The sequence below is a fragment of the Phacochoerus africanus genome, chromosome 15 (genome assembly GCF_016906955.1).
Source record: "Phacochoerus africanus isolate WHEZ1 chromosome 15, ROS_Pafr_v1, whole genome shotgun sequence".
In the NCBI taxonomy this organism is placed as follows: Eukaryota; Metazoa; Chordata; class Mammalia; order Artiodactyla; family Suidae; genus Phacochoerus; species Phacochoerus africanus.
In genome coordinates, this window is record NC_062558.1 from 37,867,308 (window position 1) to 37,938,139 (window position 70,832).

At 48.1% G+C, this 70,832-nt stretch overlaps 1 protein-coding gene across 3 annotated transcripts; it reads left to right on the plus strand.

The window, feature by feature from the left end:
• Positions 1–3,052: 3,052 nt before the first annotated feature.
• Positions 3,053–56,602, plus strand: TBX5 (T-box transcription factor 5). 3 transcript variants are annotated; one of them, XM_047761364.1, is made up of 9 exons: positions 3,053–3,694; positions 7,661–7,845; positions 9,521–9,615; positions 11,720–11,839; positions 12,589–12,736; positions 16,626–16,778; positions 25,905–25,996; positions 44,044–44,270; positions 55,048–56,602. In XM_047761364.1, exons 2-9 carry the CDS (start codon positions 7,699–7,701, stop codon positions 55,623–55,625), a joined length of 1,560 nt encoding a protein of 519 aa, XP_047617320.1. In that variant the 5' UTR covers positions 3,053–3,694; positions 7,661–7,698; the 3' UTR covers positions 55,626–56,602. The 3 variants fall into 3 exon arrangements, with proteins under 3 accessions (XP_047617320.1, XP_047617317.1, XP_047617318.1); XM_047761361.1 differs by lacking the exon at positions 3,053–3,694 and adding an exon at positions 5,850–5,989 and having other exon boundaries at positions 55,045–55,763; XM_047761362.1 differs by lacking the exon at positions 3,053–3,694 and adding an exon at positions 5,850–5,989 and having other exon boundaries at positions 55,048–55,763.
• Positions 56,603–70,832: the final 14,230 nt, after the last annotated feature.

Sequence of the window (70,832 nt, forward strand, 5' to 3'; positions counted from 1 at the left end):
TCTCCTTTGTTTTCTTTGCTGCTCTGCGTTCTGCCACTCTGCAGGTATACCGAGAGAGAGACCATGTCTCTTCCTTCTTAAATAAAACGCTTTATGCAACCTCAGCTCGAATTCTCCCCAGTGGGGACACCTCCGTGCTCTGTGAGGCCCGGGCTGGCTGGAAAGAGGCCCTAGGGCAGTCAGAACTGGAGAAGTCGGAGTTTTGTCTCTGGTTTTGAATTTGGCCCTTTGAGCAAGCTTAACACGTGTGGATTTAATTTCCCTTTCTTTCTTGCTTTCTTTTCTCTCCCCCCACCCCTATGAGGAAACAAGAAAAATAGTCTGCCGTGTCGACAGCGCGACACCGTTCCCTTTGCCAAAGAAAATTTGTCTTTCCAGAACCCCAGAGAGCAAGTGGGCTCCCAGGTTTCCATCGTATCTTCCAGTTGAGAGAGGGGTTTCCAGACAGGCCCCCCGCCGGCATCCCAGACCTGGAGATATTAGCCTAAATTCTCTATCTTTACGGGGTCAGAGCCCTGGAATGTAGTATTCCCCATCCCCCACTTCTTTGGGGGATGTGGGGACATTCTGACCCTGCAGACACAGTGACTAAACGAGGAGGCCTTTCTGCAGGTCCTGGGCTGCAGGTATGATTGGAGTTCTCAGGCTCAGTGTCCATCTATGGGGACAGGAGGGGACTCCTGGTTTTCTCAGCTCAAGACCCTCACCCTTGTCCTTCACCAGGGACTTCTAAGGTGGAGGGAGCAAGAACAGGGGCTCCTTGGCACCCCAAACACTGTACTGCCTTCTGTTCTTTGGGAGCTTGCAAATCTCTGGCGATGCTATTTCGGTTGAACCGTTAGAATGATGATCCCACAGCCATTTCTTATTTCATTAACTTGACTGCAGTGGTGGTGGTTGTGGGGGAATCACTCCCCCAATTTGGGGGAGTGCGGAGGGATATTTCCAAAGCACAGGAAACAGCATCAAACATGCCTAATTGGTAAAGTAAGGCGAAATACTAATTCTTGGTGGGACATACTGAAGCATATTGGATATTGAAATAATAATAACAGCCAGTATTCCCAGATACTTCCGGTCAGAAGGGAGGAAACCAGGCACTGAATACAACATTGGGATGGAAGACACTGCAGTCCTTGAAAAAAATATAATAGAGCCAGACTTAACTAGGCAGTAGAGAAAGTGACCCCCTGAGAAACAAGGGAATTTCCCACCCTCAGTCTGACCTTTTCTTTTGCAAAAGGAGTTGGTCAAAGTTTATTTTCACCATCATGTATACTGTTGTTTTAATTCGTATTAATTTTCCCAGTCCTATCTGCACTTCTACCTACTTTTTTGTCTTCAATAGAGATCCCAGTCAGGCGGGACACATCGGGAGAGAAACGGAAAGGCGGTGGATTGTTAAGTGAGCTTTCTTTGGGGAGGAAAGAAATACGGGGGTTTGGGATGTGACTTTCTTAAAAGTAGAAGGCAAGAGCAAAGGAAAAAGATCAACAGCGGTCGCCCTTGCTTTTATTCTGTTTCGACTTTTCAAAGTAGGAACCTCTGCTGTTCTATCCATTGCAATATTAAAATAAGGGCAGGAATTTTGCAAAATATGGAAAATACATTTCGGAAAAAAACCGTGCTGGGGGGGGCAGGTCGAGAAAATCCTTCAAAATAAGGAAGGGAGGTTGCGAATCAGAGCCTCTCTTTCAAGTTTATTGTCTAATGGTCGGGAAAAGAACGGAGATTCTCGACTCTAGTTGAGGTCTTAAGTTTATTCTATCCGTGCTGCGGCCTCCAGACCCTCAGGGACAGCGGGTCCGGAAGCTGAGCCTGCGGAATCCTTTGTGAGTTGGTCGGGGTGTATGCGGGGCCCGCGCTGGGGATGCAGGAGAAAGGAACCTAACAGAAAAGAGCTCGCCCCACTCGGAGTTTCGCTTTCCCCTTTCAGTCTCGGCGGGGCCCGGGCCTCCGTTTCAGGCCCACCTCTGCCCAGAGGTCAAATAGGAACCCATCTCCAGGTTTTGGGCGAAGGATTTCAGGTTGCGCTCCTAGGCATGTGGGAACTAACGTTGTACCCAAAGGGCCTCGGACTGGGGAAAAGATACTTAATAATTTGGGAAACAAAAGGGAAGCTTGGGAAGGTCACTGAGGCCTGGCCGAGAGGAGGGACGCGGGCTCTGCTTGCTGGAAGCTACAGACAGAGTCCGCGGCCCGGCTGGCCCGGGCGCCCGTGTCCGGCGCTGGAAACCACTGTCTGGTATCCCCGCGACGCTGACCTTAGCTCCGGAGGCAGCTTGGTCGATTGCGTTCCTGTACTTTCTGTTGCCAGGGCCAGGAGCTAGGCCAAGCTTCGGGAAGCCCTGGGGGCTGGGCAGGCGCGCAACCCGGGGTCGAAGCCCGTAGCAGGGGGCAAGTCCAGATTCCGTTGTCCGGCTCCCTCGGGACCCCTCGGCGAGGAACTTACCCTTCCGGAAGGTCGGGAGCTCGAAGGCTCGGTGCAGAGTAGGCCTAGCTCTCCTCTCGGCGTCGCGGGGGGCGTCTATGCAGTACGTTTCGCAACGGTACATAGAGCATTTCCAGCTGCGCGCAAAACCTTGTGCGCAACCGCCGCGGGGCTGCTTAGACGTTATGCCCATAGATGAGACCAGTAACAAGAATAATCGTTATTGCAAAACAAAATAGAGCGACTCGTCCCTCTGCAGGACCTGGTACTGATTTTTCTCTGCAGAAATCACCCTTCTCCATCCCCACCCCACCACCCACTCGCACCCCGCCCCCGCCAGGCCACGCTGGGACGGGTTGCATCCCCGACCTAGCTAGAGGAGGATTCGCAGAATGGACTTTTTCTTTGCAAGAAACACTGCGCAGGGCTCTCTCTTCTCCCTAAAGTCTCTGTTTCTTCCCCCGCTCCGCGATAACCCAGTGATTACTTCTATGCAAGTCCGCTGGCGGACACTGAGTTATCGCGTCCCAAACTTAACCAGCTAGAGAGGCGCCTCAATTCACGTATGCTGAGAGCTCCTCCTGGGGAAAAAAAAAATCTTTTTTAATAATAACACTCTTACCTCCTGCAAGAGACCTCGGCTCCCCTGCCCCACCACCCCAACTTGATTTCTTTCCAATCCCTGGGTTGAGGTGAGCTCCCACCTCTCTTAGCCCAAAGCCCTCCTCCCCCCTCCCTAAGAAAATCGATCTTGGCTCCATTCGTGGCTGAGGTCCGCCACCCCCATTTCCCCAGAGAGCGTTAGATTTGTTTATTTCTTTATTTATTCCCGGGGCCCAGGCGTCTGGGACTTGTGGCTGTGCAGACCCAGCCGGGAGTGATAGGCGAAGACGGAGAGAAATCAACCTCCCGCCGCTGCCCCCCAGTCGAGCCTGACAGCTCGCGGTTCGGTTGCGTGACTCGTGACGTCTCCAAGTCCTATAGGTGCAGCGGCTGGTGAGATAGCCCGTATTGCCTGGTTGCCTCTTTATTTTATTGGGGTATGCCTGGTAATAAACAGTAATATTTAATTTGTCGAAGACCACAAACCAACTGTGAGCTGGGAGGTACATACTACTCTTGACAGACGCTGGAAGAAGGCTTGCCCTAAGAGGGGGTCTCTTTTGGGGGGTCCTTTCTAAACTCTTCACCTGAACAACCCCTTACTAGCCAGGCGTCACTCACTGGCTTCCGCGCTGGAAAGAAGAGGTGGGATTTTTGGAGGTGAGTGTCGCCCTGGAGAATTCTGGGGATGAGGGGTAAAGGATTCTCTTAGGACTTGCCTGCCCACTGCCTCCTGGCTTTCCGCTTTCCGTCTCAACTCAGCCCTGCTGGATCCCCCCCCTCCCCCGCCCCTTGCTACTTTTCTCTGTGAAATAATGCACTCTCTTGCTTGCATTTTGCCTTCCAGTGTCACCTGGCAAGAGGAGATTCCCCCTTGAGGTTTCAAAATCCCTGGTTCGCTTGGTGGCCCGAAGCATCTTCACTTCACGAGCTAAGCAAATCTGGCCAGGCAGTTACTTGGGGGAGTAGAGATTCTCCCTCTCCAGAGGGGCCTGCAGATTATTTATGGGAATTTATTTTATCCGCAAATCTCTGAGAATTTAAAGGGATTGGAGAGCGCTTTCTGGATTTCCCCTTCCTTTTGCCCGAGATGCAGGCTCATCCTGAAGCCATGTTTGTTTTCTGTCTTTGGCCGGGGGTCGCCCCTTGAGCGAGCCCAAAGTCCTCGGAGCTGACATTTTGGAAGGGTGAGGGTGTTTTCACAAATAAATAAACTGTCTTGGCAAAAGGCTGTTTGAAAGCAAACCTGGAAGGTGGAGTGAGAACTGCAGCAAATGCTCCGGCTGGTTTTCTCCCTGGTTGTCCCACTTTTTAGGATTGGACGATCCACTCTAGAATTTTGCAGCGATGTGTCAGGCCTGCCTTGGGATTTTAGTTCCAAGGGTCTGAGAGGATTACACCGAGGCGGCCTCAGATCTCCAGGGCAGTTCTCTTCCTTCTGTTCCTCTCCCCAGACCTTGGCTTGCAGGCCTGAATCTCTAGGCAGAGCCCCAGAAAAGAACCAGGTGAAGGAGACGTGGGTGAGAAACAGAACAGGAACCCTGACATTTGTTCCAAGCACTAATTCTTGGTTTTCCAAACTGGGTCTGCTCAGGCTAAGACCTACTGACTGTGTTTACGCTTCTATTGACCTCTTCAACTCGACCCTCAAAATAATACATTTCAGAGAGGAGGAGGGAGGGAGTGGAGATGAAAACCTGAGCCAGCCCCCATTGACTGTTTGATTATTTTAATAATACTGGGCACTGCCTTGTGTACACCTCCAGCCAGGGAGGTCTGGTGGCCCTGGGAGGGTGGGGGTGGGAGCGAAGGGCGATTTCTTGGCATCTTTGATCTCGGCTCCCATCCCAAGGCACCTTCACCCTGCCTTCACCCCGGAGTCACCGAGAGTCGGGGTGATGAGTGGGGAGGGGGGGTGATGTCAGGGCAGCTAGCAGCAGCAGGCTGGGCCAGGCGAGGTCAGGCAGCTCTCCGTCTTGAGGTCAGCGGTGGAGGGAGAACGCTGGCAAGGCTGCAGAGGAGGCTGCTGGTGGCGTGTGTGCGTGCACTCCTAGTGCGTTCAGGCTCCGTTCTCTGCACGGCCCGTGTCACCGTGATTACTTCCCGGGCAGAAGCCGACCGGGGTTTGCTATGATTTGTGCGGGATTTTTTGCAGCCACCGAGCCTCGCTCCGAGAAGCAGAGATGGATGGAGGTTGGGAAGGGGGTGGAGAGGAGGGGGTGATCTCGAGGTCTGGGTTTGAGAGTCCTGTGGTGATTTGAGTGTTCGGGAAATCTAATGGAAAAGGTGGTTGGGGGAGGGAGTGGGAAGGGACTGGGAGGAGGGAGGGAGAGAGAGAGGGGGAGAGAGAGAGGGAGGGAGAGGGAGAGGGAGGCAGAGAATGTGCAGTGGGAGCTAGCTGGATAGGCATTTTCAGTACTTTGTAAGCATCAAGGCAGCCCAGCGTCACTGACCTCAGCTGAGTTGGCTTGTATTTCTGAGAGAGAGAGAGAGAGAGAGAGAGAGAGAGAGAGAGAGAGAGACCGACTTACCTCGGATTCCGGAACTCTAACCCCGAAAGCTGCGCTCAGAAAGGACTTCCACCATTCTCAGGGCTCTCTCTTCTCTCCCTCCCTGGGGTGCAAGGGAGAAGCTGGGCACTGAGATCATACTGCTGGGGGTGCTCACAGAGGCTGCTGTTTTGCGTTTTTCGGAGCCCTTCTGGCGCCTGACAACTTGAAGTCTAGAGAGAGAGCGGGCGCAAAGCGGAGGAGGTGTGTGGCGGCTGTGGGCAGTCGCTACCGAGGCTCCCCCGGTGGGTGCTCCTTTGTAGGCAGCGCTAGCCGCCGGTCTGGGGAAGCAGCCCCTCGAGTAGACCCCCGGAGCCACCATGCCCGCGCCCCCGCCTCGCCGCCGGCTTCCCTGCTAGGAGCAAGAAGGCGTGCGGTGAATGCACCAGCTTCGCCGCCGAGCGAGGTAACTGTTCCGTAGATGGCCTGGGAGGCTCGGGAGGGAGCCGGCTGGCCGAGTCGGCCCGGGGAGGCGCGGAAGGCTGCACTCCAGCCTTGCCCGGGATTCTCCAAGGCTCGGCTCGCGGAGATTTTGCGCGGCCCGGGGCTGCCCGGCGCGTGGAGCCGAGGAGGCGGCCCGGGCCCGCGGGAGCCGGCGCGGAGGTTTGCAGGACGCGCGGCCTGGTTCTGTCAAACCGCATCTCGTTCGGCCCTCTCCAGCCCCGAGCTCCCGGGACCCGGCTCGGGGTGGGATTTTCCCCTCGGCCGGCGGTGAATGGGAGCGCACGTGGGGGACGCCAGCCCCGCTTTCTTTTGTTGTGAGCAGGCTTCGGGGCTCCTGTTGCCGCCTCCCCCGAACCCCAAGGGCGTGGTGAAGGAGGCCTCGGACCCCATTTCTGGGTCTTCAGCCGCTGCAGACCAGGGTGGGAACCAGCCTTTTGGTGTAGCAGCTGCTAAGATGCTGGGGGGGGTGGCATTTCTTGTGCCTCCTTCCCAGTCTTTCCGGGTTTGGAGAGAGGAAATCCTTACTTGTGAACGTAGAGGAGATCAGAGCAGAAGGCAAGCTCCTCCGGGGTTGAAGCGCTGCAACTGTTATTTCCAGTGTTCCAACCTCACATGTCCATAAACCCGGGCCATTGCACGCGTTGTGTTGGACCCCCGTGGACTTCAGTGGCCGGTTCCACACCAGAAGCCCAGGATTTACCTGGGAATCACTCTGTGGCCACTAACCTAGAGTTTGGGCCTGTAGTTCCACCAAGCCAGGCTTGGCTGAAGCTCGCAGAATCTCCCCTTGGTCAGGCCGCTCAACAAAACCCCCCTCTCCAGCTAGAGAGCAGAGAAAAAAGGAGAATGCACCCCAGGCCGGAGGCTGAATGCTGGCCTCAGGCACCCAGCACCTCGCCTCCCTCCCAGCTGCTGCTCGGCTTGCTTTCTTGCCCCTTTCTGTTTGGCTACTTTTTATTTCTCAAGTTGCTTATGGTGTGTGCGATGGGGGGAGAGGACTCTTAATATTAAAGGACTTTTAATTTTAGCTGATAAAAGATGAACGTGAATTCTCAGACCTGGTCTCTGGGTCTGCAAATCTTTCACCTCCTATGTTTTTGGTTTTGCAAGAGGCGGGTTACTTCAGGCATTTTGCCTCCTGCAGAAAACTATTCCTGTTGCCAGATTTAATAAACAGGGCTCTGCTGGCTCCTATAATTTGATGAAGGAGAAAAAATTCTCAGAAGGGCACTAGCTTTGTGTTTTGTTTTGTTTTTGGTTCGTACCCAATGGCTTCCAAAAATACCCAGGCCTTATCTTTATTGGCTCTTCCAGAAGTCCAGACAAATTTGACGGGCAGCTCACTTATCAGGGGGAGCCTGCGCAGGGGAGATGCGGGCCTCCCCTCCTCCCGGTCTGACGCGGGTCTTTCGCAAGAGGTGGTGCGTGGTCATAAAGTAATAGTAATGATAATAGTAATAGGACCTTCTGCAGCCTCCTTCAGCAGGGAAAGGAGGTGCTGGTAGCTGGAAACTGCTGGTGGCAGCCTAGTAACTGCTCCCTCCTGTCACCAGAACTGTGTTTCCAACCTTCTCTTTTTTCTCTCTCTCTGCACCCCCTCCCATCTGTCTTTCTCTTTCCTTCTTGTCCTTAGAGCAGGACCCAGAGCGGTCACAGGGCCCTGGGCTCACCATGGCCGACGGAGACGAGGGCTTTGGCCTGGCTCACACACCCCTGGAACCAGACTCAAAGGATCTACCCTGTGACTCAAAACCCGAGAGTGGGCTAGGGGCCCCCAGCAAGTCCCCGTCGTCCCCGCAGGCCGCCTTCACCCAGCAGGTAAGAAGACCAGAGCCTCTCTTTTAGGTGCTTGGGGGGAGCCCAGGGCTTGTAATTGTCCCTTTTCTTTTTTATTCCTCCTCAATCCCACCTTTCTCTGTGTGCCTCCCTAACTGCCAGGATACTCCGATTCACTTTATTGTGAAGATGAATCTTTCTGGCCAGAGGACCTTTGAAATACATTGAAGTTGTTAGGGGAGCCTTAATGATCTGACTCTTTGGGGCCAGTGAACAATGGCCCAGATCGTTCCTTTCCTGCTGCACTAGGTGTAAACTCGGCCTGAACGCCTCATTAAGGGCTGGGTCAGCGGCCGCTTCAGGCCAGTATGAGCGATGGCTTGACCCCTCTTCAGATCTTTCGCAGCCTTCGCCTCCGCCCGCCTCCTCCGTGCCGCCGCCCAGCCCCATGCGCAGCCCCATTTGTCTGGCGGGCCTGAGCCTGGAGGGCTGGTGCAGCCGGACCGGCGGGTGGCGAGGAGCGCGCAGGGCTGGGCTGCCAGGGTGCGGGCAGCCGAGGGCTCGCCTGGCTGGAAGCTGGCCTTGGCCAACGATGAACCCTCGCCTTTCGCTCTGCGCCCTTCACCAGGGTGCCCTGGGCGATCAAGGCATCGTCTGAAGAAGCTTGATGATTTTAAAATAGGGTGTCGGGTGGTTGGAAGCGGGGTGTCTTGGCCAAAAGAGATAGTTGCGCGTAGCTAAAAGCCTTCTATGGGATTTCGATGTCCTTCCTGGCTTTTCATTGCTTCTCTCCTTTGCCCTTCACGTCTCAGAAAGATGTGAGTATAATTATAGAGAAGTGGCTAGCAGTGGGCCCACAGTTTCAGAAACTCAGAGGTTTTCTTTCACAGAAAAACGTATCTACTTATTCGACGTCTCCAAATTATTGCAAAACGAAAACTTTGTATATAATTTTTTGGCCTTGGCTTTGTAAAATAACTTATAGTTGAAAGTGGAAATGTTAAATCGCTGTGCCCATAATCAGAATAGCTTGACGTGAACGAAGCTTGATGTGAGGGGGGCAGGAGGTGCGTTAATATAGACATTTGTGAATTCACTTTTGTTCGGGACTGGGGGAAATTATTCTACTACGGAAACATTAAAAAAAATTAAAACTGCACCTATGTCTATATAGGCAATGCCATGGTGAGAATAAACATGCATGTGTACAGTGTTTGCACATCTCTAGGTTTTCGTGTGGGGACATCTTGATGTCTACCTAAGAATATCCTGACTGGTTTTTTTTTTTTTTTTTTTGAGATTGAGATTGTCTTTTTGTTTGTTTGTTTCTTTTTTCTTTTAGCTGCCTCTTGGCTAAATCAGATTAAGATTGGTCCCATTTTTTCTCAGCCCCATCCTCCCTATGCAGATTCTGGAACACCCTGATGGTTGAGGTTTTCCCTAGCCTTTTGTTGGCATTCAGAGACAGCTCTGCATTGTACGTGTGGGGGGTTAAGACCTCTCTCCAACCAAGCATACAGAGGGATTCCCGGGCAAGAGCTATGGGTGCTTCAGAGCCCAGATGCTGCAGCAGTGAACTGGGGGCAGTTTTCAGGCTATAAGCCCACTGGCTCCTGGTGGAAGGAGGAGAGATCTCTCTGTGTTTTCGGGGAGTTTGAAGAAGGAAGGCTCATTGCCTCGAGGGCTTATCTGTGTGACTCTTCTCTCCTTCCTATAGGGCATGGAAGGGATCAAGGTGTTTCTCCATGAAAGAGAACTGTGGCTGAAATTTCACGAAGTGGGCACAGAAATGATCATAACCAAGGCTGGCAGGTGAGATGGTCACCTCTGTGGAGGAGGCATAGGGAACTTGTGGGAGAGATGAAGAAGAAAGTTGATGTGGGAGACCAGAGAAAGGAGGGGAGAGAGAGAGAAGTGGGGAGAGAGAGAGAATGAAGGAGAGAAAGAAAATGAATGTATTTTGTTAGACTCGATTCTGGTTAAAGAGTCACGGAGATTTCCTCCAGCCATCTCCATCAGTGGGGTGGTGGGAATATCTAAAAGGTTAAACCCTGGAAACTGGGTGTTTCTTCCACCTGGTATATGAGAAGAATCAAGAGCTAGAGAGGCTGTGCTATCTGGGTGGGTCAGTAACCAGAGGTGGGAGAGCGAACGGCAGAACAGAGAGGGGCACAGACACACAGAGATGACACTGGGCTTTGGATTTCCTGGGATCTCAGGCTTGATTCCTTCCCACCCTCTCTGACCTTGGAGTGGGTCCAGAGTCTCACCGGATCGCCAAACTCGGGATCCTTGAATGTATTCGTTACCTCTTTCATTGTTTATAGAAAGCAGGCAAAGCCTTTGAAACTGAACCAGGGCTCGGCGGGGCTCTATATACAGACACCGATAAACAGTTTGGTCAAGACACTCACCCTCTTAAAAGCTCGCTGAGTTTTAGTCAGAAATGCGAGACTTCTGGCGGAGGGGGTGGGAGGGTTTGTGCAGCTCCGTATCTCAGCGTGTCAGTGTGTCCGGCCATGCGCCCAGGCCCGGGACAGCTTCGCCACATCCCTGCTGGTGCTGGACAGGCCCTCCGAGTCCCTAAGGGCAGAAAGTCCCAGTCTGCTGCGGGCTGGCGGAAGAGCCGGTAGGCCCAAGCCACCGACGGTGCGAAGGGGGTGGGTGGAGCTGCCTCGGCAGACGCCCACCCCTTCTCCAGCCCAAGCCTCCCGCAATAAACTGACAACAGTGACATTTATTATTATTTGAAATTAAACAATGGCTGCTCCCCCGTTCGGCCCGCGTGAACTAGGAGGCGCGTTTTGTTTATACCAAAGAACTAAGGTCCTCTTCCTATTCCGCCAGGGGAACGAAAGACGCGGCCAGGGCCTCATTTTCCCCCCACCCTGAGCGGCGGGGATTTAACTATAAAAGGCCTGCGAAGCCTCCAGCGCCTCCGCCTCCAGGCGCGCTAGCTAGGGCAGATAAACACCGCGAGGCAAGGCTCCAAGGGCAGAGGGAGAAGGCTCCGCTCACCCCTTCCCGCCATCTCAGAGCGAGCCAGGTTCCAGCAACGGGTCCTTTGGCCCCGGCCAGCCTTGGGAAGGCGTGCTGGCCGGGGGACCCCTCCTCCCAAGGTGGGATGGAGATGGGGAGGGCGCCGGTGCCCGGAGAAGGAGTGGGCTCGGCGGGACCGCGCAACCGCCTTCCACCCACCCGATCCTCGCGCAGGGCAGAGTCTTTCTGAAATGAGATTTCTTTGCAGAGGGCCCAAGCGTTTAGACTCTTCTCCCAGGAAGAGCGCCAGGCGCCTTGGAGACGTTATTGGGCATTTAGGGGTAAATTCCTGCGGGAGAGCAGACTCTTATCAGAGGTCACACACCTTGCGGGTGGAAGACTGAAACCCCAGCGCAAGGTGTGTGGGTACCCATACGCGGTTACAGTCCTAGGGCGCACCCACCTTTGTGCCCACGTGACACGTAGCGCTGGGCATAGCGGCCAAAGCACCTGGCTGGGCGGAGGAAGCTAACTTTTTTTTTTTTTTTAAACCGAATAAGTCTTTTCCTGCCCCCAGATAAACAGAGTAGGTGTCTGGTTCTGAAATGAGCATTTGGCAACGGTTTAAATGTGGGGTCCCTTTCAGGGTTTCTTCAAAACCAGTCTTTAGAAGCCCTCACCTCTTGCTTTCTATTTCCTCCTATAGACAGGCATAGTCCTAGCCTGCTTTTCTCATCGCTTGGCCCTTCTCCTCTCCATAATTTGATGGGAAACCTGGATTGGATCTTGGCAAGAGCAGGACAGGGGCTACTTTTCTCTTCTACGTTTCTCAAAAGGTGGAGTCTTCGTGAAAATCTGTGGACTTGATCTTCAGAATATTTTCATTAATTCCCTCCCATCTCTGTCTCTGTCCTCCCACCTCTCCCGTGTCTCCTAGGCGGATGTTTCCCAGTTACAAAGTGAAGGTGACTGGCCTTAATCCCAAAACCAAGTACATTCTCCTTATGGACATCGTTCCTGCCGATGACCACAGATACAAGTTCGCCGATAATAAATGGTAGGCACCAGTGCTGGCAGGTGGGGAAGGCAGGGAGGAATATGCAAACCAAACTTCCCTCTCCCCCCTGAACCAATAAACATTTTTTTGGTGCTCGTCCTGTGTGCTAGAAGTTTTTGCTGCCCATTCCACTACATCCTCCTGACCTCACCAAGAAGAAATAAATAGCAGTCATTAGCCCCCATTTTATAGATGAGAAAACCGAGGCTTAGAGGAAGGAAAGAGCTGATAAACATCTGTTCCTGCACCAGTGGGTTGTGGATTTTTAAAAAGGGTATTGTTACTAAGCATTGGAGCTATTTCTCAGGGCATAAACCATTAACAGTTATTTTTTATGAGTTACCTGCTTTGAACATGCCTTTTTTATGAAATTGCAAAATCGGCCCGGGGTATTTGAGTTAAACAGGCAAGAGAGAAGAGGCTCATTCCTTGGGTACATTGCTCCCAAGGCTGCTAAGAGTCAGAGGCTTGAAGACGAAGCCCTCCCCCCCACCTTTGAAAGCCCACAAGGCATTTTCCCAAAACTTTCTTGCACACACAGGCTTCCAGAACCTGCCAGTTTTTCATGGGCAGAGAGATGCTTTGAGGCCAGGCTTTCTGGGCATCTGGCATTGCAGATGTCCGAGCAAGACCTGGGGGTCAGGTCATTTTCAGATTATTCTTATATTTAGCAGCTCTCACCTGGTGCAAGAACCAGGCAGCCGCACGGTGCGCTAAGACTAGGCGGGTGGTACCTCTCCTTGGTCTAGGTCTGTGACAGGCAAAGCGGAGCCTGCCATGCCGGGCCGCCTCTACGTGCACCCGGACTCGCCGGCCACTGGGGCGCATTGGATGCGGCAGCTCGTCTCCTTCCAGAAACTCAAGCTCACCAACAACCACCTGGACCCGTTTGGGCACGTGAGTACCTCGTGCAGCCCTTCCTTTTGTATCTTCAGGCCCATGCCTTCTCTTTCTCACCTGCCCTCTCCCCTCCCCACTCCCTTCTCCAGGAGTTTCTTTCTCTTTCGGCTCCTCGTGCCCACCCATGCTTCTTTTTGTGCTCCATTTCACCTACGTTGGACTTTTTCTCTCTCAGCTTTCTTGACCTGGTCTTCTTTTCTTGTCCCCTTTCTTTTCCTCTTCCTCATCTCTCTTTCCGTTTCTTTTATTTCTTGCACCTTCTAACGCTTCCTCTCTGTCTCCACCTCTCTCCTGCTTCGACCTCTGCTCCTGGCAGTCCTCCCTGTGGTCCATGCTCTGGGTGTGTCTTTCCTGGGGTTCATCCTGCATCCCTGCTACCAGCCCCCAACCCTTCCGCCTTTGCTGAGGGACAGGGTCGTGGGGGGGTGACTAAAGCTGTTCCTTCCGGGCCTGGAATTCCTGTTTGTTCAGTCCCATCTGTGATTAGAGGCAGGGGGATGTGTTTCGGTCCTGCAGAAAACATGGGCCTTCTAGCTCAGCAGGTACTCAGCACAAACCACAGAGTCTGGACCACTGGCGGGAGCCGTAGACCTTACCTACCTCCTTCCAAATCCTGGGATGGTATTTTGGGGATGTTACAGCTGCAAGGAAGACCCTAGGTCCTCTGTTTCCTCTTTTACAAATGGGGAAACCAACCCACTAGGGGCAAACTCCGGAACCTATGTCCCCTTTAGCTCAATACTCTTGGGTTTATCTGTTTTTTCCAACTTCCAGCTCTCCCCAGCTCCTCCCACCATGCTCAGAGCAGACAAACCCAGATCAGGGTCCTACACCTGGAATCTGAACTGGCCCCAAGAGAGAGGGGCCTGGTGAACTGACTGAAACTGCAGGATCTGGAGCATGCCCCCCTCCCCCAAGAGAGTGTGTAGCTTCTAGCAGGTTCTCCATAGGGTATGACCCTCTCTTCCCCAAAGAAAAAGAATAGAACACTGATTTAGGGGCAAATGTCCCTAAATCTCTTCATTGGAAAGAATCACCAGGACAGAACAGTGTTTTCAAAACCTTAGTTTGATGATTCCATGTACAAATGGGCTTGTTTGTCTTAGGGTATTTGATCCTTATAGCAGCCTAAAGAGAAGGATGGAAATGCCCACACATCTTTGCAATTAGGAGTCCAGCAGAAGGAAGGTGACTTGCCTAAGGTCATATGGCTTGCATTTGGGAACAGAAATTTGAGGCTAGGTTTCTCTAATTCCAGAGAAGTGGTCTCTGTCCTGCCACTTGGTCTCTTTAGAGAGAATCGACAGACAAACCCTGTTCCCCAGTTTGGGGATGTGAGGAGACTGGATGAGAATGCATTTAACCAGGAAGGCGGCCAGTTAGTGAGGGTCCAAATGAGAAATCTGCTTTTTTTTTTTTTGTGGGGCTTTGGGACTGATGCACTGAGCCTGCAGGGTCCCAGCTGCAAAGAGGACCACGAACTGCCACTGATGCGTTCAGTTTGGCTCCACATGTGGTTGGTGTGAGATTAGACTGCTGGCCACTGCGGAAGAGGGAAGGAAGGCAGGCCCATTCTGTTTCCCTGCAGTAGGAAGGGAGCAAAGGGGACATATGGGGCGGGCCAGTGTGTGTGTGGGGCTTTCTAGGCAAGATGCAGGGCCTCCTTTGTATTTAAACTGAGGTGTTTTGCCTGCAGTGGCCAGTTTGGGGGGCACCCCAGCCCACAGATGTGACCTCCAACTTGTGTGGGCGTTGGCTGGCCGGTAGTGCTGTGTACCTGTGGATGCTGAGTGGCTGCTTTAGGTTAAGTGCTGGAACCATTTTATAAAGGTCCCAGCTACATGTCCCTTTATGGGGGCCTCCTGGAACCTGGGTGCTGGGAAGCACCACTGTCCTCCATCCCATTCCTGATCCTTAGCCTTCCCTCTGCGGTCCTGGGTATGCCTTTGGGGTCGCGCTGGGGTGGACGCCTGGGGAAAGCGTATGCACAGCCCCTCAACCGAGTCTGTGGCGCCCCTGAGAGTTTCGGGTCCTTCTGCGCCGGCGGACTAGGGAACCGTGTTCTGAGCTCCTCCGGACTCCCCAGCTGCCGCGCATTCCCACCCGGACTTTGAGTCCAGAGCTGCCCTAATGAAATTAAGGGCCATTAGATCGTCTTCGCGCTGATGTCTCCACACTGTCCCCGGCCGTCAAAGCAATTTGGCTAAGCCGGGACGATGGCCGCGCCGGCCGGGGGCTGCGGCGGCCCGCGGGGCCCCGCTGCGTCTCTCTGTCGCCACGCCGCCCGGGTCGGCGTCGCTATCGGCCAGGGAGGCGACCGGGCCGCGGCGGCCGGAGATTAGAGCCGAGCAGCCCGGGGTCGGGGAGCCCCGGGGTCCCGAGCTTTTTCCCCCCTCCCCCGGCCGGGCCGGGCCGGGCCGCGCCGCGCTCTCCTCCCCCTCCCCAGGCGGATCTCAAGGGTTGGCCCTAGAACCCTGCCGCGGGTCGGGTCATCGGTGCAAATAATCGAAGACACGGAGACTACCTCCGCCGTTCAGTTTGCGGTCCGGGGGAAAAAGCAGGCCAGGTTTTCATCTAGGGAAACGCGGCTGTTCCTCCATTCAGTGGATATAGATCAGAACGTTTTGATAAATATTAGCGATACCAGCCTCCCAGGATCATCAAAAGCAAAGTGTCATCAGAACCACAAACTCTGTTTTATTAGTAAGGATGTTCATCTTCTCTGGATAGTTCTGCTCCAGCGAGAATGTGGTGCGTGCAGGGTCCCTGCTGATATTGACAATGGTGGTTGTACTAATAGTACTGCTACAGCACTGAGACCCCGTTTGTCTTCAGGACTCTTCTCTAACCATGAAGAAGATAGGAAGGAAGGAGAAAAACATTCCCCCCAAAGGAGATGCCGCAGTTCTGTCTGGGGCCAAGTCTGGAGATAATTCCGATTGTGGATCCTGAAATGTTGTAAAGTTGGAGGAAGGGAATGCCAAGGGCAGCCAGGCTTCTGTTCCATATTAGGGGTGGGGGTGCTTCCTTCTCCTCCCCCATCACACATCCTTAGAAGCCCCCCTCCCCACCATTTTTCTCTCTTTTTCATTGACTCCACTTTGCACATTCTCCAAACAAAGACCAAACCTGTGATTTTTATTCCAGTTCTGCAAATGCTTGGTCTTTTCCTTTGCATCTCTTTGAGCTTTTTTTTTTTGGGGGGGGGGTTCTTTGTATGTATTTTTGTTTATGTATTTGTTTCTTCTCCCCTTTCATTCCAAAACTGTTGCCCAGAGAACCTACTGTATAGCACAGGAAAATCTACTCAATAGTTCGTAATAACCTATGTGGGAAAAAAGTGGATATATTTATATCCACTCTTTGCTGTGCTCCTGAAAGTAATACTGTAAGTCAACTCAACTCCAATAAAATTAAGTTTTAAAAAAAGACAAAAAAGGATACACAGCAAACAAACAAAACAAAAAACCCCCCAAGTTATTGCCCAGGCTTTCTTGGAGGACACCAGTTCCTTGTCCCAAAATTGCTTCACTCCCACTGCAGGGGGTGGGGGGTTGAGGGGGTGGGGAGGTTGGGGGTGGGCAGTGCCCTATGCAGGGAGTTAATTTATTAAGCAAACTTTATTAAGAATTCTGATTTACTGCCCTGTGTGCTTTGGGTAGATTCCTGGAATATTACCCTGGCTTTTTCAGATGGAAATTGTCATTTTTGAAATGTTTCTTTTTAATGAAATCACTGGCTTCTTTTCAAAAACAGGGGAAAAAAAAATCAGACCTTTTTTCAAGAGCCTATATAAGGAATCTAATTTTGGGGTGGAGAGTGGGGTTTTATGGAAACAAAGGGGTTTTGATTTTCCTTACAATCTCATTTTCTTTATTATTTTTAGATTATTCTAAATTCCATGCACAAATACCAGCCCAGATTACACATCGTGAAAGCGGACGAAAATAATGGATTTGGCTCAAAAAATACTGCATTCTGTACCCACGTCTTTCCTGAGACGGCGTTTATTGCAGTGACTTCCTACCAGAACCACAAGGTAAGTCCAGTACCCAGGAATCAGCCAACGGGGTGGGGGTGGGGAACCAGCTTGTTTGCCGGAAGCTGCAGGGGTCTCTTGCTAAAACCTTAAGCTTTATGGGTACCTTTATTCCTCAGCACAGCAGGCACCAACTGCTTCTCCGGGGGCTGGGGCAGGGACTGAGCTGCAGCCTAAGGGTCGCAGCTGTTTGTACTGCATTCACGGAGTTGGCACAAAACACACACACACACACACACACACACACACCAGGTGGAAACAAAATTGTCAAACTAAAGATGACCACGTGGCATCAATGCAGTACTGAGATGCAACAGGAAGGCATCCCAATGCGCTGAAATGATCAGTGGATAGAAACACCTTTGCATGGGCTGGCTTTGTACTCTTAGGTGGGGGCCAGGTGCCACCCTCCTGGGGCCACCTTTTCTCTTGGGATCAGTCTCCTCCTCTCCACTCTGCCTTTTGGATGCATTTCAACTCCAGTTGGGACAGGTAGCACAGTTGCTAGACATCTTGAGCTTGGATTTTCCCAGATGCTCCCCTCATTGTTTCAGCAATTCCTGACCCAGGATCACATACTCAAGCAAGGTGGGTGTTGCTGAAACAAAACCAAACCCCCCCCCCAAAAAAAATCAGCAACCTGGATCACAGCTCTGGGGACTCAGACAAGATCCTGCAAACGCACAGCTTGATGAAGGGAGGCATGCCTGCGGCCAGTGCATCCTTTGGTGGCTGCACTATAGGGTAGTGGGGGGATGGTACAGATGGCTTGTGTCACCATCAGAACCCCATGCTGTTCGAAATCCAGGCCCCCATTTGGGCATTCAGAGCTTGACAATGGTACTGGTATATGTGCTGCCGAAGCGAGCACTTGACAATGGTATTGGAACAGGGCGCCCCGTAATCACAGGTTGGGGGGAGTAACTTTTATTATTGCTCAGGAGAAAGGGCTTGTCTTGACTTGTCACAGTTCATGTCTGTTCTTTAGAAACCCGGGTGCACGTGGATTCATTTTATTGGAGGGAGGGCAGCGCTGAATGATTCCTAAGACTTGTTAGGGAAAGATCTGGAATCTGGAAAGGCAAGATACAGGGGCTGGGCAGGGGCCATTGCCACTGTGGGGTTGTAGACTGTTAGGAGTCTTATGAAGTGATTTGGGGTTAGAAGGCTGTGGGAGGGGAAAGTTGAGGGGGGTGGTCCATATGCGATCAGTGAAGGCAAATCACGTGGACCACTTACGAGATGGCCATGGGGATGGTGTGCCCCTCCCTCTCCACAAAGCCCATCCCTCCTTACCTTCGAGGAAAGAATGGGGTTGGGGGGAAGCCACCGGGGCGGTGGGGCCAGGCAGGAGAGGCCAGGGTGGGGTGAGGGAGGAGCCTAGCATCCTAAAGCCTCCAGTCACCCCTTGAAGGTCATTTCATGCAGGCTGGGCATTGGATAATACGCCCCCCCACCCACTCACAGTGAAGCCAGGGCAGTTACGAAATACTGTGGGTAATCGCCGAATTCAGGTTGTCAGTGACCAGGCCAAGTCATGATGGATGGTCCCTCCCAGGCCACATGGCCAGTCTGGGATCCCAGGCCTCAAGAGAGCTTCCTTTCAGCAGAAAACTCACTCCCCCTACAGATGCAATTAACTTTCTAAAGGGAAAGAAGGACTTTTTAAAGTTCTTCCCGCTCATTGAACCAATAAGAGAAAAAAAACAAAAACGGTAAGGTCAAGTGCCCTGAAAGTTGCAACACCATTTCAGGCTAATTTGAGTCCGGCTGCCAGAAGCCTGTTTCCTCTATGGCTGCTGTAAACCTATGTTTAACTTTGTGGTGATGGCCACAGCAGGAAAAATGGAAAAAATAGCAACCAGGACTCTCAGTTACATATATATATATACACATACACACACACATATGTGTATATATATGCATACACGCACACATATACACATACTGCTTAGTGTCTCTTAGCCCTGACAGAAGGTCTAAAAATAGACAGATCTTTTTTATTCCTGCTAAGAAAACTCAGGTCCATACAGAGGGGACAGAAGTGGTAGACACCTGAAAGTGACCTGTTAAAGAAACCTGTGGGTGATTCAGGTCCTTTAGGGGAAATTCCTAAGTTCTATGTAGCTCTAAGATCTTAGGGGTCCATCAGGAGTGGGTCTATCTAGGGGAACACCTGTTCTTTCTCTTTCTATTTACAACTTTCTTAAGGCCTGTCACACAATAAATTGCAGTATTTGAAGTATTCAGTTGAATAGGTTTGACGTAGGTATATACCTATGAAAGCATCACTGTTCCCACTTATAAACATACTCAACACCCCCTAGACTTCTATTTTGAAAAAAGTCTTCTCCAAGGAATATATTTGGTGATCTGTGGGTGTGGAGGCGTGCCTGCCCAGTGGGGTGTGTACGTGTGAGTGTGGAACACAATCTAGGAGATTGTGAGTCTGTGTGCTCATGGGTCTCCAAACGTGAGTCTCCAAATATGCATTTGGCTATATGCATGGATGTTGTGGTTTTTGTGTTTTCTTCCAGTTTTATCAGGGTATAATGATATTCAGCACTGCATCCATTTAAGGTGTACAGTGTCATAATTTGACTTATCTACATCATGAAATAATGATAGAATGCATTGAGTGGTGGAGATAAATTTGAAGGCTGCAAAGGAATGACTGATTTTCTTTATTGGTTGAGCCAGGGAGCCCAGGTGAACTGTACATACAGGTCTTTTTCTGGTTTGGTTTTGTTTTTAGGGCTGCACCAGCAGCATATGGAAGTTCCCAAGCTAGGGGTCAAATTGGAGCTGTAGCTGTCAGCCAACACCACAGCCACAGCAACGCAGGATCCGGCCGCATCTGAGATCTACACTGCTGTATCCTTAACCCAACTGAGCGAGGCCAGGGATTGAACCTGCATCCTCAGGGAGACTATGACAGGTTCTTAACGCCCATGTAGGTCTTTTTAACGCCAGCCCACATCCAGAAGAGGGATTTCCTGGGAGACAGCTTTCAATCACTCTCCCCCAGATGAGGTTTCCCACACTTTTTTAGTCATTGAATACCAAGGCATTTGATTCCTTTGTCAGGAGAGAAGTCTAATGCGGGGCACTTTCCCAGTTGAATCCAGGCCCCTGCACGCATTCCCTGCACAGATATATGATGTGTGACTTATATAAGCGGGTCAGGTTGTGTGTGATTTGTGGACTCTGTTTTGTTACTTTATTGTCACACCTGGATGGAGCGTTGAGATTTCTGACTTCATGGGTAGAAGCCACCTGAGCTCATGAAGGATTATGGTTGAGAGTCTGGAGGCAGACTGCCTGGGTTCAGACCCATTTGACTTGGACAAATTATTTAACTCAGTTTTCCCCATCTGTAAAATGGATATCAGAAGAGAATTTTTTTGGTATTATCATTGCAAGGATTAAAATGACATAATTCGTGCAAAGTGTCTCATGCAGAGCCTGGTACAGAGTCAGGAGAGATTGTTAGTGATGATTCCATTGATTGAGTACTTAACTGACCCATTGATTAATAGGGCAACTCCATTCAAAATGCAGGTGCTGAAAAACTCTTTGACCACCCTCTTTTAGAATCTGAAAGATGGAGATTTTGTTTTGTTTTGTTTTTTGGCTACTCCCATGGCATGCGAAAGTTCCTCATCCAGGGATCGAACCCAAGTCACAGCAGCAACTGGAGCCACAGCAGTGACAATGCTGGGTCCTTAACCCACTGAGCCACCAGGGAACTCCAGAGACTTTTGAATAAGTTCTTATTTTTGAGGTTGAAGTACAACTATACATGTTAGTCTTTGTGGTTTAGTTGGTTCATTCCCTGATCGTGTCGTCAATCCAAGGCCTGTTTGCCCAGTATTATGCTTTGGATAAGTGCTCGGGGAAAGAAAAGCAGTCTGTGTGATTAAATTGCCAGGACAATTAGGAAAAATACGAGCCACCAATTTTTGGTCCAAGGGGCTCAGTGCCTCCAGACTGATCCCTGGATGCAGGTACCAGGTGGCGGCAGGTAAGTGGCAGGGTTCATATGTATACCATGGGGTTCCTAATGACACAGCCTATTTCCTGAGCCCAGCTGTGATCCCAAGCTGGATTTGGGAGTTATTTCCCCAGATGGTTGACAGCTTGAAAAAGATATTTAAACGCTCGAATCTTCCCCAGCGACGTTCACTCTGTGAAACACGTTTTTGTAAGGTTTTCGCTTCAGTTGTCAGCAGCTCTGAGAGCAATCCCTAGAAATATTTAGGTGTTAAAAAAAGGTCACATGGGCATTTCATTTCCCCGCTTTTGCAACAATGGCTTTGTATGGCAAGCTTGTCTCTCCCCCAATATTAACTTACTTTGCCATTAAAAGGCATTTTCCTCCTGCTTAAATCATTGTGTATGGAGCCTGTATTTATGAGGTACGAGCTTTCTGGTTGGGACCAGGAAATGAACTCCTAATAGAGAGACATAATTAAGATTTTTGGCCCCCGTGAGGTGTTTTTTTTTTTTTTTCCCCAAAAGCGAGAATTCACAACAATTATTCTCATTAATTTTTACAACCTCTGTCTCCCTGGTTGGAGCTGGCATTTATATTTGCTTTTCCCCCCACCCAAACCCCTCCCCCGGATATCCGGTTTAATGCTGATTTTGGAGGGAATACATTTGTATGACGAAAGGAAGTCAGTTTCAGTGGAGCCTTTTGGTAGAACTCAGACCTCCAGGTGTATCGGTTTGTGTGCCTGTGAGTGACTAGTGCTGTATGAGGAAGGGAATTTCATAGACAGAGTGATAATAAGAGAGGGGACAGGAATGAAATAAGAGGAACACTTTCACCTGTCCTGAAGCCTGCAGGTTAACATTTCTCAGGGGTCGTTCTTACGCCCAGTAGGCATCTACACTCAAATCTACAAAGCAGGACATAGGTAAGATCCACGCACCTAAGTGCACATTTAGCAAATCATGCGTATCCTGTGCCATCATATTTTTGGAAGCTATGGTGATAAGAGCAAGAATCAGGTAGTAGTAGTTAACCTGTTTGAGGTATAAAGAATGGGTTGGAACACAAGATTTTTGTTGATGAAATACCCAAACCCACCCTTTTCTTTCCTTTTTTTTTCTTTCTTTTTAGGGCTATACCCACGGCATATGGAAGTTCCCAGGCTAGGAGTCGAATTGGAGCTATATATAGCCTTTGGCTTACACCACAGCTATAGCAACATGGGATCCAAGCCTGGTCTTCGACATAAGCCACAGCTCACAGCAATGCTGGATCCCTGACCCACTGAGTAAGGCCAGGGATTGAACCGGCATCCTCATGGATACTAGTCGAGTTCATTACCACTGAGCCACAACGGGAACTCCCCTTTTCTTTTTTTCTCAGGGTAATTTTTTTGTTGCAAGATCTTGGTGGAGCAGTGACATCATGGAACAGGCATTAATTCAGCCCTGATGCCACCCACCCCCTTTTTTGTCTTCAGTATATTCAGAGGTTGGCTTCTGTCACTGGGTGGATGGGGGTGCAGGGAGCAGGGAAAGAACTCCCTCTACTCCTTTTAAAAAAGATCTAGTTTGTACTTAACTTATGGAGAATCTCCCCCACCTTAAAAAAATGATTTATGGTCATTTGGGTTGCATTTTATTGTCCTAAGAGCCAAGTGAGAAAGCATGTCCTATTAGGTGATGAGCTTTTGGAGTCAAGATAGAACTGGGTTGAAAAGTGTCCATTGCAAGACTGTTTTCCAAAGAGATCTTTATGGACTTGTACTCATCCTAAGAGTCAGTTCAAAATATGAAAGTTGCAGGAATGGGTAGAGTGGAAAAGATGAGGGAGGAGGGCAGGAGGGATGAAAAGTATTTACATCAGTTTTACTTTTCAGAGCAGCTTAAGGTTCATAGTAAAGTTGAGTGGAAAGTACAGGGGGTTCGTGTGTACCCCTGTCCCCCCCCACCCCAGCTTCCTCCACTATCACCATCCCCTGCCAGAGTGGGACATTGGTTAGCATTCGGTGACCCTATACTGACGCATCATCACCCAGAGTCTGTAGTTTGCCTTAGGGTTCACTCTTGGTGTTGTACACACTCTGTGGCTTTAGACACATGTATAATGATGCATAGTCACCGTGCTGTATCCCACAGAATTGTTTCACTGCCTTAAAAATCCTCTGTGCTTCTCTTGTTTCACCCTTCCCTTCCTTCTGACTCTGGCAACCACTGATCTCTTTGCTGTTTCCCTAATTTTGCCTTTTCCAAAATGTCATTTGGTTGGAGTCATATAACTTTTTTTTTTTCCCCCTTTTTTTTGCCATCCCATTGCCTATGGAGTTACTGGGCTGGGGGTCAGATTTGAGCTGGGTTGTGACCACACCACAGCTGCGGCAACACCAGGTCCTTAGCCCACTGAGCCAGGCTGGGGATTGAACATGTGTTCTGGCGCTACAGAGATGCCGCCAATCCCATTGAGCCACAGTGAGAACTCCTCATATAACATTTAAAAAAATGTTAATTTTAGGAGTTCCAGCTATGGCTCAGTGGTAGTGAACCCAACTAATATCTATGAGGACTCAGGTTTGATCCCTGGCCTTGCTCAGTGGGTTAAGGATCTGGCGTTGCTGAGAGCTGTGGTGTAGGTCGAAGATGCCACTCAGATCACGAATTGCTGTGGCTCTGGCCTAGGCCAGCAGCAGCAGCAGTAGCTGCAGCTCCAATTCAACGACTGGCCCGGGAACTTCCATATGCTGTGGATGAGGCCCTAACAAAAAAAGGAAAAAAATGTTAATTTTACGTATATTTTTATTGTGAACACACACGTACACATATAGTAATTATATGTTTGTGATAGTCTTGGAGTTAGGAGGAAGCTTTATAAGACCATCTCTTCCGGGAAACAGAACATACCAGACTGCTTGCCCCCAAATAGACAAATTATGGGGACATTCATTAATTACGTCTAGTTTCCCAAAGGAGCTACTTGGTTTCTCAAAGTCTATAATGATAGTACTAAGGGCAGAGGAAACAGTTCTGTGGGTACTTGAAGATGATGGAATCATGGAGAGAAAATTGTTCTTGCTCCAGTTATTTTTCTATTCATTTCTCAGAGAGAGAGAGAGAGAGAGAGAGAGAGAGAGAGAGAGGCTTACCCCAGTACCAGTTTAGGTTAAATATTTTTCTGAAAGTGTTGAATTTCCCCTTACAACAAAGAGGAGGCAGGCTGTAGGCTTGGAACTTTCTGTGGGTACCAGTAGAGAGAATTCAACGTACCTATTTTCTTTCTATCAAATGGCAAAGCTATTCCACTTTGACCTACAGAGAAGTGATATAATTTTTTTTATAAAATAAATTTAAATAAAAATGGCTTGATTTAAATAAAAATATTGGAGTTCCCCTTGTGGCTTAGTGGAACTGAATCTGACTAGCATCCATGAGGATGCAGGTTCGATCCCTGGCCTTTCTCAGTGGGTTAAGGATCTGGCTTTGCCTTGAGCTGTGGTGTAGGTTGCAGACACTGTTCAAATCTGGAGTTGCTATGGCTGTGGCATAGGCCGGCAGCTATAGCTCTGATTGGACCCCTAGCCTGGGAACCTCCATATGCTGTGGGTGCAGCCCTAAAAAAACAAAAGACAAAAAATAAATAAATAAAATAAAATAGAGATGCCGTTGGAGTTCTTGTCATGGCGCAGCGGAAACGAATCTGACTAGGAACCAGGAGGTTGCGGGTTTGATCCCTGGCCTCCCTCAAAGTGTTAAGGATCTGGTGTTGCTGTGAGCTGTGGTGTAAGTCACAGATGTGGCACGGATCCCTCATTGCTGTGGCTGTGGTGTAGGGTGACAGCTGTAGCTCTGAATAGATCCCTAGCCTGGGAACCTCCTTAAGCCGCAGGTGCAGCCCTAAAAAACAAAAAAAACAAAAAAAAAAACTTCTCTTTAAATAAAAATATTGGAGTTCCCTGGAGGCCTAGCAGTTAAGGATCTAGCGTTGTCACTGCTGTGGTGTAGGTGTGATCCCTGGCCCAGGAACTTCTGCATGCTGCAGGTGTGGAAAAAAAAAAAAATTATGCAGGCCAGTGGACAGGCCCTGAAGAGATATGATAATGATGGTAAAGGTGACCTTTGATGAGTGCTGCCCTGGGGTCTCAAAAGTGATCTGATTTATCAAAATTCAATTCATGGAGTTCCTGATGTGGCTCAACGGCAATAAACCCCACTAGTATCTATGAGGATGTGGGTTCCATCCCTGGCCTTGCTTAGTGGGTTAAGGATCTGGTGTTGCTGTGACTGTGGTGTAGGTTGGCGGCTACAGCTCCAGTTTGACCCTAGCCTGGGAACTTCCATATGCCAAGGGTGTGGCTCTAAAAAGACCAAAAAAAAAAAAAAAAGTTTAATTCACACGCAGCTTTTAGGAAGTTCTTTTACCCAGGTCTGCCACTGTATGCTCACACAAACAGAATATGCGTTGGTGGTTTCCAGGAAGGTTCTGGGTCTTGAAACTAAAGTGCCAGTTCTATCACTATATTGCAACAAAAAGTTCTAAGAAGAGGGCTCTCTCTTCTTTACCTAGACAATTAAAGAGGTTAGGCTCTGTTTAATATATATTAGAACTCTAAATGTTAGTGTTTATTAAATTAGACCCCATTTTCCACCTGAGGTAGCCAACCCTATCTGGGAAATTATGAAATGAACATGAAATGAGACATGGTAGGATTTTGAGAGCATGATCAAGTCCTTCCAAATGGAGATTGCCACGCTGCAGGAAGCCAACACAATGTCAACATGGTACCATGTTCCAAGGGGGAGGGGAGGACCAAGTGTTGAGGCCTAGATTGTGTTTGAAACACAAAATGCTAAGATTAAAAACAAAACAAAAAAGCCAGTCCAGCCAGAGCAAGGCAGAGTATGACTCCAATTGATGGGCAAACCGAAACCAGGTTATTTTTCCCCCTTTTAAAAGCTGTTTGATCTAGGACATTTTTCAAAGCCTTCTCATGAATGAAGTGGTGGGTCCCATTGATGTGACTGGCTTAATTTGCTTCTTTGGGTTGCCTGAGGCTGCGTTTCCATGACACTTACTATTAGCCGGGACCCAAGGTAGTCTTGTAAATCATGTGAAAACTCCCTTTCCTCTGCTTTCAGATCACCCAATTAAAGATCGAGAATAATCCCTTTGCCAAAGGATTCCGGGGCAGCGATGACATGGAACTGCACAGGATGTCAAGGATGCAAAGGTAAGTCAGCTGCTTCCTGGGCTCCCTCCTCTCTGCAGCCATCCCCTCCCCCTGCTCCTCCCCCACCCGTCCCTGCAATAACGCAGGTGAGCCCGCAGCCACAGAAGACCGGGCACAGAGAAATGGAGCCCTGGTCGCCATGGTGAACAAGGAGAAAGAGCCTTTTCAATCCCATTTTCTGATAACTTTCCACGTGATCTCCTCCATCAGGCAACCCGGATGGAGCTTGGAGCATGAGATGGGGACAGGGGTGAGGGGGTGAGTAGAAGAGAATTTGATCGGTCTCTGTCGGCCTAGGAAGGAAAGCTACAATTTCCCCCTCTTTCTCCGCTGTCTCTCTCCCTCTCGTGAAGTCCTTCTCGCCTTCTTCCCATAAGTCACAGGCGATGAATGATTTTTCTTTTTGGCAACCGCTCTTGGTTAATGGAAGGGAAGTTAATGGCTTGATTTCCTGGGGGTGATTATGCAGACAGACTCGACACCACATGGTATCCAGGGCACTGGGGTAAAAATTGCTCGGTATTTGTACATATCCTGTGGTCACGGTCGCTGATATGATGAATAGAAGGGGCTGTGGCAAATGGACATAGTGGGAATTTGGTCTAATTTGATTGTTGCCAATTTTGTCGAACATTCCCCTCTACCTCTTGATAGGCTTCCAAAATAACTTACCATATGGCAAGAGAATTAGAAATACATCCTGATCCCCTTGACCAAGAAAGGTCTTTTTCTCCCCCCCTCCCCCTTTTGGTGGGTTTAGTGTTTCAAAATAAAATGAGGTCATTCAGGAGGCTTTTCCTTATCCTTTCTGGAAGACACAAAAAGGGAAAGTTGGGCCGATGGATAGACATGCTCAAAGGAGAACAAGAAGCTTAAGAAAGAGAAAGAGAAAAAGGTTGTGGCTTTGTGGTTTTAACGTGAGGTTTAGAAATACATGCCATGGAAATTGTTTTCAGGTAGCAGGCTTACCAGATCTAATTTTGCATGCTTTTAAAAAAATAAATGTACTGTTATCTTCAGGTGGGACCCGTACACCACACATGAATCCCTGCCTTCATAACTAGTTTCCTTCATGCTTGTGGATTTGTAAGACGCTTTTTTTGTGTGTGGTGAAAAATAACCAAGTTCTTAAATTATTATTTAAAAACACTTTTGGCCTTACATGTCTACATTTGGAAATTGGAGTTGGATTTTATGGTCTTATGGTCAGTGGAAAAACTGACAAATATCACAGAAAGCTGAAAGAGACCAAACTCTTTTTGGCCCTAGTCTTTTGGAGTGCCAAGTTTTTATTTCTATGGTGTCTGTGAGCCCCCTCCCCATCTGATGGCTGTCTGTCATCAGCCATTGATGGACAAAGACCCCTCTCTGTCCTCCTGCAGGTAAAGGTCCAGGCTGTGCAGGGAGGGACTGGTTTCAGCCTGCAACCAAAGGGTTTTTTCCATCTCCCACTTCTTCCCTCCTCCTTCCCACAAGGTCAAGAGCACATGGTTTCATGGGCTTAAGGAGTTATGGATCATCCCTTGAAATTTAACCAGTCACAAGGTCCTGTGGAGTCTACCTTCTTCACATATATATCAGGATTTGCCTATATTCTCCACCCAGGCTGTCTTTTCCAGCCATCACCATTCTCATCTGCCCCTGCCTCCTCACCTCTTGAGACCTGACTTCAGCTCTGTTCCCATCCAGGACAAACTCCAGGCAGCTGCTAAAGACATCTTTGTAAGACAGATCAGACACGCTTACTTCACAGCCTAGAACTCTCCCAGGCCTCCTGTTGCCCTCGGCATCAGGTCCAGACTCCTTTGCGTGGTTGACCACACCCTTCCCATCTGGCCTGGCTGAGCCCCCGAGCTTTCTTCCTCTCCCTTCAGTCATGCTGAAGGATCTATTCCAAATCTGTCTTCCTCTGTTGTTTTTGTTTTTGTTTTTTAAATTTTTTTGTTATAGTTGATTTACAATGTTGTGTCAATTTCTGCTATACAGCAGAGTATAGCAGTCCTATTCACACACACACACACATGTTCTTTTTCTCACATTATCCTCCAACATGTTCCATCACAAGTGATTCAGTATAATTCCCTGTGCTATACTAGTTTTTCTTTTTTTCTTTTTTTTTTCTTTTGGCATATGGAGTTCCCAGACCAGGGATCAGATCTAAGCCATAGCTGCAACCTACACCACAGCAGCAGCAATGCTATATCCTTAACCCACTGTGTCGGGCCAGGGATTGAACCTGCATTCCAGAGCTCTAGAGAGGCCACTGATCCCATTGCACCAGATTGGAACTCCCTCATTATTTTTTGAGTAAAATAACACCTTTAGTCCACCTCAGTCTGTCTCCTCTCCCGCACTTCCCGTGGCCATCTCCTGCCCATCACTAAGGCTTCCCTGTAGCTGTCCTTTCTTCCATGAAGCTTCCCTTGGCAGCAGACTTTGTAGTCAGGGTATGTCTGTTCCCAGGAGCCCTCAGGCAAGGGCCTGGTGCTCTGGAAGCTGGTTGGACAGATGATGGCCGTGGAAGGATAGACAGGTGGGGAGGTACAGGTGTTTGAGAGCTCCGCTCCCCTCAACACAGCTGAACAACACAGCTGGCTAGATGTTGAGGCAGATGACTCTACTCTGATCTGAACTGGTGCCCTAACCATCTCCTAGTTGTTGCAGATTGGCCGAGGTCTCTTTCCTGGATAGGCACTTGGAGATGGAAGGAAGGTAGGTTGGTTGGTCTTCAGTAGAAACTCAGGGATTAACGTGTTGGATCAGAACGCCCAGCCTCAGAGTCACATGGATCTTTGTGGCCGCCTTAGGAGTTGCCTTGGAGAACACAAGGGCTGAACTAACTGTTCACCAGGCTGGGCGAGTGGACAGGGTCGATTGCCCAGTTCTTTAGAGGTGGCCCCTGGGGAAGAGAGCGAGCAAAGCAGAGAGGCTCCAAGAAGCTTTGGAGTCAGACAAAGGTGGGTCCCATCCTTGCCCTGCACTTATCAGCACATGACCTTGGCCAAGGGATTTCACCTCACAGAGCTTCAGTATCCTCATCTGTAAAATGGACATAAATAAACATAGTTTCCACTTTCTGGGGGTTCTTGTAAGAATTATCTAAACAGTGCTTGGCTCCCAGTCCACCCTCCAAAAAGTGATCTGATTTGGGAGAAAACTCTTCATGCCTCCTAGTTTTGCCCCTGTTCAGAATTTTTCTTCTGGGCTGTAGTCCCAGCTCCCAGGTTGCAGGAGGCAGTGACAAGTGGGGAAGATGGCCCTCCGGAGACGGCCGTGATAACAGCCTGGCTGGAATGGCAGGCTCACTGTTAATCTTGTAATCCTGTTTCCTGTCCCCCACACACCCGGTGACAGCTGGCTCGGGGAGCAAAGCAGGGGGAATGAAATTTCCTCTAATTCCAACAATCGGACGAGGGGAGAGGGGAGAGGGGAGAGGGGTGAGGTTGTGGAGGGCTGAGCATTAACTCGAAGTGATCCCACATAAATAACTTTTGGATTAGCTTGGCAAATGTCTGGGCCCTCACCTCCACCCTTCTCTTCACCCAGCAGTCTGTGATTGGAAGGTGCAGAGGGTGTCTTCATTATTTTCCAACATGTATGCATGGTTTCTGGTGACAGCCACAATAACAGCTTATTATGAAAATGGGGGAGCGAAGGAAAAGCACAGAGAAGAAAATGAAATCATTTGCAAATCCTGCCTCGAGCCGACTGATTGAAATATGTGCCAAGGTTATTTGGAAAGGTTAATCTGTGGCTTAGAAACATCTTATCCTAAAAACCAATATTTCCCAAATTGCATGCCCCCTCCCCTGGTGACAAATGAGATGATTTCAGAGGGCACACATAGAAACACAGGCACATCAGACTGATTTCATGGACCTTATTGCTTAGAATGAGACTAGGTCCTAAGGAAGTAGGGAAAGAAGGAAAGGAGAGAGGGAGGGAGGAGAGTTAAGACTGATTATTTAGGGAAAATATTAACCAAAGAGCAGTGGAGCTGGTATGAAGATCTGGAGGCAATTGTCAAGGTGATGGGCAAATCACAGACATTAGGGAGATACACCTGGGTTCATCCTAATGTGAAAAGTGTGACAGCTTTGCTATTGTTTGAAATGATCTAGGCCCTGGTTTTTCATAGAACATTGCTTTCTTTGAACTTTGCCTTGAACTTTCAGATGTGCTCACACAAGTTCTGAACTTCTTAGGAGTCAAAGATGTTAGTGGCGCCAAGGCCAGGGCCACTGGGGAGGTGGGGAGAGGATGGAGCCAGGCCTTGTGGGATGAATGGGATTTGAGTCTGTTGGGAGGAAGGGTTTTCTGGGTCGGCATCAGGGAAGAAGTGGATAGGGATCTATCTACATGTCTTGGACTTGAGAGGAGGGGTCAGAGTCTAAAGATCTCTGGAAGCTAGGTGGCATGGCACTGTGACAGGGGACACTATGAGGAGGCTCTTCCTAGAAGCACGGGATGCTAGAGATAGAAGGGATCCTAGGAGGCAGCATCTGGACCAACCTGCACCCTTGTGCAGAAGGGGGAAATGTGGCCTGGTGACTCATTTATTTATTTATTTCTGGCCATGCCTACGACATGTGAAAGTTCCCAGGCCAGGGATCGAACCTGTGCCACAGCAGTGACAAGGCCAGATCCTTAATCTGCTGGGCCACCTAGCGAGGTCCTATTTCTTCACTCTTTGATCCTTGGATCTGTTGCTTTCCTCTTAAGCTCACATGCATGTATTCAGTGCCTGTTCCATGTTAAGTCCTAGGGCTGCAAAAGGTAAATCCATACAGCAAGCGAGGGGCAGGGGGCACGGATGGTCCAGCAGGCTCTGGAGCTGGGGTCCAGGCCACCACACTGATTAGGCCAGAGGCTCCTCTACTTCACTGAGCTTCTCCTTCCTCCTCTGTAAAATGGGGGATAATTATAGAACCTCCCTCCAGGGCTGTTGCATGGGTGAGAGGAGGTAATGTGTGTGTCCTAATTATTACTATTGCTACGAAACAATTCACTCCTAAATTTCAAGTGGACCTGCTGCGAAACTCTGGGCTTGCCGTCAGCTCTGTGTGGGTGAGACTTGAAATCTAGGACAGCCAGCACTCCTGCACCCAGCATCCCATGTCTCTGCAGCCCGCTGAAGGCAGAGGGAGTACAGGCGACCTCTGTCCTTCCATGAGGAGCTCAGAGGCCATCACAGGGCTCTAGATTTCATCCAGTTGTAGCCTGTCAGCCCTCAGGAATTCTCTCAAAATACTACTTGTGCTGGAAAGGCCAGGCATCACTCACCATCACTGTGTGTGAAGGGAAGCCTTGGGGAGCACTTTGGCTTCCCTTGTGATGTGTGGGTCTGGAATTTGAAGCGGGTGCTTCTGGGTGGTTGTTGCTTGCTGTCAGGTGTTGGTGGAAGTGGCAGGTAGTTGAAGTCCAGGCAAGGCTGGATGCCCGGGATGGTCCACCCCACCACCCGTGGTTGGCACTGGCTCCTGGCTGGGAGCCCATATGGGTTGCCCAAGAGGCCTGTCCAGCATGGCAGGCTCAAGGGAGAGGGAGTCCCTGCTTGGTTGGAGTCACAGGGCCTTTGCTCACTTGACCTTGGGAGGCTGTAGTGTCTCTTCTGCTGCATTCTGTTGGCTGAACAGGGCTCACTAAGTGGGCCCAGATTCCAGGAGGAGAATAGACATCCCTCCTCTAGATAGAAGGGGAGCCAAAGAGTAGCCCTGCATTTTTTTTTTAAATTTAAATGTATTATTTAAAAATTTTTATGGCTGCAGCTATGGCATATAGAAGCTCCTGGGCCAGGGATTGAACCCGAGCCGTAGTTGTGACTTGTGCTGGAACTTCAGCAATGCTGGATCCTTTTAACCCACTGTACTGGGCTGGGGAATCGAACCCATGCTTCTGCAGTGACATGAGCCACTGCAATTGGATTCTTAACCCCCTGTACCACGGTGAGAACTTCTGGGCCCACATGTGTTAATATTGCCCCACCGTGTGCAGGAGCTCCTGGTGCGGTCCCTGGCCCAGAGTGATGCTGGAGCATGTCAGGTGTTGAGATGGGATCTGTGCCCTGGTGAAGCTAGAGGCTAGGCTGACCTGCCCTAGGGCCACACAACCAGTCAAAGTGCAGAGGCTGGACTGTGAGCTTGGGCTTCTTCCAGATGGAGAGAATCTCCTGTCTGCCCTGCCAGGTGGCCACTGGCTTTGGAATGACAGACAAGTAGGCAGAGGGTTTCCCCTAGTAGGCAGAGTAGGCAGAGGGCTCCCCCCAGTAGGCAGAGTAGGCAGAGTGCTCCCCCCTCGCCCCGCACCCCAGCAGTTCTGGCTTTAATTCATGTAGCATGGCCTCAAGCAATGCCTGGTCTTTCCAGCAGACACGGCATTTATGGAGCGTTGTCAGGGGCTAGCAGAGTGTAGGGTGATGGCCTCAGATCTCTTCATGGAGGAATCGAGGCAGCCTCCACCTCTTCAACCTTTTACAGGACTGCCGATGCCTTGGCAGGAAGTGGTCTCTGGGGCTGGGGTACCCAGGGTTGCTGTTCAGTTGACCTGGATCTTGAGCCCCCGCAAGCAGAGAGCAGATAGGAAAGCTTAGAGCCCTGAATGTCCCAGGCAGGGTAAATAGGTTGAGGACATCTCTACCACCCACCTGAGAAACTGGCTATTGTCCCCTCTCCGAAGTGCCTCTGTCACCTCCTCCTCTTCTTCCTCGAGGGTGGGGGCTTCTTAATCGGAATCTAGGATCCCTTTGGAGGAGTTCCCATCATGGCTCAGTGGTTAACGAATCCGACTAGGAACCATGAGGTTGCGGGTTTGATCCCTGCCCTTGCTCAGTGGGTTAAGGATCCGGCGTTGCCGTGAGCTGTGGTGTATGTCGCTGACGTGGCTTGGATCCCGAGTTGCTGTGGCTCTGATGTAGGTCGGCAGCTACAGCTCTGATTGGACCCCTAGCCTGGGAACCTCCATATGCTGCAGGAGCGGCGCAAAAAAGACAAAAAAAAAAAAAAAAGATCCCTTTGGAAAATCCAATTAAAGCAAGGAACTCTGAAAAACTCACAACATATAAGTAGAAGGAAAATGTCAAACAATGTCAAGGGATTCATGGGGTCTGGGACCCTTAACAGGTTAAAATCATTCTATTGGAGCCATCCCTCTGGTTTCCAGCCCTTCCTTCCTGATTTTAAATGCATGTTCAGCTCCTTAACCTCAACTGGTCAGTTTTCAAGTGGGAGGCTTTGTGCTCTGGCGTTCTTATGCTTGAGGTTAAAGGTAACGGGGAGGTCCAATTAAGGAGGTGTGATTTCCAAAACCATATTCTGGAGACAGCATTAACTCCCCACTTCTTGCTGTTCTTTTGGCTATAGGCACGTGGCTCCCCCCAGGAAAGTGTGAATTTGTGGCAGACAAGAGGAGGGTTATGTTCGAGAGGCCTAAGCTGTGAGATGGTGCTTTGTCCCAAGGGGTCCCATCTTGGGTCCTGGTTGTCCATCGTGTTCATCATCTTCTAACTTTTTCCCATTTATCTGTCACGCTGTACCCTCCCCCATCCACCCCCCTCCCCCAGCGAACCTCCTCTTCAGGGACAGTGTCTGTGGGCAAATCACATTGAAGCAGAGTTTCTCAAACTTTTGGCAGACATCACAATTAGCTGGGAATGTTAAAGGAGTGAATTTCTGGGTCTTATCCTCAGGGGTTCTGAATCAGCAGCTCTAGGGAAGGGGTCAGAAGCTGGCCTTTAAAAGGTTATCTGCTGGAGGGGGTTCCCTGGTCATACCTGGATTATCCCTTGGCCCTACAGGACGAACAAAGATATGCAGGTAATGCATAATTTTATTTTTAGGAAATAAAGCACATGTGTTGGGCTGTTGTATAGAAAAGAACCTTTTTCTCTACTTGGTTCTAAACTTGAGCTGAACATTAGAAGTACCTGGAGTGTGTTTCAGTGTTTTATTATGAAACATGTAAGACATACAGATAACGTAGAATTGTACACTTAGCACCTTTATATCCACTGATCAGGCTCTACAATTAATATGTTGCTATGTATTTGCTCTACCACAAATCCATCCACCAACCTGTCTGTCCATCCATTCATCCATCCATCCATCCATCCACCCTTCCATTCATCCATCCATCCATCCATCCACCCATCCATTCATCCATCCATCCATCCACCCACCAATCCATCCATCCATCTTATTCTTTTCTGATGCATTTCAAACTCAGTGGCAGACATGAGTCCTTTCACCCATGCATACTATTAACTGGCGTCTAAGTTTTTGTTCAAGATTCTCTACTGCAGGTAAAATTTATATACAGTGAAAGGTGCGGATCTTAAGTGCACCATTCAGTTCTTGACAAATGTACAAACCTGTGAAACCTAAGCCCTGTCATAAGATAGCTGGGGCCCCTTCACTCCAGCACATTCCTTCATGCCCCCTTCCTAGTCAATTCCTCCTCCCCCTCTCTACCGGAAACAAGCAATATTCTGATTTTTTTAAATTATGGGTTAGGTTTGTCTGTTGTAGAACTTTATGTAAAAGGAATCATATAGTGTTTATCCTTTTGCATAAGGCCTTTTTTTTTCCCCTCCTGGAGAGCTTTTAAAACTCCAGTGTCCAGGCTGTATTGCAGAACAGTGGCATTAGTATTAAAAAAAAAAAATTCTCCAGGTAATTACAGTGTCAGCCAAATTTGAGACTCACTTCTCTGGAGAGATTCTCCCACGTCTGCCCATCCCCACCTTAAGCCCTGTCTCTCAGTTATCTCATCGCAGTAGTTAATGCTATCACGTTGGAAATTTGTTTTTGTTTTATTCTTTGTTTTTCTTTTTTTAGGGCTGCACCCTTGGTATATGGAAGTTCCCAGGCTAGGGGTTGAATTGGAGCTACAGCTGCTGGCCTATACCACAGCCACAGCAATGCCAGATCCAAGCCATGTCTGCAACCTACACCACAGCTCACGGCAATGCAGGATCCTTAACTCACTGAGTGAGCCCAGGGACTGGGCCTGAATCCTTATGGATACTAGTCAGATTCATTTCTGCTGCACCACAATGGGAACTCTCAATTTTGTTTTTTTTTTTAAGGGGTAAGGCAGAACTCTCAATTTTATGTTAGTCCCCAGAACATTTAGCATTCCTGAAGAAGTGGTTGCTTTGGGGTGCCTTTGCCAAGGTCATCATTTCACTGATGGTCACCAGGAGGTCCTTGGCTTAATTCGTCATGACCAGGGGACCCCCCGTGACTCCCCATGGAACAGAGGAGGCCTTAAGACAATCCCTTGAGTACAGGAAGCAGTTTCAGAAAGGTCCCTGTCCCAAGTTAGTCCAGATCCCTCTGGCCTCCAGCTTCCGGAAGGACAGAGAACCAGCCTCAGAAGGCATCTCTCCACCTTCCTGCCCTCCCTCCAAAATTATTAAAAGACACAGAAGTTCCTTCCCATTGTGGTGTGGCAGAAACCAATTCGACTAGGAACCATGAGGTTGCAGGTTTGATCCCTGACCTTGCTCAGTGGGTTAAGGATCTGGCTTGGCCGTGAGCTGTGGTGTAGGTTGCCGACGCGGCTCGGATCTTGAGTTGCTGTGGCTGTGGTGTAGGCCGGCAGCTACAGCTCTGATTGGACCCCTAGCCTGAGAACCTCCATATGCCCTGGGTGCAGCCCTAAAAAGCAAAATAAATAAATAAAATTTTTAAAAAACCAAAATTATTAAAAGATGCAAACAAACAGAAACTACTATTGGAGTTTGTTCTCACTGTGGCCCAGTGGGTTAAGGATCTGATGTTGCCCCAGCTGTGGTAGAAGTCACAGCTGTGGCTCAGAATTGATCCCTGGCCCAGGAACTTTCATGTGCCATGGCTGCAGCCCCCACCCCCCAAAAAAAGAAAAAAAATAAAACTTACTACCACCAACAAAAAACAAAACTACTAAAACTAAGACATGGTTAAACTTGTTCAAATTGTCAGTTTTATGAGTCTGATCTAAAGTATCGAGCTTTTCCATTTAGTCCTAGATACTTGGTAATGCTCTTTGACACACTAAGCGCCCATCAAAGGTTTCATCTGTGTGGATCTTTCATGGCTGTGGTGTCACATCCAGCTTTTACCCAGGGGCTCATGATGATACTGCAAAGTGGGCTTTCTTATTCCCATCTGCAGATTGGAGAAACTGAGGCAGAGGTCGATGTCGTAACTGTCCATACAGCTGGTCCAGGACTTTTCTCATGTTGCCAGAGCTGCCTCTGTAGTGTCCCTCAAAACCTTTTTGTGATTCACAGACCCCTCTCAAGTAGCTAATGCAAGGATGGACCTCTCCCTAGAAGAATGGACAAGCTTCTGTTATCTGATATTAAGGGTGGGGAGGTGGGGGGAGTCATAGATCAGTTGAAGCCCTTGCAAGATAAGAACTTGTGCTTCAAAATAGAATGAATGACGTGTGGTTTATAAGCTGGTGTTTATTGAGCAGTGTGCCCCAACTATATGCTAAACCTTTCAAGCACTGTATCATTCAACCCTCCTGAGAGGCAGTGAGTCTGATCATTCCATTTTACAAGCAGGAGACTGAGGCTCAGAGAAAGGAAGAAATTAGCCAACCCCCCAGTGGCCAAGTTGGTAGCTTGGTACCAAAGGAAGGCACATGCACGATGACCAGTGCCTCAACTCGAAACAACCCCCTGGATATGAACTTAATGTAGGTCCCATTGTGGCGCAGTGGAGACAATCAGACTAGTATCCACGAGGAGGAGGGTTCAACCCCTGGCCTTGCTCAGTGGGTCGGGGATCCGGCGTTGCCATGAGCTGTGGTGTAGGTCGCAGATGTTGCTTAGATCTGATGTTGCTGTGGCTGTGGCGTAGGCAGCAGTTGTAGTTCCTAGCCTGGGAACTTCCACATGCCATGGGTGAGGCCCTAAAAGGCAAAAAAAGAGTAGAGATTTAATAAGGGAACCCCAAGGTCTCTAACCAGAGTGGTCATAAATGGCAGGTGCTCAGGGCCAGAGAGCTCAGCATCCCTGAGTTTCTTGTGCCACTCAGATCGCTGGTTGAATCAATGGTGGGAAATCCACATAACCTCTCTGTGTCCCCCTGGTCTTACCAGCAAGATGGGACAGCCAGTGGTCCCCGTGCTTTCCTCCGGCTTTCTGGCATGCTGTGAGTTGAGAAACAAAAGGGTCGCGAGGCATTTTGTAGACAAGAAGAGGGAGCGATTATTATTTGCAGAGGTAAACCCCGTCTGGGATGAGCTGCCCCACCTCCCCCTTTCCCCCCTTCCCTCCAGTGTCCACACCTCTTAGATAACTTCCCCAAGTGTATTAGAAAGTTAGTAAATCAGAAAGGTTCTCCTGGGATTGCCCCCCCCCCCCGCTTTTCATTTTAATCACAGATTAAAGTGCTAGCGAGAGGAGGAATTTGCTCCCCGAGAAGAGATTTTACAGTCCCCAGCCTTGCCCCAGTGTGCTGCTTTAGTTGTTTGAGAGAGACTGCCAGAAACTGAGTAAGCATGGCCAGGGGAAAACAACAACAGAACCTCCCTCCCCCCAGCACCCCCGTACCCCTGCCACCTGCTCCCGTGAAAAGGCCAATTCAGTCAGCCGCGGTGGAAAACATTCTCAGGGGCATTCGTTAGCTGGCAGCGGGCTGCAATGCAGTTTGGCTGTGGATTTCAATATTCCCTTGTAACGTTTTACAACCCAGACCCGGCGACAATGGCGTCATTCATGGCATCCGCTCACGTGGAACAGAATGTGAGAGCGAGGCAGAGCCGGGGAGAAGCTGGTCTGTCAGCAGCCCTGACACTCAGGGTGAGCTGAGGTACTCAGGGCCCTGGTTGGTTGTCCAGACTGCGCAGAGCATGTCTGTGCCCACAGGATGTGGGTAGAGCTGTTGATACAGCGGAGAGCAGTGGGATTTGTAGGACTGATTGACAGTTTGACCAGTGGAGGTTGATGCCTGCTGTAGCCAATAGCTGACTCTCTCACCATAGAGGATGCTCTATGGAACAGAATGGTCGTGTCACCCAAGCAGCAATGGGAAGGCAACAGTGTCCTGTTATCAAGTATACATTAGCAAGAGCATTGGAATAACACCGACCCAGGGTGCAGCTCGGCTTTACCTCTTCTGAGCTGGGCGATCTGGGGCAAGTTGCTTAACCCCTCTGAGCTTCATTTTCTCTAGCTCTAAAGTAAATCTGATCATGCTGATGAAATGGGATTCTTGCCAGGATCAAATGAGGGAAAGCCTATCAGTCAACCAGTTCAGTGGCTGGAGCATTAGGACACATGGGAAAAAACAATGTGGCTGGTGAGGAAGAAGATGAGGATGAGGATGGTGATGGCGACAGTGGTGACTAGGCTGGTGGCGAGAAAACTGTCCCCGTTGCTGCCCCTCTTCCCAGACACACAAGGGCTTTTCAGCTTTCACTTTAATTCTCTGGTGCCCTGGATTCTTCAAGGATGCTCTCAAACTCTGGAGGAAAAGAGTTCATCTTCTCCTCACAGGGATCTGAGAGACTTCGCTGTATTGCTACTCACTGAGTTCCTTTGATTGGTCCAAGATGAGCCCCGGGAGAATTATCCCAGTGTTGTTTGATGGCTCCAGTTTCTTCTCTTTGCCTCTGTAATCCCATCCTGATTGAGAAGTCACTCCACCCTTCCCGTGCCTCGATTTTGACACCTGTCAGACAGATTGGGGGATGTGGTGTTTCCTACTCCAAGGGAGATACGCTCCATTGACAGTGGGGATGAGGTTTCAGGCTCCTCGGGGAGGGAAACGCACTGGGAGGGACAAGTGGTTATGGGGATAATCTGGCTTTCCCACTTCTGTGAATGTGAGTAATCAAAAGCAGAATTTGGCCCTTCCAGAGAGCCCTTTTGCAATTTGGCAGTGCCGGAAGGGAGAATTCCACAGAGTCCATTGATACATTCGCTTGTAAATTCCCTCAGCCAACATTTTTTAAGAGTTATTTTCTTTAATTAAAAGAAAATAACCATCCCCATTAAGAATATCAAACTAAATGAGATTTCCCTCTTCCTATTGGATCTCTGACAGCCCGGTACTTGAACTAAACAAGACCTAGATAGAATCGCCAGTGAGATTTGACAACTTTTATGTTTTATTATTATAATAATTTTTCTTTCTTTTTTTTTTTTCCATTACGTAGCTTGGGCTGCCAAGCTGGAACGCTAAAGCTAATTTCATTCCTTCCAGCCTCCTGGCCCCAGGGGGAGATTCTGAGTGGTGGGGATGCTCATGACAGCTCCAGTTTTGGTTCTGAGATGGCACAGACCACGGGAAGCTGGGCCAGGGGACCCCAGGGTGGCGGGAGGGTGTCTGTAGCCTCATGGAAACTTGGCTGACTCTCCGTTGTCTCCTGCCTGGTTACTGCGATGTGTTTTCAGATGACAAACAAAGGCAGGGGCCCAGCGTGGAGATCGTCACATCACTGAGGGGTGGGAGAAGTGGGAGAAGAGCCTTGGGCCCCTGCACCCCTGCACCCCTAAAAGTATATTATGTTTTCAAAATCGAAAGACGTCATTAGGAGATTTCTCAAAGTCATTAGGGGACTGTTGGGTTAGAATTCTGGTTGTGTCTCTTTCTAGCTGTGTGATGCCAGGCAAGTTACTTAGTCCCTCTGGGCCTCAGTTTTCTAATCTGCAAAATGTGGACAAAAGCAATATCCACTTCTTAGGATCACAGAGAGGATGAAGTGGGCTGGTGCTGAGGGCATCCTTCAAAATGTGCTGGGTGTAGTGCTCTTTGTATGTGAGATGATTTCAGGTGTACTCTTTGATTTTAACAGGTGTGAGAGGATCTATAACTAGCACTACAAACCCCTACTTTAATGGATGTTATTACTCAGAGGGAGGCTAAACTTATTTAGATAAAGAATTAAATTTTTTTTTTTTTTTGGCCAAACCTGTAGCATCTGGAATTTCCCGGGGCCAAGGATTGAATCTGAGCCACAGCAATGACATTGCGGAGTCGTTAACTGCTAGGCCACCAGGGAACTCCTAGATAAAGAATTAATGTTAAAAGTGGAGTAAGTTAAAGAATAGTTGGTCCATGGCAAAAACCAGAGCTTAGTTCAGAATTTTCTGATATATATTTCTTCTAGGGAGGGGTTTTTCCCCTGTTTAAGACCATGAGCCTCTCTGGCAGTCTGGGGAAGTTTATGGATGGGTTACGTCTCAGAATGATATGATTAAATGTGTAAAATAAGATGCCAAGATTGCAAAGGAAACCAAATTATATTCAAATATAGTTATCAAAGTCTTTTCTAAATGGCGATATAGCAATAAATGCTCTTAATAAATGTCTTAAGTAACAGGATCTAGTAGCAGGTCGAAAATGACTGTAATTTTGAGGTCGTTTTGAGCATAAATGGCATCTGGAGACACGTACAGCTGCAACGGGAGATGAAATTATTTTGTTTCTGTTGATGACAGTCGCTAGGGCTGCTAACTCAACTGTGGCTCGTTGCCTGCACCCATCACAGAAAGAAATACTAAATTCCAATCCAAGATTAGTGAAAATAAAGACGTCATTTTGGAAATCCAAGTTCACACCCCTCTGTTTTCCCCAAAGTTAAGACCTCCAAGTTGAGGAGACAGGCTCACGGAACTGCTGCCTCTGGAGAAATTTTATGGGCTGAAAGCACGAGTCATTTTGTAACGGCAAACACGATGGTTTCTACTCCATGCCAGATACTTTCTAGAGTGCATTGTTGGATGGTTTCAACAATTTCGTGAGATAACTGACTCTCAGAGAGATTAAATGCCTTGTCCAAGATCCCACAGCGATTAGATGGGAGGGCTGATAGGGAATGCATATTTTCCTGAAGCTCGCTCATACCTTTATTCTTCCCAAGCTACCCTGATTCTTAGATAGTTAAGTAAAAATCAGAGTCTGGTGGGTTATCAGGGAAGAGAAGGTAACTGGGGAACTCAGCGAAGACCGCTGTGGCTTCTCCACACTCTTTATATTGTCCCCGTTTCACAGATGAGGAAACTGACGCTTAGCAAGGCAACTGGCTTCATCTGAGCTCATGGAATTAGCAAGGACACTGGGCTGGGGGTGCTTCAGGCTTGATGGGGTGGAGGACCCATTTCTGGGGGTTGCATGAAGAATGGACATTTCCCTAGATGTAGTAGCTTTTCTGGACCCACAGATGACTTGAGATCAGATTCGAATCCTGTTCTGCTCCTCTGCCTCCCAGGCAACCCTCTTGGATAAGAAATGTGGGGGGTGCTTTGAATATCTTCATTTTCATTTTGCTTTCATCCAAGTTCTCCTGTCAATTTCAGCTCTGTTTCCATTGCCCTTTTTCACTGGAGATGGGGACATGGGGAGGATGAATGGACACCCTGGAGGGTCACAGGTCACACCAGGAGGCCATAAGCACTTCTTTTATTTGTGAGTGTATTCCCCCAAGCCTAGTCCTCCTGCTCTGCTATACTCATAATTATATTAATAATTCATATACTAATTCTGTTAATAATAATTGCTATTATTTTCAACATGGACATATTTGTCTAAACTTCATAAATGCTCACTATAAGAAACACAGCTCAGGTCACTGCAGAGGTGCAGGTTCAATCCCTGGCCCAGCATAATGGGTTAAAGGATCCAGTGTGGCCACAGCTGTGGCTTGAATTCAATCCCTGGCTCGGGAACTTTATGGATGAGCCATAAAAAGGAAAAAAAAAAGAGTCATGCAATGCAGATGTGCAGAAAGTAATAAGTTTTCCCATAACCCCAGCTCTTGGAGGGAACCACTGGTATTCATTCCATAATTTAGATCATTTTATGTCCTTTGTCTTTAATTTATGTTGCACAGATTTCTGAGTTTGTGCATGTACAGCCTTTTCGTTCCTTTTAAAGGCTGCGTAATAGTCCATGGCTGAGCTCTATCAAAGTTGACTTAACCATTAATGAGAACATTTAGTTTGTTTCTAGTTTTTTCCTCTTATTCTAGACAATGCTGCAGAGAAAATCCTTGTGCTTATGTCTTTGGACATGGACCTGAACAGCTTCTTACGAAAATTCATAATAATGGGATTCTTGAGTCTACATTATTGTGTGTATTTTTTAAAAAATGGATGCCAATATTCTCTTGTGGTACGACGGGTTAAGGATCTGGTGTTGTCATTGCAGCAGCTTAGGTTTCTGCTTTGGCTTCGGTTTGATCCCTGGCCTGGGATTTCCACATGTCATGGGTGGGGCCAAAAAATGAATGGAGCCATCAAACTCCTTCCAGAAAAGGTGCAGCCGATCACCCTTCCATCAGCCTACATGCTGTAATAGTTACTCTCCTGCACAGGATTCCCCTTCCCCATCCCCACCGGTAGCAGCCCCTTCCTCTTAGTAGATGTGGGAAAGTTATGGGTCAGGCTGTTCTCTTCTTATACACCCCGATGGTTTCTCTCAATTCTCCCTTTTCTCTTTGAGCCATCCCTCCTCTCAGCTCCTCTGCAAACTCTCACTCTGGTCCTTCCTCCACCCACCTGGTTTCTTTTGGGGGCTCTTGGAGATGCTTAGAACTACTTTCCTCCATTCCAGGAGAGGTTCTGTTGATTTTCCCAATCTCTTATGAGGAAAAAATAGGACTACCTGGTCTGAAAGCTGTCAGTAAGGGAAGGAGCATGAGAGTGTGAGGGGCCAGATTTTGAGCACTTTGGAGGATGCTCTACATAGGCGTCATAAACTGAGGCTCAGAAATGTTGTGGTCCAGACGTCTGTAAGTGATGGAGCTGGGATGTGAATCTGGAGCTACCTAGTCTTAGATCTCATGCTTGGTTCTCTGTCTCCTTTGCCCTCCTCTTCTTTCTTCTCCTTTTCCTTTCCTCTCTCTCCTCTTCCACTCTGTCTCCCCAGAACTATGACAGTCATGCTGTTGTCAGACATTTGTGGAGCACTCACTATGTGCCAAGTACAGTTCTAAGCCTTTCATATGTATTGACTAATTTCTTCTCTCAACAACCCTTTGAACCGGGGATTTTTATCATCCCTATTTTACAGATGGGAAAACCAAGGCACAGAGAAATTAAGTATTATGTCAGTGGAGAAGACAAGCACAGCAGCTCAAAAGAAAACTCCAAGGCACAAGCAGTCAACTCTCCAGATTAGGATAGCCTAGGGTCGTGCGTGACTACCCTAGGTGGTCAGCCACCATTCTCTAGTAATGCTGGGCAAAGACCGCAGCTCCATGTTAAAGGTGGAGACCAGAGGCGAAGTCTCAGTGACCTTGCAGCACTTTAGCTTTTGAATTACGGAATTCAAAAACATCTAGAGTAGGCTGCAATATTTCAACTGCCCTGTGTATTTACTGCTTGTTAAAAGGTGTCCTGAGGAGTTTCCGTCTTGGCGCAGCAGAAACGAATACGACTAGGAACCATGAGGTTGGGGGTTTGATTCCTGGCCTCACTCAGTGGGCTAAGGATCTGGCATGGCTGTGGCTGTGGTGTAGGCTGGCAGCAACAGCTCTGATGAGACCCCTAGCCTGGGAACCTCCATATGCCACGGGTGCGGCCCTGAAAAGACAAAAAAAGACCCCCCCCAAAAAAAAGGTGTCCTGAACTGGGGGTGCTCATTTTCTTTTCCACATACATATAGAACTACTCTTAAAACTACTTGCTTGATGTATAAGGCATGAAAAGTGACGACTGAATACATCTGCCCATGGCATATGATGCACTTGATCCCTTTCTTTCTTTCTTTCTTTCTTTCTTTCTTTCTTTCTTTCTTTCTTTCTTTCTTTCTTTCTTTCTTTCTTTCTTTCTTTCTTCCTTCCTTTCTTTCTTTCTTTCTTTCTTGACCATACCCATGGTATGCAGAAGTTCCTGGGCCAGGGATTGAACCTGGGCCACAGCAGTAACCTGAGCCATAGCAGTGACAATGCCAAGTCCTTAATGGCTAGACCACCAGGGAACTCCGATCCTCTTATTTCTTATTCTGTGATTTTTTTTTTTTCTGGTGGATTCTTTGACCCTGTGGTTCAGCCAGTGGGAGGCTCTCTATCAGGCCACTGATCAACGTTACTTTGCGTCTTCTCTCTTTCAGTAAAGAATATCCCGTGGTTCCCAGGAGCACAGTGAGACAGAAAGTGGCCTCCAACCACAGTCCCTTCAGCAGTGAGCCTCGTGCTCTCTCCACCTCATCCAACTTGGGGTCCCAGTACCAGTGTGAGAATGGTGTGTCCGGCCCCTCCCAGGACCTCCTGCCCCCACCTAACCCGTACCCACTTCCCCAGGAGCACAGCCAAATTTACCATTGCACCAAGAGGAAAGGTGAGTGTGACAGCCCTGCCAACTGACCGCTTTCTCTACTTGAAGAAAAAAAGGACACATAACCACATGTATTTACTTTAAGAATATGACCAATACAAAACTGCAGAGAGTTTGTAAGAAATTCAAACCATTCGGGTAGTACTAGAGATTCCTTTGATATGTCTCCTCCAAGCTCTAGCCCCTTCCTTGGGGACAGACCTTATTGAACTGGTGAGACCCATTTATTTGTTTGTGCTTGCACACACGTGTATACAAAGGGTTTTGCTGATACTTTTAACAGTTGATATCATACTGTATGTATTTTGCAATATGCATTTTTTTAAACTTTATAGTACATTGCAGATATCTTTTTGTGAGCCTCCAGTGGCCTCATTCTTTTTAGCTGCTGAAGAGGAAGTATTGTTTCAAATGGATACAGTGGAGTTTATGGTGCCAGTAATGACCAGGGAGTCTGCGCTGTGTTATAAACCCGTGTCTTGGTTGTGTTATAAGACATGCTGCAGGGAACTGCCTTAGAATTAGATGACTTTTCCTCTTATTATCTGAGTCCAGAGCAGAGGTTAAGGAAGGAGATTTCTCTTGGCATGTTTTTCGAGTCAGAATTGTAAGGGTTGATGAGGGCAGTGGGGCCAGAGAAACCCAGATTTGAGTCTCGGCTCTGCCACCAGCTTCCTGTGTGACCTCAGGCAGATGTCCTAGCCCCTCAGTGCATCAGTTTCTCACTTCGTAAATAGTGCTGAGTTCCTTAGAGCAACTGGTACTTGGTAAACACCCCATGGGTGGCAGTTGTGATGGAAAAGTGGCAGGTATCCTTCCAGAAAGTGAGTCCCGGTAGAAAGTGAGGAGAAGACTGCTCATCCAGGTGAAGGCTGGGGAAGCAGGACCTAAGAGGAGGGGACTGTGTACCCTAGGGCTCACTCCCATGGCTTTCAGAGTCAGACAAGTGAGATGAGTCCTAGCTTTGCCATTTTTAAATGTTTATGATGAGGGGCAAGTTAGGAAACTCCTCTAAATCTCACTACAAAACATCTCTAGAGGAGGGAATTCCCATTGTGGCTCAGTGAAAATGAATCTGACTAGTATCCATGCAGATGCAGGTTCAATGGCCTTTCTCTGTGGGTTAAGGGTCCGACATTGCCGTGAGCTGTGGTGTAGGTCGCAAATGCGGCTCGGATCCCGAGTTGCTGTGGCTGTGGTGTAGCCTGGCAGCTGCAGCTCCGATTCAACCCCTAGCCTGGGAACTGCCATAGGCCATGGATGCGGACCTAAAAAGACAAAACGAACAAACAAAAAACATGTATAGAGGAGTTGCCTGCTTCAGTGCAGTGGGTTAATGATCCAGCTTGTCTCTGTGGAGGTGCCAGTTCGATCCCCAGTCTGGTGCAGTAGGTTAAGGATCCAGCATTGCCACAGCTGTAGCGTAGGTTCCAGCTGTAGCTCAGATTCAGTCCCTGGCCCGGGAACTTCCATATGATGTGGGGGTGGCCGAAGAAGAAAAAAACAAAGTATAGATTTGGGTTCATGATTGGACCTGCCTCAAAGGTTTGGTGTGAAGATGTCATGAAGCCGTGCCTGTCCTGTGTTCAGCATAGGGTGAACTTAATAAGCCACCCCTGTTTTGCTCCAGCAGGCCCAAATCTCAGTCTTTTGAGTGGCCTGTTGTACCTCACAGCACTGACAGCCAACACGATGCCTTTCAAAGTCCAGTGCCTGGTCCCTGGACCATCTTGGGGGAAAAAAAAACAAAAACCTTACTAACCAAAACTGATGGCTGGTGCCTGGACCATCTTGAAAAAAATCCGAACAACTCACTAACCAGAACCAATGGAAAAGGATGCTGTGCTGGCTTTCTCTGGGTGGGGATATGAGGAAAGGAACACACTTTGACTCTAGGACATTTTCAAAAATCATGTTTTGAAGGAGGGAAGAGCTGTCCTTGGTCCAAGCCTGGGGCTGGGGAGCTGACTTGGTGAGACTGAGCTTTCCAGACTTACCTGAAGCCCATGCAGGCTCCTTGGGTCTGGAGGGACTGAGCACCATCACCCCAACAGGCCCCCTCGCCCGACTCCCAGCACAACCGCTGCCAGGTGGGCCGGAGACCAGATGCCTGCAAACATGCCTCTCCAGGCACAAGCAGGGGTTAAGAATGCCCCGTGCAGCTCAGGTCCCTGCACAGAGGTTCTGTTTTGTGTTATATTTAAGGGTGTCCTGCCTGGGTTCAGATCACAACCTTTTCAAGAACGCTATTAAGTAGTTGCTTTTATGACCCCACTCGACAAATGGCAAAACTGGGGCTTACAAAGGGAAAGTTGTGTCTGATCATTCTTGAAGGCAGAATTTGAATCCAAGCCTGGTCTGCAGACTCTGCTTGGGCCCTGAACTGTATCAGCCTCTGTTACCTTTGCGTATGAGTGACTGTCTCCAGATTTCATCCTCCACTAGAGATCTACTCTTGAGATTGGGTCAAACATGCCAATTAAGAACTCATCAGGTTTGGAGTTCCTGTAGTGGTGCAGTGGAAAGGAATCCGACTAGGAACCGTGAGGTTGCGGGTTCAATCCTTGGCCTCACTCAGTGGGTTAAGGATCTGGCTTTGCTGTGAGCTGTGGTGTAGGCTGGCAACTGTAGCTCTGATTCTACCCCTAGCCTGGGAACCTTCATATGCCACAGATGCGGCCCTAAAAAGCAAAAAAAACACAACTCACCAGGTTTGAATTAAAGAGTTCTTTCAATTAAATTAATGTCAGACTTAAAAAAAAAAAAAAAAAAGAGGAGGAAGTTACAGAGAATCAGGGCACTGTCTTAGGTTCAGGATTTCCAGCAGCATCATTGTAAGTGCACCAAAGGATGCAGGGGAAAGACTTCAAAAGCAAGGCTGATGAACCTCTTCAAGTGATGTGAACAGTTGGCTTGTATGGTGCTTCGAGGAATCCTCGAGTGACCTAGGGATCAACTTGAGGTGGCCCCAGGGGAGGCTGAATTCAGTGGTTGGTCCATTGCAGTATGTCCCAGCAGTGTGGTCATGGATAACTTGCTTCAACTGTTTTCTGAGCCTCAATCCCCTTTTCTGCAACATGGGGTTAATAGGAGTACCTACCCAGCAGGTTTGTTATGAGATGAAATGAGATGATCCAGGTCAAGCACCCAGAAGTGCCTGGTACCTATAAGTCCCCGTGAGCAAGCCGCTGCCCTGCCCTTGGGAAACTCACGCTGTCACAAGCAGCTCAGACATTGTGTGACTCATTGTAGTCTTGTTTGATGAAAATGGTAATCAAATGCTATAAAGGAGATATGCAAAGTCCTAACAGAAATCAAAGTGGGGGGTTCCCACTGTGGCTCAGTGGGCTACAAACCCAACTAGGATCCACGAGGATGTGGTCTCAATCCCTGGCCTCATTCAGCGGGTTAAAGATCCAGCATTGAGGCAAGTGTCGGTGTAGTCGCAGATTCGGCTTGGATTAGACCCCTAGCCTGGGAACTTCCATATGGTGCAGGTGGGGCCCTAAAAAAAAAGAAAAAAATCAAAATGGGATATTGGACTAGGGTGGGGTGTTGGGAAAGGATTTCAGCTGAGGTCTGCAGAGAATGGAAGTTGGAAAGGAGATGGGGGAGTCCAGTCTGTGTCCAGGTGTAGAAAGAGTATAAGTGCAGCCTTTTGGAAGATGGGGAGCCCGCTTCCACTGGGGGAGTGGATGAAAGCCTGGGGTGGCTGGAACCCAGAGCAGGGGAAAGCGATGAGAGATGAGGCTGCTAGGGTAGGCAGGGACCAGCACAATGCCAGCTCTCGTAAGCCATTTGAGCAGTTCAGATTTTATCCTAACACTGACATGTGGCCATGGAAGGGGTTTGAACCCCTTAGTGGTGAGCAGTGTGATTCTCTCTCCTTTTTTTTAAATGGTTGCACCCTTGGCATATGGAGGTTCCCAAGCCAGGGATCGAATCCGAGCCACAGCTGCAACCTATGTCGCAGCAACTCTAGATCCTTAACCCATTGCACCGGGCTGGGGATGGAACCCATGCCTTTGCAGTGACCTGAGCTGCTGCAGTCGGATTATTTTATTTATTTATTTTTTTTGTCTTTTTGTCTTTTTAGGGCTGCACCCGTGGCATATGGAGGTTCCCAGGCTAGAGGTCTAATCTGAGCTACAGCTGTACAGCTGCCAGCCTACACCACAGCCACAGCAATGCATGATCCGAGCCGCATCTGCAACCTACACCACAGTTCATGGCAATGCCAGATCCTTAACCCACTGAGCGAGGCCAGGGATCGTACCTGCAACCTCATGGTTCCTAGTCGGATTCTTTTCTGCTGCACCATGACGGGAACTCCTGCAGCTGGATTCTTAATCCACTGCACTACAGCAGGAGCTCATCGGGTTTTTCTTTGGAGCAGTCACTTTGCTGTAATAGAATTGATGCCAGGGCCCTGTTGAGAGCCTGTTGCAGGCTCTGAGGTGTGAGATGATGGTGGCTCAGACCTAGGTGTGGAGGGAAGAGCTGGAGGTGTGGGGGATCTGGACTTCGGGGGTGGCTGCAGGTAACGAGGCGAAGAACTGCCTCTCTTTCATGGATGCAGAAACTGAGGCTCAGAGAGACTGAGAAACTGGCCTGGAGTCCCTCTCAGCTTAGGGAGCAGCTCTGCTCCCAAATCATACTGAGGTCTGTGCTCTTGGGGCGCAGGGCTCTTTTCACCTTTGCAGAAACCTCTGCCCTTCTCACCTCCCTCCACCCCCCAAAAGGGAGCTCCCAGGGACAGAGAACATTCCAGCCAAGCTCCGTCTGTCCTGCTTGCCTGCCTCGGAGACGACAAAAAGCAATTCATCATCAGCCTCCATTGTAAAGTGATAAGGAATCAGCCGAGGTTTCCTTCCAGTTTGGGATTCCCGTTAAGTGATAACTCCATGGGTGGCTTCCACCCCTCACCCCCCCACCCCCCCACCCCCCCGCCCGCCCCGGCCCCTGCCTCTGCCCCACTATCTGACTTCCCCTCATTGTCTGTCTCCTTTCCAGTGAGCCGGGGGGCAGCCCCAATGAAATGTCAAAGGGCCAGGCAGGCCAGAGGGCCCCTTGTGTTTGGACCCAGCTGTCTCCAAACTATCTCTCCCGATGGATGGAGCCAAGAAAGCTGGGAAAAGTCTTTTATCAATGCCACTCAATCAAAGCCAGGACCCCAGGGCCTGGGAGAGCACTTGTCTGTCTTTCTGTCCTCCCCCTCCCACCCTGACCACCCTCCCCACCATTGGAAGCCAGATGCAACCCAAAGAAAGATTTTCGCTGAGCCACGTACCATACTGGATGCTGAAAGGGAAGCAGGGGTCAGTGGGAGGGGGGATGGCAGATAGTAGAGGCTTTTGCATTTTCTTGGTCTCTACTTTTTAGTAAGTCTCCATCCTCTCCATCCTTCACTGGATCCCCACTGCGGTCTTGGAGCCCCAGTAGTTGCTGTACATCCCCATTTTGCAGGGGGGCAAGTAGAGGACTAAGAGCTTGGTTAGAGTCCCAAGGTTATGTGGCCGGGGAGTGGCAGATGTGGAAGGCATTCATCGCAGAAACAGGGATTGCACGTTTACTTCACAGTGGGCACTCTGCCGCATGCTGAAGATAAGGGGGGAGCAAGATGGCAGAGGTCTCTGTTCCCAGGACACTTGTATTCTCATAGAGGAGACAGACAGTAAGCAAAGTCAGTCAATTTCATGGCTTCAGGGAGTGGCTAGCTGAGGTTTAAGCTGGAGTTTTGATTCGCCATCTGGGATCTTCCCATAATACCATAACATCCCAGGTCTTTTTGTGTGTGTGCTTTTTAGGGCCATACCTGCGGCATATGGAAGTTCCCAGGCTAGGGGTTGAATCAGAGCTTCAGCTGCCGGCTTACACCACAGCCACAGCCACAGCTTTGTGGGATCCAAGCCTAATCTGAGACCTACACTACAGCTCTCAGCAACGCCAGATCCCTGACCCACGGAGCGAGGCCAGGGATCGAACCCGCATCTTCATGGATAGTAGTCAGATTCGTTTCCCCTGGGCCCAAAAGGAAACTCCCTCAGGTCTTTTCACTTTAAGCTAAGAGCATGGGGACGCACACATACAAAAAAAAAAGAAACAAAAATCCATCCATCCATCCATAAAGGTCAAGGTTACTACTTTTTCATATTCTTTGAACACAGTGGGTTTCATGAAAACTGAAAGGCTGAGCCATCTATTCAAAAGAGCACTGCTTTGGGAGTCAGAAGGCCTGAGTTAGAGTCTTACTTCTGACTTGTTGAAGGTCATTCAGCTAAGCAGTGGCAGCTCACCCCTCTGCCTCCAGGGTCTCTGTCTGTGGAGGCTCTCTAAGCGTCCTTCATCTGAATGAACTCCACCAACAAGAAAAATGACCCATTTGGGAATGGTGACAATATTTGCTCAATGAGATTAGTGTTTTGAAAGCAGCTCTGTGAGTTTTCGAGCTCTGGAATCCACCCAAATACCTTCAAGTATTGGCTGTCCTTCACAGAACCACCTATCCAGTCTTCCAAGAGGGAAACGAGAATCAACCCATATCACTTGGGCAGATAAGATTTGAACACTGACTTTATGTACAAGAAAGATAGACAGAAAGTAGACTGTGCTTTTATTATCTCAATTCCTACATGAAATTTAGGTATTATTCCCATGTATAAACAAGAACTGAGATTGGAGTGGTCCAGTGGTTCACCCAAGGTCACGTAGCCCCTGAGTCAGAGACATAACACGGTGCCCTAATATCTGTGTCCTGGATTCATTATTAAAGCCACTTTATCCAGGATCTACAGCATCTAGAAACATGCAAGGCACCAGGGATTTTCACAGTGCTCTGTGGTGATCGGCGGTCGGAATCAGGAAGAGCTTTGCAGTTATCCAAGAGACTCAGTGGTGTTCCAGACTTTTGAAGTACAGTTGACCACTCTTACACAACTTTCTGAAACCAAGCTGTGAGCTCGTCTCATGGAGGACTTGACCCTTGACGCCAGCCTGTTCCTAACCGTGGGAGATAAACAGGACAGAGGTCTTTTGCTGTTGATCAGTTCTCAGGCTCCCAATAAAAAGAAAGAAGCCAAACCATCACCAAAATAAACACAGAGATTACATCCCCAAGCATTTATCACGACCAACGTGAGATGTGGATTCTGGCTTTGGAATTTCTTTACAGTGTCACGAGGACCAAGAGGCACTGGGAAACGCTCAGGTCCTGTTTGCATCAATAAGCCAGCATCGAGTTTTTCTTAGGACTCTGCATCAGCACTTTGGGGCATTAAAGACTGGAATGTGTAATTTTATGATTTTCCAAAATGTGCTCTGGCCTTTTTCATATTATTCTTCCTTTTTTACTTGTAACAACTCTGGAAGGGGATCAGAAACTTGGGAATGGTTAGTTTGCCTTGTTTTTTTTTTTTTCTTTTGCCAAGGGTACCCTGCAGCTGTACTTTCTATTATTGAAAAGGGGAACGCCCTGGTTAAATGGAAAACCCAAAGGTTATGATTCCAGCAATAATGGAAACATTCAGATTTATGGATTGGGGGTGGGGGTGGAAGGAAGAATGGAGGGAAGGAATCAAGAGGAGGTGGCCAGGACAAAAAAAAAGTCCAGTGTAGCAATGTCTTTAAGATGCACTGCTCCCCCACCCCCCCTGAAAAAAACACACCCAGTTGAAAGATGAAAAATGTGGCCACTTGCTCATCGGGATGTCTTCGGACATCCGCATAGTTGGCATGATGTAGCTAGAATACCTGGAAAAGCGGCTGCATTTTTTTTCACTGTTTTGGGGACCAATATTTGGGCGCCCTGTAGGTCCCAGATGCGTCCCAGAAAGCGTCTGGCTAAAGATAAGTTTGCTTGCTGTTAGGTGGGTACAACCTTGGTGTAGATGTGTGTTATTTGGGGATATTTTTGACTTACCTGGGGGTATCACTTGGAGAATGCAGCAAGTGGAGGTGTCTGGTGGAAGCCATCCCCAAGCTACCCTCCTCTCGGTGGGCAGTTGGTTTATAATCCAGCACGAAGCCACAGGACTTACTATGGGGAGAATGGCTGGCTTGGAGCTTGAAATCCAAGGCTTACCTGCTGTTCGCAGAGTTCAGCCTCCCACTCTCGCTGCACAGGGAGGGATGAAGAGGGGCCAGGAGGTGTGCTGAATGGTCCACAACTACCCGGCATGGTACCTGGCTCTTGAGTAGAGGACTCAGGTGATATCTGTTGGATGATGGGGTGAATGGTGTTGGATATGAGAGGTTTGGAGAGCTGGAAGCAAGGTGTGCCCAGCAAAAGTGAATCAGACCTGGTTTGCTTCCAGCTTCCGCTCCTTCCCAACTGCATGGCCTTGAGCAGGTGACTTCTCTGAGCTTCGGCTTCTGCTGTCAAAAAGGGAGACTGAAAACAGCCTCCTTAAGGAATGACTATGAGATGAGAGGCAGGTCACTTAGCAGGTGCTCAAGAAATAATAGCTCTTTTCCCCTCCCTTATTTAGTCCTGTGTTCTGCCTTCATACCATAGACTGTCATTGTGGTCACAGTTGTGGGGATGTTCCCGCTATTTCATTTGTCGTCATGCTCCCCACAGACAGGTATATTCCTTAATGTTACTCATTAGGAAGAGAGTGGAAGGGAGGGAAGAAAGCCTCCAGTTTGAGGAGTAAAATTCCAACCAAGGAATGAACCTTGAGGTTTACACCTTGGTAGAAACCCCAAGTATTGCTTCCCCTGGAGGTGTCTTATTACAGATGAGGTCTGTCAGGATGCAGGTGGTGGTGCCCTGGCAACAAGAGCTGCCCGTAGTGATGGATACCAGGAGATTTACATGCTCAATTTTATTTCTTAGCTGCCCAGGGAGGTACGTCCTATTAATTCTTATTCAAAGATGATAAACAGGAGCCCCAGAGACAGCAGATGTCCTGCTGGGGTAGCACTGATGTTAAGTAGAAGAGCCAGATTCAAACTCAAGCATGTCAGGGCTTCTTAACCCCAGGGTATGGGTTTTAGGAAGCCACCTGCAGTTGTGTGCATCACTTTGGTCTATACATAAGTTCTTAAAACTTCCTGTTTCAGCGTATTTTTCTAGGAGAGAGCCCAGCATTTTCATTAGTCCCCAAAGGGGTTAGGGGCCCCAGAGAGATCAATGATGACCCTCTTTCAGAGACAGAACTATCTCCACTGTTCCAAACTAGGGAATAATTAGTGCCTGCAGGGAGTTCCTGTTGTGGCTCAGCGGTAACCAACCCAACTAATATTTATGAGGATGCGGGTTTGATCCCTGGCCTCCCTCAGTGGGTTGAGGATCCAATGACGCTGTAAGCTCTGGTGCAGGTTGCAGCTGCAGCTTGGATCTGGTGTTGCTATGGCTGTGGCTGTGACTGGCAGTTCTGAATGGACCTCTAGCCTGGGAACTTCCATATGCTGCGGGTGTGGCCCTACAAAGCAAAATAAAAAAATTAAAAAATTAGTGCCTGCAGTAGGGAAGTGACTTGCTCAGCAAGGAAACAGCAGCATATTAATTCGTACCAACTCAATAGATATTACCTGCGTCCTTGTTCACATAAGGCATCAGGAAAGGATTTGGGGATTTATTCACATGCCCATTCACTGATCCATTTGTCCATCCATCTGTCCATGCATTGCATGCGTATTTGTTGCTTGCCTTTCTGTCCAGCATGGCATTGAAGAAAAAGGATTTTTTTACCTAGGTGACTAGGATTCGAATCCTAGCTTCACTGTTTATGAGCCATGTAAGGCTGTTTGGCAAGTTTCTTAACCTCTCTGTCTCCTTTCTCTCATCTGTAAAATGAGGATCTAAGGGAACCTGCCTCATAGCGGGGTTGAGAAGATTAAATGGGTGACCTTACAGAGAGTATTCAGAACAGTGCCAGGTGGTGTAAATGCTCTATGTGTTTTTATCATTTTTGTTGATGCTGTTGTTACTATTTTTGTTATTAGACAGGTCCCAGGTTCTGGGAATATCATGTTGGGTAATCCAGACAATGTCCTTCCTTCATGGAATTTACATGCTGGGGAGGAGAGAAGATAATACTAATAATTGCTATTTATTGAGCATTTCCTTGTATTGACCTCTGGACTAGGTGCTTAATCTATATTTTCCCATTTCATTGTCAACACTTCCCTTTCTAGAAGGTTCTATTATGTCCCTTTCCATTTTACAGATGAAGAAGCAGAGCTAGTTTCCCCAGTTTACTAGAAACTATATAAAGCATTTTTCCTAATGACTGTCTTAATGTCCTACTGTGGGAATAGACTCATTTTTTTTTTAAAGAGTTCTCATTGTGGCTCAGCAAGTTAAGGACCCAGCATTGTCTGTGTGAGGATGTGGATTCGATCCTGGCCTCTCTTAGTGGTTAAGGATCCAGTGTTGCCGCAGGCGGCAATGTAGGTTGCAGATGCGGCTTGGATCCAGTGTTGCTGTGGCTGTGGTGTAGGCTGGCAGCTGCAGCTCTGATTAGCCCTTTAGCCTAGAAACTTCTCTATATCACAGGTATGGCCATAAACAGAAAGGAAAGAAGGAAGGAAGGAAAGAGAGAAGGAAAGGAAGGACGAAAGAAGGAAACTGAGCTCAGAAAGGTCAGGCTGTTTGCTTAGAACTCTGTAGCCCATGGTCTTAGCCATGACAGTCCACCCCCTTTTGCGCAGAATGGATGTTGGCGCTGTCTTCCAGGCATAATTCTTCAGCCCTTGGGCCAAATGTCTGTCTCTGCCTTGAGCTGTGGGGTGGCTGGTCCTGGCCTCATAGGTGTCTGTCCTCCTGTCTCAGCAGATGAAGAATGTTCCACCACAGAGCATCCCTATAAGAAGCCCTACATGGAGACGTCACCCAGCGAAGAGGACCCCTTCTACCGAGCCAGCTACCCCCAGCAGCAGGGTCTGGGTGCCTCCTACCGGACAGAGTCAGCCCAGCGGCAGGCCTGCATGTACGCCAGCTCCGCACCGCCCAGTGAGCCGGTGCCCAGCCTGGAGGACATTAGCTGCAACACGTGGCCCAGCATGCCTTCCTACAGCAGCTGCACAGTCACCACCGTGCAGCCCATGGACAGGCTACCCTACCAGCACTTCTCCGCTCACTTCACCTCGGGGCCCCTGGTCCCCCGGCTGGCTGGCATGGCCAACCACGGCTCCCCGCAGCTGGGGGAGGGAATGTTCCAGCACCAGACCTCCGTGGCCCACCAGCCTGTGGTCAGGCAGTGTGGGCCTCAGACTGGCCTCCAGTCCCCGGGCAGCCTTCAAGCGTCCGAGTTCCTGTACTCTCATGGCGTGCCAAGGACCCTGTCCCCGCATCAGTACCACTCTGCTGTGCACGGGGTCGGCATGGTTCCAGAGTGGAGTGACAACAGCTAAAGCGAGGCCTGCTCCTTCACTGACGTTTCCAGAGGGAGGGGAGAGAGGGAGAGAGACAGTCGCAGAGAGAACCCCAAGAACGAGATGTCGCATTTCACTCCATGTTCACGTCTGCACTTGAGAAGCCCACCCTGGACACTGATGTAATCAGTAGCTTGAAACCACAATTCAAAAAATGTGACTTTGTTTTGTCTCAAAACTTAAAAAATCGACAAGAGGCGATGAGTCCCAACCCCCCCTGCCCCGCCCCCACCACCCACCACCACCACAGTCATCAACTGGCCACATTCACACGACCTCCAGATGCCCTCCGGATTCCTTCTTTTGGTCTCCAGAAAGTCTTGCCTCATGGAGTGTTTTATCCCAAAACATAGATGGAGTCATTCCCTGTCTTGGTGTTACTGTTGACATTGTTATATAATAAATAATAATATATTTTTTCTTTCAATTTTCTTAATGGGACCCAGTCCCTTATTTTGGGGGAGGTCTGAGGCAAATACGTTTCAACATACTTGCTTGCGGGGTTCCCCCCAACACACATACTCCACCCCCCCAAATCTAAATTCACCGAGCCTCCCCCTTAACTAAGAAATTACCTACCTCTGCCACGTGATGTTTCTGCAAAGCTTCCTGGTGTCCCAGCTTCTGTCTGCTTTGGTCCTACCTGCCCCCTCCTCAAGGAGTCTAGTTCTGCCTTCTCCCCACCAGTGGAGTCAGGATAAGGCTGGAATCCATCGGGCGTCCCATCTTACCCAGCCCTCCAGCTGTCCCAGCTCGGTGTCTTTCCAGCCTGCTAAAATGTGGCCTATAGCTTCTCTACCGGAAAGAGTGCTTTGAAAAACTTAAAAAGCCCCGGTTTACATTCGGGCAGAACTGTGATAAGCAAGGCGAAAGCTCTGTGCTGACAAGCGTTGTGAAAAAGCCAAAGTAAATACTTGTCCCCATTAAAAAAAAACAAAAAAAAAAAAACAAAAAAACAAAGCCAGCCCCCAGCTTCCAAACCTCCATCGCTGACGACCTGACCTGGATGCCTAGATGCAAAGCCACATCCACAATCCCCAAAGAAGAGGCAAGACTGTACTCACTGATCAGCTCTCCCCAAAGGCATCACACCAGCACCAAATGCAGACACAAAACTGTGGTTATTGAAAGCAGAAAACGGTGTTTAAAAAAAAAGTGTGTAAGTAAAACATTATTGCAGGGTTCTTCAGATGTAATATTTTCCTGGTACTATTTATTTATAAATAGGAGTTCTAATTAAGTAATAACGTGAAATGAAATCCAGCATGGGAGCTGGCCAAGAGCTTTTAATTTTATTGATACTCAAAACCAAGTTTGCGTTTTTTGTTTTTTTGTTTTTTCCTTTCAGATGTGCTTTGCTTTCTTGATTAAAAAAAGTTGTTGTTTTTTTAACCGACCCTAATAAAGAGAACAGGGTAATATGTGAGACTGTGTATGTTCAAGCACGTGAGAGTGTGTATGTTTGTAATGTGAGCGTCTATGCGATTATGTCGTTATATGTTGCGAAGGGGGGGAGGGTAAGAATTAAGTAGTCGTTCAGTATATTTGTGTGCCAATTAATGCCTAATAAATACTGCGTGCTTAAAAAAGGACAAGGGACTTGAACACCCATTTTTTCCCCCCTGTTCTTTCAGTGGACAATCAGGTGGAGGAAACAGAAGGACTTGCCTTGCAGGAAAGGTTTTCACGCCGTCTACTTTCTCTGGCTGGTCTCAGGGGCGTTTGGAATCCAGTGCTCAGGTGTGATGGGGTGGAACAGGTTTACCTGGTTTAGCTCTCTGGAATGGAGATCATTTGTTGGAATTGAATTTAGGTTGGCTTGGAAAAGAAAAACCGTCCATGAATCCCAACTGATCCAAAAATGATATCGGCCACATTGCATCGAACACCTAAGACGTGGTGTCCTGATGGATCTTTTTTTGAATTAATTCCCTGGAACCAAGTATTTTGGAGGCCCCTGTAGAGGCAGCTTTATGGACCTTCAGTGAATGTTTACTGAAAACTTGCCAATTTAGGATGCGTGGGTTTGTCCTCTATGACACATACAGGGCAGAACGGGGCAGCAAAATGGCTAAGTAAATGAGGGCTTCAGATTTTCCCCCTATTATTATAATTTTAATGCCCACACCTTTCAAGGGATCTAGAACCATCAACTATGTCACACCCCCTTAAAACGGGGACACCTATCTTGTTGATTCCAAATTATTCATTAAACCGGTCTCCCTGGACCTTTCTCAGGCAAAGAGCTCTCAGGAAGTGTGAATTAATTATAAAGAAATGAAAATTCGGCTTCTTTCAAGTACAGTGGAGAAACTAGGTCAATGGCCTTCCTGTCCTCACAGAGAATGGATTAGTGAAATTTCACTGAATAAGTTCTGTCTGTGATCTAAACGGATATTTATTCTGATGGGGTCAAAAAAAAGAGGTTGTCTTTGAAAAAATGACCTTCCAAACTAATATACCAGCTATACAAGACAGGCCGTCCTCCCTTTTCTCAAGAGCATTGCAAGAATACCGAATTAACACACCCTTCCTCAGCACTCAAACAGTTGCCTCACTGGAAAATCATTAAAAACAGGAGCACAGCAAGTTTCATAAATCAAAAAAGGAACATTCTCCTTCCATAACAGATGCAGGTTAACCTCTTTCGGTTTCAAACAATGGCTATGAAAGATCTTTTCACTGAATTGGTAGGTTTATGGATGTCATATATAAATATCTGTGTCGTTTTGTCCTTGTTTAGATGTCAAAAGGCACAACAGAAATTGCTATACTTCTGAATTATATTTAGTGGATGATGCTTGCTCTGGACTAGATGTGTGATAAAAACTGAGGACGCAGTGGTGAACCGGGTCATGGAGGTTGTGTCCTCCTGTAGCTTATGGTTTTGTGGGAGAAACAGCCTTTAGGAAATTGCCTGCATAATTACCAAGTTGCAAAGGCAGAGGAAACCATGGAAGCAGCGTGCATGATGTCCTTAAGAAATAAGACAGGGAGTCTTAACTTGGTTTGGAGGAGGTGACTTTTGAGGCAAGCCCTGAAGGATGAGTAGGAATTAGCCAGATGAAAAGTTGGGAGGAAAAGCATTTCAGGTAGAGGAAATAGCTTGTGCAAAGGTCCTGGGGCAGAAATGGTGATGGAGGAATGAGATACAGATTTACAAATGGGTAGTAGTCACCAAATCTGCATTCATTCATTTATTCAACAAGCACATGTTAAAGTCACAGCCTTTATGATAAACGCTCTTACTTGTTGAAGGCCCTCTTTTCCAGTTTCTTCCCATAGCTGCAGAGGACAGACTGGATTTATGAGCCAGTAGGCTTCTTTGTTCTTGGGATAGAAGCATTAGAGCATCCTTCTGGCTCCCTTGTCCAGCCCTGAGCCCTCAAATGTGGGACTCAAAGTTGTGGGGTAGAGAATCACCAGAGCCCTCAGCAACTCTGATCATGAGTATTCTGGAGCTCAGAGAGGTTGAGAACACCCCCAAAATCACACAGCTGTAGTGTGGCAGAGCTCAGCACAGAACCTAAGTTTGCCCAAGCCTTAGCTTCCTTAGCCTCTAAAAGGAAATGTTCTATCTCCTTCAAAGGACTATTGTGAGATTTAAGTGAGATAATACCTCTGGAAATGTCCAGTCAAGTCCCTAACACAATAGATGCTCAATAAACGCTTGAAAAGACTTTGATTTATGAAATGCAAGTTAAATATAACTTTTTACTTACTAACGGAGCAAGTGCATATTTTAAAAATAACTACACATGTTGCTAATGAGAAAATAGGAAATTTCATAAACTGCCAGCTGGAATGAAGATAGATCCTGTGGAAAGAGAGTTTAGAAAAATAGGTCAAAAGTGCTAAAAATGTGCTAATCATTTAACATAAGAATTCTGTTCCTTAGGTCATAATCTGGAGCGTGCATATTTATTTTCTGGAATGTTCATAGTGATTTTTTTTAATCATCCAAAACCAGAGACAGCCTTGTTATACAATATGGGATTGGAGTAAATAAGTTGTATATAAATATAAGTAGTTCTATAGCTAGGGTTCAACCAGAGAGGCAGAACCAGTGAGAGATATCCAGATATGTACTAAGAGCTTTATTGGGAGTTTCCTGGTGGCCCAGTGGGTTAAGGATCTGATGTTGTCACTGCCGTGGCTCAGGTTGCTGCGTTTTGATTCCTGGCCTGGGAAGTTCCACATGCCACCAGGGCAGCCCTTCCCCCCGCCCCCCCCCCCCCAAAAGAGCTTTATTGAAAGGAATTGGCTTCCTGACTGTGAGGTAGGTAAGTCTAAAATCCCTAGGGCAGGCCATTAGGAAGAGTGGTGCTTTAGTCTGCTCAGGCTGCCAGAACAAAATACCACAGACTGGGTGGCTTACATGACAGAAATTTATTTTCTCACGGTTCTGGTGGCTGGGAACTCTGAGATGAAGGTGTGCTTTGTATTATAGCCTCAGGCCACTACCTGGTATCAGGGGAGCCAGATTTTAATTTTTTAAATTCTGTTCTCTTTTTAGGGTCACACCTGCAGCATTTGGAAGTTCCTAGGCTAGGGGTTGGAGCAGAGCTAAAGCTGCTGGCCTACGCCACAGCCACAGCAACACCAGATCCAAGCCACATCTGCCACCTACACCATAGCTCATGGCAGTGCTGGATCCTTAACCCACTGAGTGAGGCCAGTGATCGAACCCACATCCTCATGGATGCCGGTCCAGATTCTTCAGCCACTGAGCCACAATGGGAATTCCTGGGAGTCCCATTTTTAATCTTGAGGTTCAGGGCCATGGAAATATCAGATTTTAATACTCTAGAGACTTTTTTTTCCCATTTTTTAAAACTTTTTTTTGTCTTTTTTTTGGGGCCATACTCAAGGCATATGAAAATTCCTAGGCTTAGGATCAAATCAGAGCTACAGTTGCCAGCCTACGCCACAGCCATAGCAACTCAGGATCCAAGCCATGTCTGTGAGCTACACCACAGCTCACAGCAATGCTCGATCCTTAACCTTCTGAACGAGACCAGGGATCAAACCTGCATCCTCACAGATACTAATTGGATTCATTTCTGCCGAGCCATGATGGGAATTCCTCTACAGACTTTTGAGAAGAGGAAAGTGAGGCCTGGGTGTCTCCAAAGAGGAGACAGTAACTTGCTCAAGGCCGTGAGGCTATTTAATGGCAAAGGCGGAGCAAACACCTGGATGAAACTGTACTGGTCTGGGATTCTTTGTGTGATGGGTGTTTGGGATTTTGTGCCCTCCCTGCATTTGTTCCTCCTTCTTTGGAGAATGGTACCCCAGTTCTTTGGGGGGAAGGTTATTATTCTCATTGTGTGCAGTCTTGGTGGCACAGCAGATGCTGTCAGTGCCCAGCCCCATCTCCTGGGCTCCTCCTAAGTGTCGCCTGCAGCTCGAGTGCATGGTTCTGCAGACCCCAGTGACTGCCTCTTTCCTGCATCCCGGTCTGTCTCCTTGAAGTCCTTCTCTGGCCATAGGTGTGTGCTGGGCCAGGGAATTAAGTAACGAGGGACAGGAGAAGCAACCTGTAAATACCCCAGCTTCCTGTCCCCTTGGTGGGACAGTTTCTCTTATGGGGTCCCTAGTGGGACTGAGTCCCACCCAGTTACTCGCAGAGGTGACCTGCTGATTATCACATCCTTCGTTGGTTTCCTTCCCTTCCTGATCTCACTTCCACTTCCTCACCCAAATAAACCACTGCACACAGGTCCCTGTTTTAGGGTTTTCTTGGAGGAAAGCCTATACTAAGTAACGCTGCTAATCCAAGAGCTTCCCCCACCCCTTTAGACAAGAGGATGGGAGCACTTGGCCCAAGAGAGCCTTATTGCCTCTGTGTGTGTCTCTCTCTCCCTCTGCCAGAAAGAGAATCTTGAGTAGAGCAATACACAGACTGAAACTACGAGTGCACACTCAGTCTAGTCCCTATCGAAATTTTTTTTTTTTTTTTTTTGCTTATAACCTCCAAGGTATATGGAGGTTCCCAGGCTAGGGGTTGAATCAGAGCTGTAGCTGACAGCCTACACCACAGCCACAGCAACACAGGATCTGAGTCACGTCTGCAACCTACACCACAGCTCTGAAATTCTTTCTTAGCTCCTTCCACCTTGATCCCCAAGAGTGTCCCTTTATTATAATTATGCTTCTCCAATCTTCCTTTCACTTCTGTGAGCTCCCTTTCAAAGCTGCCACCCGCACTTGTAAAGATTGAGCAGAGCATGGCACAACCAAACACGTCATTCTCATCGATAGTCTAGCTGAACGGGGCTTTTTGAAGTTGTGCAGTGCACAGCCTGCCCAGCTGTTCATGGTGGCCCTGTACCCTTGGTACTTCCAATATAATCTTTCCTTGAAGATTGTACCATAGCAGATAAAGACCTTGATATGGAAATAGCCTTCTGCCTTCAGGTAAGTGAATGTCTAAATACTGAGCATGAGATAATTGCAGTGTAGTTGAATCCTGCCGAAACACAAGCCAGGTATTCTTCAGGTTAAACTTCTTCCCTAAAACTAGAGTCCAAAGCAGAAAAAAACAGGTCTCACAAGGAAAACTTGGACAGACTTTGCTTTCTCAATACCAAAGTTGTTCAGGGAGTAAGCCTTATTTCTGTTAACTTTCACACGGTTGAAATAACCAGCCAGGAGCTCGGCTAATTGCCAGTGACTTTTCCCAACTCTGTCTGGTTTCTGCCTCCTTTCCGTGGGGAGGGAGGTGTACAAAAAATTATGTATATATATTTGCAGGAAAAGAAGGAGAGAAAGAGAGACAGAGAGAGAGAGATAAAGGAACCTGAGAAAAGCTTTTACATTGCTCTAATTTCTGAAACATAAAAGCTATTCTTTTAGGGTAAATCCATTTTTTCCCCCGTGGCATTAAGGATAGAAAAATTCCTAGGAAAATAATTTGTCAAGCCCCGACTGATCAAAGATACATATGAAAGGACCTCACTTTTTTTCCTCCCAAGGAAAAAACCAGCCCCCATCTAAGCTCTCAGAATGAATTGGCAATTCATTTGCCGACTGTCAGATAAAGTAGCACAATCCCCATCACATCTTTAACTGGGACTGGACCAGAAGGAAGCAATTCTGTGCCCACCGAATGTACAAGCTGGGGGTATGTTAGTGATTAAGGGATCCTGGCCTGGGGGAGGCAGAGAGATATGACTCAGATTCGAAAATGCACCATAAATCTCGCTCTTTTATTCAAAATGTGTGTTTTATAGTCGTTTCCTGGCCAATTGCTGCCTTGAATAAATATATAACATAGCTGGACTTAGCTTTTAGGCCCAGAGCTGGCGTTTGTCCTGAGGGCCAAGTATTCTTGATATTTCCAAGAACTAGCAAGGAGCAAAGAATGAAGCTCTCCTTTCTTCCTGACTCACCAGCCACATCCGACGTGGGAAATAAAAATAAGAGGTCGGGGCAAATTGGGCAGAGGGAGATAAAGCAACACCTGGTCATTTGAGCTAATTTCTAGCAGGCTGTCATTTCCACCTCCAGACACCCCTCAACCAGGTACACCCAATGAAATTGCCAACTCTGAGCCACTGACAGCCCTGGGTTAAATCAATATAGACTAACGCATACGTTTGGCCAAAAACCTTGGTCTGGAGGATTAAGGGTTTATTAAAAAAAAAAATGTTTTTAGGAGATTTCCATTTGTTCTTGAAACTCCAGACCCCCTCAACTTTCACTGTGTCGCATCAAGACTGCCACTTCCATGGAGTTCCCGTCGTGGCGAAGTGGTTAACAAATCCGACTAGGAACCATGAGGTTGCTGGTTCGGTCCCTGCCCTTGCTCAGTGGGTTAAGGATCCAGCATTGCCGTGAACTGTGGTGTAGGCTGCAGATGCGGCTCGGATCCCGCGTTGCTGTGGCTCTGGCGTAGGCCGGTGGCTACAGCTCCGATTCAACCCCTAGCCTGGGAACCTCCATATGCCGTGGGAGCGGCCCAAGAAATAGCAACAACAACAGCAACAATAACAACAACAAAAGACAAAAGACAAAAAAAAAAAAAAAAAAGACTGCCACTTCCAGAGTGGGAAAAGGAAGGAAGACCAGTCTCTCTTTCATCCATTCTCTTTTTCTGCCTTGTTAGCAATTGCAGTTAAGTTTGGAGTTCAAGCCCCAGAGTGTTTTACATCCCTGATTATTGAAGTTTCTTTAGATGCTAAGCATTTTATGTGACGATCATGCATAGGCTCCAAACTTGCTGTTAAATTTAGAAGTCAAGGTCAAATGCAAGATCTACTTAGTTGCAAGAGTCCCAGCATAGCCCTGCGAGGTGTGCAGGGGACCATTCTTGTTCCTGTTTTACAGGTGAGCAAACAGGCTCAGAGGGGCCAAGTTTTCATGGCTGGAATTGACAAACACTTCCACTTCCTCCGTCCCTGCTGCCGGCCACCTGCTGTGTACCCACTACCAAGCCCAAAGGACCCAGTCCCCACCCTCCAATAGCTCTCAGTCCACGTGACATGAAATGTCTCGTGCCTGGATTCCTGAGCGTTAGCTCAGGGCCTGGCAAGACGGGGGTGCTGAGACTTCCTGCCAGATTCCCAAATTCCCAACAGGCTGGCTGATCTAATTTGGAGAGAATGTTAATCCTGATATATATGCCGAGGTCAATGGATACTCGCTTATTTCACAGAGAAAGTTCGCAGTGGTCCAAGGAGAGATCTGGAGGAAGAGAGAGGGGAATCTTGTATAGCCTTTTTGTTACAAGGTCATGGCGGGATCTTGGTGTGGAATGAGTTTCAAAAGGACGAGAAGGGAGGCACGTTGGGTGCCTGAGACAGAGCCGAGGCAGGCCAGCGGGAATGGAACCCCCACCCCTGCTCCTTCTCCCCGACGCCAAATCTGGTAAACGTCTTCGATATCTGGTGCTTTGGTTTGTCTAATTGTACAACATTGATCAGAGCATTGAGAATCAAAGCAGCAAAGGCATAAGGCAGAATCTGCACAGCTCTCAGCCTATAATAAGCACTCAGAAAATGGCATTGATGCCCAGCACTGTCCTCTCCTGCCTGTTTCCACAGAGACTCTGACTGCCAAGATGCATGCAGCCCACAGGTGGCAGTTAATAATAATAATGCCAAGAATGATTGGAGCTAAACAAAACAAACAAACAAAAGAATGATTGGAGCATATCACTGAATCCCACTGGGTTTTGTGTGACCGATTATCTTTTCCACAAGTGCCACAGCAATATTTTGTCTCACACTGTCTTCTGGAACTATGCTGCCTCTCTCATCAAAGATGGAGCCTGAGTCTCTCCTTAATTATGGGCTGGGGCTTACTTCCGCCCCATAGGATGTGATGGTGGTGGAGGAACGCTCCCCAGAGCTAAAGGCTGAGCTAAACACAGGCCAGCCCCAGGGTGGGGGAGAGGTGATGATAGTCAGAAAACCTCCCAAGGCCAGGTCATAAGAGATGCTGCAGTTTTTGCCTAATTTGCCCCTGCCTTGGGACACTCCCTCTTTTTTTTTTTTTTTTTTAAACACAAGTATATTTTAATACACAACCCAAATACAAAACACCATGGTAAACTGATGGCATAAATACGTGGTATTTCATTTGCAATGCATGACCACTGGTTGACATCCTTAGTCACAAATGAATTCTTAGAAACTAGTAACACAGTTGTTGATATTTCAAGGGAGATGAAAACGAAAGAGGAAAATGAAATAACACAAGTGACCAGTAAAGAGTATATGTACATGAAGATGACTGAGTTGAATGATAAGAGAGAAAAGCAATTTCTTTTTAATCTCCCATTGCCGAAAATTAAAAATCTAATATTTGCGCAGTTTTAGGAAACAGACCCTCATAAACAAACACTGGGGAACAAGACTGATGAGGATCCATTTATACACTTGGAAATCTGTAGATTGGACTCAAAAATATAAATTTTGCATATCTTTAGTATTAGCAGTCCTACTTCATTGGAACTATTTCAACACATTATAATGATTTATAAATAATTATTATTACATTTAAATAATTTATAAATAAATCATATTTACTGCAAAGAAAAATCTGTGGCTACTATATGGACCCCCAGAATGACTTGCATATTAATGTGTTAATACCCTCAAAGGATGCATAGAATTAAGAAAATAAAAGGCAAAGTAAAAACATACTTCACAAATTTCCATGTCCTTTGAAATCTTGAAAAAGATGCTTTTTTTTAATGAGGGACCCTCACTTTTGAAATGCAGCTGCCATGCTGTGGGGAAGCCCTCGCGAGCTCACCAGAGTGGCCATGAGGAGCAGCCCAGGTGGAGAAGAGCTGAAGCCCCCAGCCTCCAGCCAGACATTCGAGGGAAGAGCCTGTCTGTCATCCTGCCCTCAGCTCCCGACATCACGGGGAGGAGACCACGGCCCGAGGCCATACCCCATGGGCACTAGTAACCCACTGGATCCAGGAGCAGGAGACAGGGTGGTTTTACATCACTAAGGTTTAGGAGAGTTTGCTTCTCATCCTTCGGAACGGGAACATCTTGTGTAGTTCATAGAAATCTCTTTGGCTCTGAGCTTCCCAACTGCCAAAACAAGGAGAGAATTATAGTTAGTTAGGAGAGCCCCAAGAGTTCAGAAAAGACAAACAAATCGAGATGTTTGCTAAAAACCAGGAGGCAGTTTTTCCTGGGGTTTTTGTAAAGATGATGTAGCACTCTGTACCTTTTTTGATGATATTCTTGAGGCTTACCGTCATGTTAATGAAGCCCAGTAACAAATACCATAGGACCGTCTCTCTTGGGTTCCCTGCACATGCTGAAAAAACCCCAACACCATTTGACAAACTCAAGTGGTACAGAGGCCAAAATCATAAAATCTGGTTACTAAGGTCTCTGCAGCTCTGGCTTAATTTATTGCTATTAAACATTTTTTTTATTATAGTTGATTTACAATGTTTTGTCAATTTCTGTTGTATAGCAAAGTGACCCAGTTATACACATACATATTCTTTTTCTCACATTATCCTCCATCAGGTTCCATCACAAGTGATTAGATATAATTCCCTGTGCAATACAGCAGGATCGCCTTGCTTATCCACTCCAAAGGCTATAGTTTGCATCTACTAATCCCAAACTCCCAGGCCACCCCACTCTCTGGCTTATATAAAGGGGATGTACTGTAGAAATCAGTAAAGCAGTTGGGGTCACGTCTTTATTACCAGCATCCAGAGCAGAATCTGGCACCAAGGGGATGAAAGTATCTGTTGAATGAATAAAGAATACATCTTTCCAAGTTCCTGTTGTGGTTCAGCAGGTTAAGAACCCTACATAATGTCCATGGGATTGTGGGTTCAACCTCTGGCCTCGTTCAGTGGGTTAAGGATCCCGCATTGCTGCAAGCTGCTGTGTAGGTTGTAGACGTGGCTCAGATCTGGTGTTGTTGTGGCTGTGGCATAGGCCAGAACCTTAACCTGCTGAGTGAGGCCAGGGATTGAACCCGTATCCTCATGGATACTAATCAGGTTTCTTAATTTCTGCTGAGCCACAACGGGAACTCCCACATGATTTCTCATCACTGAGGAGGTATAGGAAATACCCTGGTTAAAGAGGTAAGAAGTCAGCTTTGGGAGTTCCCATCGTGGCGCAGTGGTTAACGAATCCGACTAGGAACCATGAGGTTGCTGGTTCGGTCCCTGCCCTTGCTCAGTGGGTTAACGATCCGGCGTTGCCGTGAGCTGTGGTGTAGGTTGCAGATGCGGCTCGGATCCCGCGTTGCTGTGGCTCTGGCGTGGGCTAGTGGCTACAGCTCCGATTCGACCCCTAGCCTGGGAACCTCCATATGCTGCGGGAGCGGCCCTAGAAAAGACAAAAAGAAAAAGAAAAAAAAAAGAAGTCAGCTTTGGGAGCTGCCGTCATGGCTCAGTGGTTAACAAATCTGACTAGGAACCATGAGGTTGCAGGTTCGATCCCTGCTCTCGCTCAGTGGATTAAGGATCTGGCATTGCCATGAGCTGTGGTGTAGGTTGCAGACGCGGCTCGGATCCCGCGTTGCTGTGGCTGTGACATAGGCTGGTAGCTACAGCTCCGATTCGACCCCTAGCCTGGGAACCTCCATATGCTGTGGGTGCAGCCCTAGAAAAGACAAAAAAAAAAAAAGTCAGCTTTGGAACTGAAATAAATCCAGTTCAGATTCCTGGACACTTCTGATTAGCTGTGTGACCCTGGTGAGTTACCTAACTTCTCTGAGCCTGGTTTACTTATCTCTGAGACAAGGAGACTCATAACCCCCATCACAGAGTGTGGTAGGAGTTGAATGTTAAAGGGCCCCAGAGCAGGATGGCCGAGGTCCCTTTGAATAGCTGCAGCAGGCCTTTCTCTTTCGCTCACTCTCTCTTTCCTGGGTTTCACACTCTCCCCCAGCCACTTGAGAAAGACAAGTTTCAGTCTCAAGTGGTTCCCCTGGGAATGGGGCCCCAGGTAGGCAGGCGGGTGGGGACCATCTCACCAGCACTCAGGGCTGAGCTAAAAACAGGCCAGGCCTGGGCTGGGGGCTGGGGTGGGGTGATATCCCCCTTCTACAAACCCTGTCGTGCGCTTCGGAGCAGGGGGCCCACTTGGGTGCTTGGTCCTAAAGGCTGCACTGGCTTCCTCCCCTCCCCCGCCACCGCCTTGTTCGGACTCCTCTCAAGGAGGGAACTGTAAGTACTTTAGACAACAGGCTGATAGTGTCACAGAGATGGATGGGTGCAGCAGCTTATCTTACTTGAAGAGACACAACTGGCTGAGCCTGCTGCTTCTCCCCCTCCTCGTCCTTCCCAGCCTGTGAACTGAATTTTCTTACACACACACACACACAGACACACACACAGACACACACACGCGCGCGTGCACGCACACACACACACACAGACACACACGCACATGCACACGCATACAGACTCTGGGAATCTTCTATTTCCCAGGGCCGCTTGCCTTGTCTCCCTCCCTCTTGTCTACTGTTTGCATCACCTATAAAACCCTGAGAGCCACTGGAACACAGAAGGTGGTCTTAAAGAGACAGAGAGAAGATGCTGCAAATTTGAGGTGGGGGCAGGGAGGAGGGGATGTATCCCTCCCCCTCCCCTCAGCAGAATGACCTCAAAAAAAGAAAAGGAGGAGGGAGGGAAGGGAGGGAGGGAGGGAGGGAGGAAGGAAGGAAGGAAGGAAGGAAGAAAAAGAAAGAAAGAAAGAAAGAAAGAAAGAAAGAAAGAAAGAAAGAAAGAAAGAAAGAAAGAAAGAAAGAAAGAAAGAAAAGAAAGAAACTTAGATACAGTGATATAAAGAAAAGAAATAAGATATAGGCACAGCTTCCTTGCCTGCCTGCTTGCATCTCTCACAAGTGCCCTATCCTAATAAGTCTTTTTCTTGCCCATTAAAAAAAAGAAAAAGAAAAAGAAAATAAGATATAAAGAAAATAAAGATGAGATATAAAGAAAATAAAGAAATCAGTTCCTCCTTGCATTCTTTGGCGGTCTCTTCTACTCCAGAGCTCTGAGCTCCTATTCTAGATTCTAGAATTGTCTTCCAAACATGCTAGGATTCCTGGGCTTTGGGACTGCAGGAGGTGGTATGAAAGGAGAGATGCTTAGGGTTCAAGCCCAAATTCTAAGTCCAGACTCACAGAGACCCAGGCGGGAGCGTGGGGGGCAGGATACTGGCCAGCAGGATATTCCTGGAAAAGTAGAAATTATGAATTGTTGTGGGAACTTCGGAGCAATGCCGACTCTAAGAAAAAGTGTACATGCCATGTAATCCAGGCATGTCTCTTCTGGGCTCCTACCTGAGAGAAGTTGTTCTCAGCCAGGGGTGATTTTGCCCCCAAGGGATATTTTTGAAATGTTTGGAGACATCTTGATTGCCATGATGTGTGTGTGTGTATGTGTGTGTTTATCCCTGGCATCTAGTGGGAGGAACCAAGGATGCCGCTCAGCATCCTATAGTGTACAGGACTGCCTACCCCTGCCACCAAGCCCCAAATTGTGAACAGTGCCGAGGCTGAGAAACTCTGCCTTAGAGAAATACCAGCACAGATGCGTAAGGGAGGAAGGACAAAGAAGTGCCCAGCAGGCTTTAAAAAAAATCAGCAATGACTTGGAAATAGCTTAAATATGCATGAGGAGGAGTCTAATAAATCTTGACTCTGGCTGCAAGTTAAAATTGCTGGACTTGTAACCTTCTGATACTTACATCCTGCCTTCAGATCTCATTCAATTTGTTGGGGGAGCGATCCAGGCATCTGTATTTTATAAAGGACTCCCCCTTGGACGCACCTTCGTGTTTCAACGTGCAGCTGGTGTTGAATAAATTAGGTTCTATCTACCTTCAGGAGTGCTACACAGCAGTGAGAAGGAATGAGTTGATGTGAATGCACCTATATGCCAAGATTCCCACATACATTGCCAAATTGGAAAAAGAAAAAAAAAAAGAGCTGGAGAATCATATGTTCAAGGTGGTGCCATTCAGAAAAAAACAAAAACAAAACAAACCAATCTGCCCCACCAGAAAAACCTACACACCAATAAAATATACACATGCAAAATAAGGCTATCTATGTATGACATACATGGTATATTAAGTACAAAGTAGGTTCTGGGAGGTCCTGCTGTGGTACGGTGGGTTAAGAATCTGATGGCAGTGGCTCCCGTCGCTGCAGAGATTGGGGTTCAATCCCCAGTCTGATGCAGTGGGTTAAAGGATCTGGTGTTGCCAAGCTGTGGCATAGGTCTCAGCTGCGGCTCAGATTCATTCCGAGCTCTGGGAACTTCATACGCCACAGATGTGGCCATTTAAAAAGTAATAATAAAAAAACGTCTTCTGCAAAGATACATACATCCTGTAATGCTGTCAGTGAGTACTTCCTGGGAGATATTGGATAGACCAAGATGTTAGGGCGGAGTCCACGTGACCTGATCTGCAAGGCTGATTTTTTTTTTTTTTTTAAACAAGGTAATGTCTTCATGATTGTGAAGGTAAAACTTCATTATAATAGCAAATCAGAGGAGAAAATTGGATTTGTAGTCCTTTAAGAGCATCAAAATCCAGTGAGGTCTGATGTTGCCCAGGGCACCAGCCGACGCCTGGGCTTATTTATGTATTTAGTATCTGGAGGCAGGGGCTTCTCCCTGTATCCCCTTTGTACACCCCCAGCTTTGTAGCTGCCCCCAGCAGTGGACAGCGG

Coding starts and splice junctions, on each gene's coding strand:
- TBX5 (XM_047761361.1), top strand. CDS start 7,699: ATGGCCGACGGAGACGAGGGCTTTGGCCTGGCTCACACACCCCTGGAA. Junction 7,846..9,520: donor AGGCCGCCTTCACCCAGCAG/GTAAGAAGACCA, acceptor TCCTTCCTATAG/GGCATGGAAGGGATCAAGGT. Junction 12,737..16,625: donor ACCTGGACCCGTTTGGGCAC/GTGAGTACCTCG, acceptor TATTATTTTTAG/ATTATTCTAAATTCCATGCA.